General features: G+C 44.0%; 2 protein-coding genes and 1 pseudogene across 2 annotated transcripts in view; 1 reads left to right on the forward strand and 2 right to left on the reverse strand.

The window, feature by feature from the left end:
• The first annotated feature begins 14,204 nt into the window (after positions 1–14,204).
• Sccpdh (saccharopine dehydrogenase (putative)) lies at positions 14,205–51,435 on the forward strand. The gene is made up of 12 exons (XM_045141494.1): positions 14,205–14,428; positions 17,817–17,929; positions 25,928–26,008; positions 28,891–29,020; positions 33,833–33,882; positions 37,566–37,696; positions 40,062–40,179; positions 41,600–41,719; positions 41,815–41,871; positions 46,475–46,586; positions 49,576–49,657; positions 50,813–51,435. Exons 1-12 carry the CDS (start codon positions 14,251–14,253, stop codon positions 50,916–50,918), a joined length of 1,278 nt encoding a protein of 425 aa, XP_044997429.1. The 5' UTR covers positions 14,205–14,250; the 3' UTR covers positions 50,919–51,435.
• On the reverse strand, positions 44,158–44,891 carry LOC123455560 (annotated as a pseudogene).
• A 1,421-nt stretch (positions 51,436–52,856) lies between the features above and the next one.
• Positions 52,857–71,274, reverse strand: part of LOC101607323 (kinesin-like protein KIF28P) — a 59,079-nt gene continuing 40,661 nt past the window's right edge. Inside the window, exons 12-22 of the mRNA XM_045146634.1 lie at positions 68,561–68,684; positions 67,468–67,612; positions 64,758–64,882; positions 63,505–63,612; positions 59,945–60,219; positions 57,471–57,605; positions 56,589–56,755; positions 56,254–56,360; positions 55,555–55,702; positions 54,537–54,727; positions 52,857–53,390 (exon numbers count right to left, since the gene is read on the reverse strand). Of these exons, the coding sequence (XP_045002569.1) occupies positions 53,235–53,390; positions 54,537–54,727; positions 55,555–55,702; positions 56,254–56,360; positions 56,589–56,755; positions 57,471–57,605; positions 59,945–60,219; positions 63,505–63,612; positions 64,758–64,882; positions 67,468–67,612; positions 68,561–68,684 (1,681 nt within the window). The 3' untranslated portion in view covers positions 52,857–53,234. The remainder of the gene's footprint in view (positions 53,391–54,536; positions 54,728–55,554; positions 55,703–56,253; positions 56,361–56,588; positions 56,756–57,470; positions 57,606–59,944; positions 60,220–63,504; positions 63,613–64,757; positions 64,883–67,467; positions 67,613–68,560; positions 68,685–71,274) is intronic.

Genomic DNA, 71,274 nt, shown 5'->3' on the forward strand with positions numbered 1-71,274 from the left:
TATGCAAGTCCCTTAACCACTAAGCCATCCCTCCAGCCCTGAAATTTTTTTTTAATGAAAATTTATTGGTAGTTATGATGAGATAAACTAGAAAGAAAACTTTAAATTTTGGATGTTAAATATTTGGTAAAAGAGATTGTTTCAGAGTGATTACATAGATTATATGGTAAAAGTATGTGGATAAAAGGTATGAATAAGTTTAAACAGAAGATTTAAAGACAAAAATAGATAAACTGAATCTTAAAGTGCTTGATCAGTTTACACATTCCTTGGGGTATGTAAGATGACTATTAGACTTGCCTAAAGCTTATATCAAACTAACAAAAAGTTGATCCTGACTGGTTGCAGGATGTCATGGTATTCAGGTTGTGAATTTATGTCAATACACTTTAAAATATCAAGGTTAAAATAAATCTTCAACTCACGGATATTAATCTTTTCATGATAATGGCTGTAAAAGACTGACTTTATTAGCCAGGCAGGGTGGTGCATGCCTTTAATCCCAGCACTCAGGAGGCAGAGGTAAGAGGATCTCCATGAGTTCGAGGCCGCCCTGAGAATATACAGTGATTTCCAGGTCACCCTGGGCTAGAGTGAATCCCTACCTCAAAAAAAAAAAAAAAAAAAAAAAAGAGGGCTGGAGAGATGGCTTAGCGGTTAAGCACTTGCCTGTGAAGCCTAAGGACCCCGGTTCGAGGCTCGGTTCCCCAGGTCCCACGTTAGCCAGATGCACAAGGGGGTGCACGCATCTGGAGTTCGTTTGCAGAGGCTGGAAGCCCTGGCGCGCCCATTCCCTCTCTCTCCCTCTATCTGTCTTTCTCTCTGTGTCTGTCGCTTTCAAGTAAATAAATTTTAAAAAAAATTAAAAAAAAAAGAGGGCTGGAGAGATGGCTTAGCGGTTAAGCGCTTGCCTGTGAAGCCTAAGGACCCTGGTTCGAGGCTTGGTTCCCCAGGTCCCACATTAGCCAGATGCACAAGGGGGTGCACGCGTCTGGAGTTCATTAGCAGAGGCTGGAAGCCCTGGCGCACCCATTTTCTCTTTCCTTCTATCTGTCTTTCTCTCTGTGTTTGTCGCTCTCAAATAAATAAATAAAAAATTAAAATAAAAAAGATAGACTTTATTTATTTGGCTTTTTGGTTTTTCAAGGTAGGGTCTCACTTTAGTCTAGGCTGACTTGGAATTCACTATGTAGGCTCAGAGTGACCTCAAACTCACACTGATCCTCCCACCTCTGCCTACTGAGAGCTGGGGTTAAAGGCATGCGCCCCCACGCCTGGCTGTGAGCACCTTAGAGCACTCAATCAAGTTATTCATGCTCCTCCATTTGTCAATCTTCTTAACTACTGAAAAGAAATAAATAGTAAGGTTTGCTCATTGGCACTTCATTTCCTTTAATCAGGTTATTTTGTCTAAAGGTGCCGCAACTTTAAGATGACTTCTGCCTTGTTCATGCTGGTTCTGCCAGATGGTCATCACTGAGGTTATCATCTCAGCCTTATAAAAAGTGATTTAGTCATTGTGACTTTGTTCTTACAGGAACAGAGAAAATGCCTCACGTCCTAGGAAGAGCTGCTATATACAAATAATGTTGGTATAGTTTGCCTAAGCTGCATATATTCTAGCAGGCATAAATATTGCTTTATATTAAGTTAAAAATAACTCAATGGTTAAGGGTGCTTAATTACGAAATTACTTTGTCTCTAATGTATGTTAAAATCAGGCTGGTTTAGTTCAACAATGATAGGTTTTGCTCTATTATTAAGCTGTGTATAATTAAACCGTCTTAGTCAAAGTTTTACTTAAGTAATTGTCTCATTTCTGGTATCTTAAGTCCATTGCTTATAGATATATTGCATGTTCCCTGCTCTGGGTCACAGCCTCATGTTCACATGATCATCATTGAAGAGAAAGAGTCTTAAACTCTGATATTTTGATTCCTGCTTTTTCAGGGTAAGTGGTTCCTACATAGATATGCAGAATGTTTTCAAACACAGATGCCAAGATTTTATACTGTCTTGTCTTTCTCTAGCATACAATTTCTATTTTAAACTTTTTTGGGGGGCTGGAGAGATGGCTTAGTGTTTAAGCACTTGCCTGTGAAACCTAAGGATCCCGGTTGAGGCTCGATTTCCCAAGACCCACATAAGCCAGATACACAAGGGGGCACACGCTCCTGGAGTTCGTTTGCAGTGTCTTGAGGCCTTGGTGCGCCCATTCTCTCTCTTTCTCTGCCTCTTTCTCTCTGTCACTCTCAAATAAATAAATAAAAATAAACCAAAAAAATTTGAGGGAATTACCAAGGGATATTGTTTACAATCATGGAAGTTGTTAATTATAAAAATTAAAAAACAAATAAAAAATTAAAAAAATTTTTTTGGTTTATTGAAGTAGATTCTCACTCTAGCCCAGGCTGACCTGGAATTCACTATGCAGTCTCAGGGTAGCCTTGAACTCATGGCGATCCTCCTACCTCTGCCTCCCAAGTGTTGGGATTAAAGGTTTGTACCACCACACCTGGTTTCATACAATTTCTAGATCAAATCAATTGATTTAAAGTTGTTGGTAAAATATTGTTTCCAGGCTGCTAACATGTTCTTCCTGTACTTTATAACTGACAAATACTCAAAAGATAAAATGTGTCTGCTTTCTGTGTTCCAGATATAGCTTACACTGTGGCCTGACAACAAAACTTAAATGTTAATCAGAAAGATTTTAAACTTTTGTTTCATTCTCTAACCAAATGTTTTATTAACCAGATAGGTTCTGTACTTCTTTAACTAAATCTGTTTTGCTTATCAGATGTGTACAGTCTCTCTGAGTGATAATAACAGTACATCAAAGTTAAAAGGACTGGGCTGGAGAGATGGCTTAGCGGTTAAGAGCTTGATTGTGAAGCCTAAGGACCCTGGTTCGAGGCTCGGTTCCCCAGGTCCCACGTTAGCCAGATGCACAAGGGGGTGCACGTGTCTGGAGGTCGTTTGCAGTGGCTGGAGACTCTGGCACGCCCATTCTCTCTCTCTCCCTCTATCTGTCTTTCTCTCTGTGTCTGTCACTCTCAAATAAATAAATAAAATTGAACAACAACAAAAAAAAGTTAAAAGGACAACCAATATGTAGGTTCCTGCTCCCACCCAGGTCACAAGGCCACTGGAGATGATGGGACACACACTTGCTAGCTTCTAGCCTCTGGCAAGTGACCTGTCTCCTTGATCAGGGAGGACACTGAGACCCAGAGATGGGCTCCAGGTCAATGTATCTGCAACAGGAGAGTCACAACAAGTGCTTTCAAAGGAAGCTGCATGGTTGGCACAGCCTTGACTTATCCTAGCAGATGACGATGCTGAGAGTCATAGAATGACTCACAGGTCCCTCAGAGTCTCTCCTACAGAGCCATAACTGACTTCTAAAATACAATATGTGGCTAATTTTGGCTGCCTACATGGTCTTAAACACCCAGGAGGAGAATATGACCACAAAACACTACAATATAGACAAAGATTCAGACTCAGGCTCCTCTGTCTGATGCTGGTTTACAATACTAAACTCATGCCTTCTTCTGCCTCTGTCTGGCTCTGATGAGTCAGTCACTGTTAACCATTTTGGGAGGTTATTTTTAATCTTAAAAAAAAAGGTTTTTTTCAAGGCAGGGTCTCACTCTAGCCCAGGCTGACTTGGAATTCAGTAGTCTCAGGGTGGCCTTGAACTCTCAGCAATCCTTCTACCTCTGCCTCCAGAGTGCTGGGATTAAAGGAGTGCGCCACCATGCCCACTAATTTTTGTTTTTAAATTTTTACTTATTTGAGAGTGACAGAGAGAGAGAGAGAGGAAGAGAGAGAGAGAGAGGAAGAAAGAGAGAGAGAAAGAAAGAAAGAGAGAAAGAGAATCTCCAGCCAATGTAAAGGAACTCCAGATGCATGCTCCATTTTGTGCATCTAGCTTACATAGGTACTGGGAAATACGAGCCTCTAATTGGTGTCCTTAGGCTTCACATGCAAGTGCTTAACCACTAAATCATCTCTCCAGCCTCAATTTTTATTAAAAATTTTTTTTTGTTTATCTTATTTATTTATTTGAGCACAACAGACAGAGAGAGAAAGAGGCAGAGAGAGAGAGAGAGAATGGGCACGCCAGGGCTTCCAGCCACTGCAAATGAACTCCAGACGCATTCACCCCCTTGTGCATATGGCTAATGTGGGTCCTGGGGAATTGAGCCTCAAACTGGGGTCCTCAGGCTTTACAGGCAAGCGCTTAACTGCTAAGCCATCTCTCCAGCCCTCAATTCTTATTTTTTATGAAAGGGCAAGAGAGAGAGAGAGAGAGAGAGAGAATTGGCATGCCAGGACCTCCAGCCACTGCAATTGAACTCCAGATACATGTGCCACCTTGTTCACATGCATCACCTTGTGTGTCTGGTTTACATGGGTTCTGGGGACTTGAACCTGGGTCATTAGGCTTCAAAGGTAAATGCCTTAACTGCTAAGCTATCTCATCAGCTTTTTTTTTTTTTTTTTTTTGAGGTAGGGTTTCACTGTAGCCCACAATGTAGTCTCAGGGTGGCCTTGAACTCATGGTGATCCTCCTACCTCTGCCTCCCAAGTGCTGGGATTAAAGGTGTGTGCCACCAACACCAAGCCACTGTTTACCTTTAAACCCAAAAAATCCAGAAATTGTCCTCACTGGTCATATTTACCTGATGGTTATTGATTTATATTGGTCCAATTTCTCCTTGTTATGTCTTACTGCGTTGAAAATGTTTACTCTGTGCTATTTTATGCTAAAAATATGTAACTTGTTTTAATTTTAGATGACTTACACTTACCAAAAAGCCCTAAATCTCAGATAAAACTTGAGACTTTAAAACAATCATAAAGTCGGCAAAGGTTGTGAGGACTTCTAAAGTTGGACCAAATACAATTTACATTATGACATGGTAATGACTGTATGGGGGACAAAATGTATTGATTTAAAAGTTGCCCCATAAAATCAGGCTTAAATCTTAAGCCTCTAATGGATAAAGCCTTACCAAGGAAGAGGTATGTCAGTAGGGACAAATCTTAGAATCCAATCTTAGGGGCTTTGGGGGCAAATCTGAAGCCCAGCCCTAAGGGATAAAAACAATTCAGAGCTGATCTTGCTGGTGCTGGTTGTTTTTGGTGCTGCTTAGATTTATAGAAGTGAGTCACATTCTTCTGCCATTGGCAGTGTTCTCTTAAAATTTGTAACACAAGGGGACCAACATACCACTAGGGAATTGGGCCCATCTCCATCAGCCAAGAGATATAGTATAGATTCATCATACTGGAGTCATAAGGACAGTGTCCTCAACCAACTGTGACATCTGACAGGTCACCAGGGACCTAGAGGGTCCCATCAAGGTCAAGCGCCTGCCCATGACAAGGAGACTCCTTTCCTGTTCTGGTCGTCTGGAAGCTGACTAGTCTCACAGTAAAACCTTGAGGAATCCATAGCTCTGCTTCGGTCACAATCCTGGAAGCTAGATGGTCCATCTGAGGAGTCAACATGGGAAAATGGACATGATGTCCATCAGTCCTACTGGTGTGTGTTGTGTCTGGTTGGAACAATTATCTGCTTCTCTTTTTTAAATGTTTTATTTATTTTATTTTTAAGAGAGAGAGAGAGAGAGAGAGAGAGAAAGGCAGACAGAGAGAGAATGGGTGCACCAGTGCCTCCAGCCACTGCAAATGAGCTCCAGACACATGCACCACCTTGTGCATCTGGCTTACGTGGGTCCTGGGGAATCAAACTTGGGTCCTTAGGCTTTGCAGGCAGATGCCAATAATGATTATCTATGCTTAATGAAGTTCTCTGTTAGAGATAGAGGGCCTGGGGAAAAAATAATAAATAATAAAAAAAGAGATAGAGGGCCAGGGAGAGTAGAATACCACTGCCACCGCCACCACCAACAAAGTACATAAGACATCCAATGGAGGAAATGAGGAGAGCGGGAGGCTGAACAGTGCTGGGAGGAAGGCTTATCATGCTACATAGGGTTGCAGTCTGGGAAGGTCCAATGAGCAGAGATCTGAAGGTGGTAAGGGAACACAGATAGGAGTGTGGCTCTGAGGCAGGCCCTTGTGAAATAAGTGTTTGAGAAATAGCAACAAGGTTAGGGTAGTGGGCCAAGGTGATCCAGCAAGAGAGAAGAAAGAAGGAAGTGAAGTCAAAAGTAGTGAAGGATTTCAAGTTTTATGCTGAACAGCCCTTAGACATTAAAGTTATGGCCATTATAAACATTTTCAATATAGTTTTGAAGTTTTTATTTATGAAGAGACAGGGGCAGTGTGGGCATGTCAGGACCTCTTGCTGCTGTAAACAAACTCCAGACACATGTGCCACTTTGTGCATCTGGATTTAAGTGGGTACTAAGGTATTAGACCCAGGTCAGCAGGCTTTGCCAAGAAAGCACCTTTAACTGCTCAGCCATCTCTCCAGGGCCCATTTTCAATATATTAACCTACTAGTTTCTTTGTTCATGGAATATTCTGATGTCTTATGAGAAACCCTCTCATCAGTTTGCAGTTCTCCAGCAAACACCAGCTGTGTGTTCTTGTTTAATTCAGTTGTCTCTACCCAAAACAGCCTCAGGTCTTGTTATCAAGGGCTGGCACTGCCCCCACCTCAGATACCATTTCCAAGTCCGAGTTGTGATCTATGCTTTAACTAACCACATATAAACTTAAGGTTCCCATACCATCTCCTCAGTTGTGATTAACTTGTTATTGTGGCTCACAGAATTCCAGGTACTCCTTTGTTACAAAGATCTTTGAGGGGACTGAGGAGATGCCTCAGTGGCTAAAGGTACTTGTTTGCAAAGCCTGACAGCTCTGACTTGATTCCCAGTACCACAAACTGTCCAGAGTTTCATTTGCAGTGGCAAGAGGCTCTGGAGTACCCATTCTCTCTCTCTCTCTCTCTCTCTCTCTCTCTCTCCCCTACCCTCTCTCCTTGAAAATAAATGCGAACATCTTTAATCCCAGCACTCGGGAAGCAGAGGTAGGAGAATTGCTGAGAATTCAAGGCCAGCCTGAGAGTACATGGTGAATTTCAGGTCAGCCTGGGCTAGAGTGAAAACCTACCTTGAAAACAAAAACAACAACAAAAAAAAGAATTAATAAATACGATTTAAAAAACATTGATAAGAGATATGTGGTATGAGTATTAGAAGGGTCTCAAGTGCAAGATCTTATCTCAGTGGAATGGCGAGTGAACTGCTCTGTGGGCAGATGGACATACTACTCATCAACCCATAAGATGCCCAAGCTCTGTCCTTTTTGGTTGCTGTGGAGGTTTCATCACACAGGCATGACTGATTAAACCGCTGCATCAACTCGGCCTCAGCGTCTGTTCCCTCCATGCAGTAGAGCTGTGGCGCTGAGTCCTAAGCCTCTAATTACACCTTGATCGTTCAGGTGAACAGCCCTTGTTTAGGAGTCCCCTACCACCAGCCACCTCATTAACCCTTGCTACTCAAAGGATTCCAAAGGAGCTTGTGCAAGGAATCAAAGAGAGATCAAATTATTACTATTATTATTATTTTAATTTTTGAGAAAGAGAGAGAGAGAATGGGTGTGCCAGGACCTTCAGCCTGCTGCGAACAAACTCCAGGCGTGTGCGCCCCCTTGTGGCGCATGTGCAACATTGTGAGCTTGCATTGCTGTGCATCTGGCTACGTGGGACCTGGAGATTTGAACTTGAGTTCTTAAGCTTTGCAGGCAAGTGCCTTAACTGCTAAGCCATCTCTCCAGCCCCAAGTATGTATTTTTATTATGAACCCCAATATCACGTCTTCCTTTCCTGACTTATTAACACTCTGCATATTGTTTTGGTTATTGCTTTGTCTTCCTCACTTTCTCACTTCATGAGAGCAGGTTTTCACATTTTGTTTGGTTTCCTATCACTGTCTCCCTAATGCCAAGAGCGGCACATCACATATGGTTAATACTCAGTAAATGCTGAAAAACTGAAGGAGGAAAGGACACCTACAGTGAGGATCAAAGTGGTGATGGCTTTGTCATCAGGCCTGTCTTAACCTCTGTATCCATAACAATGCCATGCTGAGCCATAGGGCATGAAACCAAAGGGAAAACCAGTAACACTGCTCCTATTGAAAGCAGAGTATAAAACGTTACCCATGGCTGGAAGTTACCAAGCGACCAGAGAGAACTCTTGCCCTCCCCTTATAAAGGTTATAAAGGTATTTATAACCTTAGGGTGGCCCAGGTGAACCAGAGGGCCAGTTGGTTGGTTAGTGCTAGGGACTGTCTTAGGAAGAGATTATCCCTGGCACCAAGTTCCAGGGCCTAAACTTGACCAACACAATGTTTAAATCCCATGAAAGATCTCCCTCCCAGCAGGGCCAGGACTGTTTGTGGGAAAATAGGTCTGGGGCACTAGGCAAGAGATAAGAAGTCAGGTGATCTTTCTAGCAAGTGCAAACTTTCCTGCACCTTTCACCTTCAGGGGTCTAATCACCCTAACTCTACCCCCTTCTCAGACACACCAGGGTCTCCTGTCACTGCAAACCAGTGCCAGATGCTTATCCCACATCTGGCTTTATGTGGGTGCTACAGAAATGGCTCAGTGGTTAAAGGTGATGGCTTGGGCTTCTGAATAAGATGGCAGTATAGTAGCCATGCCAAAGCAACCTTAAGAGGGAAATAAGCTGAGAAAACAGCAAAATGTACTCTTCTACCAAAAAAGTGAAGGTGAATAAGGAATTATCAACCACAGCAGACAAGCAGGAGAGACCCAAAGCTTCTAGCAAGCAGGAAACTAGCCAGAATCCCACCCAGGCGCCAGCGGCCCCCGGGGCCATGTGCTCACCCGGCCTGTCACAGAGCTGCAGGAGTAGAAGCCAGATGAAGGGATTTCCCACTCACATCAGCCTATTTGCAAAGTTAAGAAACCCAAGCGAGAGACAGCAGGGACCAGCTGAGCAGCTGTTGAAGGAGATCACAAACGGGACCAGCTGAGCAGCTCCAAGCACCCTGCACAGCCTCCCTTCCCCCAGCCGCCAGTGCCTGGAACCACCGGAGAAATCACCCACGGCCACACAGCATCCAGCACAGCCTATGAGAACACCGGATCCACCGCCCAAGCAGCCCAGAGGAGCCCACAGCACAACAGAGAGGGACCGAGGTGAGCACTCAACATAGGTGTCATTGGAAGCCTTCCCAAAAGGTAACAGGGCCTACTTGCACAAGGCCAGGTACATAGGCCTGCATTGGAAGTGCTAATCTCACCTTCCATGTCAGGGCAGGTTATGTGTTAGATATGATGGATGTATTCTTGGTAGGCTTTACCATCCTCAAAGAAGCTGTATTTTGGTGTTGACTATTGTTGCCTTTAATGTTTTCTGATTTATAGGACCTTTGTCTTTTTCTTCTGTCATTAGTGGGATCAGAACCTCACTCAGCCCCAGGCTGACCTGGAACCATTTAAGACCAGAAGTGTCAGTCTCCTAGTTGACAAGATTAAAATGGTGGGGTGACACACACTCTTAGGGACTTTGGCTTTATTAGATTATCTGTTTTTTCTTTTCTTTTTTTTTGTTTCTAGGTAGGGTCTTGCTCTAGCTAAGGCTGACCTGGAATTCACTATGTTGTCTCAAGGTGGCCTCAAACTCATGGCAATCCTCCTACCTCTGCCTCTTAAGTGCTGGGATTAAAGGTGTTTGCCACTACACCCAGCAAGATTATCTGTTTGTTTTAATCTCCACTCTTCCATAAATACTCTGTGCAGAGTTTTGATTGAATGTGTCTATTGCTCAGTTGAACTTTAGAACTTTCCAGTAATTTGCTCCACCAGACTACTAGAATACTTGTATAGCAGGCAAACCCAACACCTAGGGTCACTCTGCTGTTGCTCTGGGAGTAATATAAGAGCCATACTTGGGGCTGGAGAGATGGCTTAGCAGTTAAACGCTTGCCTGTGAAGCCTAAGGACCTTGGTTTGAGGCTCAACTACCCAGGACCCACGTTAGCCAGAGGCACAAGGGGGCGCAACGCATCTGGAGTTCGTTTGCAGTGGCTGGAGGCCCTGGCGTGCCCATTCTCTCTCTGTGTCTGTTTGCCTCTTTCTCTCTCTGTCTGTTGCTCTCAAATAAATAAATAAACAATAAAAAAAATTTTAAAAAAGAGCCATACTTGGCACCTTAAACTTCTATCCTGAAGATATATAAAACAGATTTACATGTCTAAGAATACTGCATACTGCAAATAACTAGAAAACCCAAGCATCAAGTTAATTCAAGATGCAAAAATTTCCACATTATAATACAAGAAACAAAAGTATCAGTACAATTCCACCAAAATTATAAATCCATCAGAAATGACCTCCAGTGAGACTGATTTAGATGAAAAGTCTGACAAAGATTTCAAAAAAGTGATTATATCTATGTTCAAAGAAATCAAAGGGATCAAAGATGAAAATAAATTGAAGGAATCCCAAGAGAACACAGGAAACCAACTTAATGAAATAAAGAGGTCAGTACAAGACACGAGTAAGGAAATAGAGATGAAGAGGTACCAATCAGAAATACTAGAAATGCAAAGCAGAGCAAGTCAAATAGAAAACTCTAGAAAGTCTCACCAGTAGAATAGATCAAGCAGAGGACAAAATATCTACACTAGAAGCCAGGTCCCATGTAAGCCAGATGTGCAAGGTAATGCAAGCACGCAAAGTCCCACAGGCACATAAGGTGACATGTCTGGAGTTTGAATAAAGGGGCTGGAGGCTTTGTTTGGTGCACCAATTCTCTTCCTCCCTTTCTATTGCTCTCTTTCTCTCTCTCATAAAGAATAAGCACAAAGAATAAGAAACAAAACAAACCAATTAAAAAATGGGCTATGAAACTAAATAGAGAGTTCTCAAATTAGAAATACAGTTGGCCTATAAACATCTAAAGAATGTTCTACACCCTTAGCCATCAGGGAGATGCAAATTAAAACCACTTTGAGATTCCATCTCACTCCTGTCAGAATGGCTATCATTAAGAAAACAAATGACAATAAATGCTGGTGAGAATGTGGAAAAAGAGGGACCCTTTTACATTGTTGGCGGGAATATAAACTGGTACAGCCATTGTGAAAATCAGTCTGGAGGTTCCTGAGACAGCTAAAAATAGATTTACTATATGACCTAGCTATAGCACTCCTAGGCATATATCCTAAGGACTCACTGCACCACCTTACAGATATGTGCACATCCATGTTTATTGCCGCTATATTCACAATAGCTAGGAAATGGAACCAGCCTAGATGTCTCTCCACTGATGAGTGGATAGTGAAGATGTGGCACATTTATACAACGGAGTTCTATTCAGTGGTAAAGAAAAATGAAATTATGAAATCTGCAGGGAAATGGATGGATCTGGAAAGGATTATACTAAATGAGGTTGTTACCCAGACCCAGAAAGCCAAACACCACATGTGTTGCAGTCTGGTTCGCATTGCTGGTAGAAATCACCCAACCAAGAGCAGCTTCTGGGAAAAAGAGGTTTATTTGGCTTACAGGCTCGAGGGGAAGCTCCACGATGGCAGGGGAAAACGATGGCATGAGCAGAGGGTGGACATCACTCCCTGGCCAATATAAGATGGACCACAGCAACAGGAGGGTGTGCCAAACACTGGCATGGGGAAACTGGCTATAAAGCCCATAAGCCCACCCCCAACAATACACTCCCTCCAGGAGGCATTAATTCCCAAATATTCATCAGCTGGGAACCTAGCATTCAGAACACCTAAGTTTATGGGGGACACCTGAATCAAACCACCACAACATGTTCTCTCTCATATGTGGATCCTACTTAGAAATATTTAGACTTCTTTGTGAGTTGGGATAAAAATCAGTAGCAGAGGTCAGTAAGCTAGAAAGTAAGCTATAGGGAGGAAGGAGAGGAGAGGACTCAAGGGGATGGTATTGTTTATATGTAAGTAGATGAAAAATGGGGGTGAAATGGCCTAAGTGAGGTCAGAGGAAGAGACTGAGTAAAGGAATGGGGGGGAGGATTAATCAAAATTTAAGAGGGTATGAAAAATCACATGGAAACCTACTTTTTTGGACACTGGCACACCCAGAAACATAGATTGTTATTAGAATAATTTCAATGCAAAGGATGGGATACTTTCCAGTGAGTTGTTGGCCAGGGAGGTCCTTGATGCCCCCAAAGCATTACAGGCTAAGGCTCTTGGTTTCTCACCAGGTATAGATGGTAAGAGCCTACTGCTGAAGACTCCACATGCTTGGGCTGCAAGGTCACTGAGAAATCTTGCTGGAGCTGAGCTGAAAGTCTCCTCCTTGTAGACCAGCTGACAGAAAGCTGGAAAAGTTATGCTGCATGCAGCCCTATGGGAGAGAGAAGTCATCAGTGGAGATAAGCAACAGTAGACACTGCAAGCCTTAAGTTTGACCAGCTAGGTCAAATGAACCAATGGATGCAATAGTGACATGTTTGTTATGGGGGAAGCCAACAGCTCACTAATTGGACTGGAGGCTGGCTCCATGGCAGGGAATATATTCCTGGTACTGAAAACCTACGACAAGGGAGGTCATGAACCCTAGGGGTGTAATGCCTGCTGGTGTCTGGCTAAATGCATTTATTATGCTCACCAAACTGCCCAGTAAGCACCTAACATTCATACTCATATATGAGTGCTACTCTCACTTTTGGGTTAGAGAAGCTTCTCTTTTCAGATGGCGGTGACCTCTGGGATGACTCAAAAGGGAACATAGTGCTTAGAAAAAGTGACAGAGGGCTGGAGAAATGGCTTAGAGGTTAAGCACGCAGGTCTGTCTGATCTACGGCGGAGCCACCAAAACTGTCGGCTAAATTCAGCTTTTCCCTCTTTCCAAGGTATTTCAGACGTTTCACAGCAGTGATAAAGGGCGGGGAGCCAGGCATAGTGTCCCACGCCTCTAATCCCAGCTCTCAGGAGAAGATACTCCATTCAGTTTAAAGCCAGCCTCTTGCCTCAAAAATAATTCAAACAGGAAAAATAACTGTAGGAAAATTTAAATTTATCAGAGCTTATGTGGGAATAATTAATAATTAAAAAAAAATACCCGCCGGTAACTGGAAATTGGGCAGCTCTCAAAACCAGAACCGAGGGCTGGAAAATGGCTTAGCAGTTAGGGCATTTATTTGCCTGCGAAGCCAAAGGACTCAGGTTCGATTCCCCAGGACCCACATAAGCCAGATGCACAAGGGCCATATGCATCTGGAGTTCGTTTGCAGTGGCTAGAGGCCCTGGCGTGCCCATTCTCTCTTTCTGTTTGCAAATAGATAAATAAATAAATACAAAAAATAAAACAAGATAAACTAGAACCGATTCTGAGAAATGTAGAGCTGCACTATGGTCAAGTAGTATGCACCGAGCAAAAAAGGGAAAGGAAGGAGGCCAAACGAAGTGGCCCTAGGATTGAAAGCATGTCCACTCGGGCCAGGACTTTGCGTCCTCGGGGGTGGTTTCAGCAGGAGTGACTCCTGCAGGGTTTGATTTGGGGTCCCTCACTCCCAGCCCCGGGGACCGGCGTCCCCCTAATTGCTAAGGCTCCAGGTCGCCCTACTCCTCCTCTCGAGCTGCGCAAACAGCCCTGGGCGGACGAGCTCGTAAGGGCTCAGGGGCTGTGGCGTGGGCGACCGCGTCGGCCCGTCAGAGTTTCTCCAGGTCCCTCCGGGCAATGCCCTGGTGCAGCGAGAAGAACCAGCCCAGAGCGGTGCGGGACTTCGGAGCGAGCGAGCGGCCATGGGTCGGCGGCCCCTCCTGTCAGCCCCGGAAGACGACGACGAGGCCGCTCGGCCGAAGCCGCCCGAAGCCGAGGCCGCTCGGCCGAAGCCGCCCGAAGCCGAGGCCGCTCGGCCGAAGCCGCCCGAAGCCGAGGCCGCTCGGCCGAAGCCGCCCGAAGCCGAGGCCGCTCGGCCGAAGCCGCCCGAAGCCGAGGCCGCTCGGCCGAAGCCGCCCGAAGCCGAGGCCGCTCGGCCGAAGCCGCCCGAAGCCGAGGCCGCTCGGCCGAAGCCGCCCGAAGCCGAGGCCGAGCGGAGGCCCGGGCGCGCGTGGGCGTGGGCGTGGGCGTGGCCCGCGAGCGGCCCCGAGGGACCTCGGCGCTCAGGCCCCGGCGACCGCCGCCCGGACGAAGGCGGTTGCTGCGCCCGGTACTGGAGTCGCCGCCCGAGGCGCAGGCGCACTGGACTCAGCCCGCCCGGGGCCTGCGCTCGCCGTGAGCTCGTCATGGCGACCGAGCCGAGGCCTTTCCGCCTGGTAGTGTTCGGCGCCTCTGGCTTCACCGGTCAGTTCGTGACCGAGGAGGTGGCCCGGGAGCAGTTGGCCTCCGGGCTGTCATGGGCCGTGGCGGGCCGCTCCCGGGAGAAGCTGCAGCAGGTGCTGGAGAGAGCCGCCCTGAAGCTGGGTAAGGCGGCCGGGGCGGGCCGGGCGGCGGGGCGCTCGAAGGAGCGTCTTCCCGGGATGCGCCCGCAGGTCGCGAGCCGGGCCGAGGATGCTCCCGCGTCCTGTCGCGGCCTCCCTTCGCTCCGTAATGAAAGGCAGGAAGGGAGAAATCGGCGAGGTCCTTTCCCCCAGCACTTCGGAATGTCGCCCTCACGGGAGCCCGCTGTGGGTCCAAATGGTCCAGAACTTCGCCGCTCCGCTGCTCGTGCTGCAGCGGGCCGGTCGCCTGCGGAGGGAAACTGGATATTGGAGATCGATTCGACTCTTCGTTTCCCTTGTGTCTGAGGGCAAGAAAGCAAGCTTAGGCGTTTTACTGTTAAGATTATACTGCATGTGTGTATCATGTATGTATGCATGATGGATGGATGGATGGATGATGTATCTATATATGTATGATGTATGGATATATGATGTATGGCTGGATGTACGATGGATGTAGTTGTTTTGGTGCTGAGGGTTAAACCCAGGGCTTTTGTAAATGCTAACCCTACACTCCTCCTGAGTTGAGCTACACTGTTAGCCCTAGTTTACTTGTTTTGTGTGTGTGTGCTTTTCTTTATATATATATATGTATGTATATATATACATGTGTGTGTGTGTGTGTGTGTGTGTGTGTGTATATATATATATTTCATTTTTTGTTTATCTTTATTTAGTTATTTGAGAGGGACAGACAGGAGAGAGAGAGAGAGAATGGGCACACCAGGGCCTTCAGCCACTGCAAATGAACTCCAGATGCGTGCACCCCTTGTGCATCTGGCTAATGTGGGTCCTGGGGAATCGAGCCTTGAACTGGGGCCCTTAGGCTTCACAGGTAAGTACTTAACAGCTAAGCTATCTCTCCAGCCCTCTAATATATTTTTACTTGTAAGGTTTCTCCACTAGTCGTTTTTTTTTTTTTTTTTTTTTTTGAGACAGTGTAGGCTGACTGGAACTAGTCCAGATCTAGTTATTTATTATTCACTGAAAGTTTTTTTTATTGTTGTTCCTGGTTTGGATATTTTCTTATTCTTTTTTTCCCCCACATATTTTTGTTTACTGGTTGGTCAGTTAGTTTTGAGGTGTAGGGTCTACATATGTGGTCCAGGCTGGCCTTAATTTTTTTAAAAAATCTTTTTCTTATTGACAATTTCCATAATTATAGACAATAAACCATGATAATTTCTCCCTCCCCCACTTTCTCCTTCACAGATCCACCCTCCGTCATATCTCCTCCCCCCTCTCAATTAGTCTTTCTTTTATTTTGATGTCAGCATCTTTTCCTCCTATTATGAGGGTCCTGTATAGGTAGTACCAGGCACACTGCAAGGTCAAGGACATCCAGGCCATTTTGTGTCTGGAAGAATGCATTGTAAGCAGTCCTACCCTTCCTTTGGTTCTTACATTCTTCCCACTGCCTCTTCTGCAATAGACCCTGAGCCTTGGAAGGTGTGATAGAGATGTCTCAATGCTGAACACTCCTCTGTCTCAGTACTTTGATTATTTTCTTATTTTTTCCTTTTGTTTTCTTTTTCTTTTTTCAAGGTAGGTTCTTATTAGCTCAGGCTGACCTGGAATTCACTATGTAGTCTCAGGCTGGCCTCAAACTCATGGCAATCCTCTGTCTCCCAAGTGCTGAGATTAAAGGTGTGTGCCACTACGCCTGGCAATTTTCTTATTCTTTCAATGTTCATTCAACATAAATTTGAGTAGTTTTCCATGCTAGGTCCTGTCCTAAGTGTTATAGATACATTTGAGAAGAGAAAGGTACACTCAAACCCTGCCTTCCTGGTAGGGGGAGGCACCTAATTTAGAACTCTTGTAGCTTTAAAGTTTGGCAATTAGATCCCCTCTCTAGGCTAGACTGTGATATGGACCAATCACGTTTGTTAGTGCTACATGCTTTCAGTTTAATCTTAGAGTTCCACACAGAGTCCTGCTTGGAGTAGAAATACAGAATATTGTTTGTGGTTTTGTATAGAAGATAATATGCAGGTTAGACTCCTACAACTCTTTTAAAAAAATTAGTCATTTATTTGAGACAGAGAGAAAGGAGAAGAAAGAAAGAAAGAGGGAGAGAAATAGAGAAAGGAGAAAGAAGAAGGAAAGAAAGAAAGAGAGAAAAAAGAGAAAGAATGATAGATGCATGTGCTACCTTTTGTATCTGGCTTACATGGGCACTGGGAAATCAAGGCTGGGTCCTTAGGCTTTGTAGGCAAGCACCTTAAACTCTAAGCCATCTCTCCAGCCCACCTATAACTCTTTGTTTTTATTTATCTGAGAGAGAATGAGAGAGAGAAAGATACAGAAATAGGTAGGTAGAGAGAGAGAGAATGAGCCTGCCAGGGCCTCCAGCCACTGCAAATGAACTCCAGATGTGTGCACCCCCTTGTGCATCTTGCTTATGTGGGTCCTGGGGAGTCGAACCTGAGTCCTTTGGCTTTGCAGGCAAGTGCCTTAACCGATAAGCCATCTTTCCAGCCTCCACCTACAACTCTTAATGCTGTCATTGCCAACAATATCAGTGAATATTATTCCAGTTTTTTCTTGCCTGCTCAATGAGGCTTTACAGACGCAGTCTACTTACCTACCATTTATATTGTCAAAATCTGGTTACTGTGGGTGATGCAACTTGACCGGTGGTAACCTGTGTCAATCTGTTTTGTTAATCATTCCAGTTCTTTCCGTAAAAGCTTGGGTGATTTTATATAGATTGGATTACTTAAAAGTGATTGACTTCACATGGTGTTGATGTTGACAATATCCTATAACCCACTATAATTGGATCATATGTAATTGTTTAGTAAATGGTGAGGAATAATTGTAGTATTTCTTGAAAGAGGAATTTAAAAAGTGACTCAGTGTCTAAAGTAGATGGTGAAATTTTCACATTACCCAGATTTATATTATTGCTTGTGTTAAGTGCATTTAAAAAAAGATGGGCAGGGCTGGAGAGATGGATCAGCAGTTAAGTTGCTTGCCTGCAAAGCCTAACGACCTGAGTTCAATTCCCCAGTACCCGTGGAGTGCCAGATGCACTAAATGGTGCATGTGTCTGGCGTCCATTTATGGTAGTGGGAGGCCCTGGCACACCCATACACTCTGTGTCTGTCTTTTTGTGTGTGTCTCTCTCTCAAATAAATTAAAAAAAAAAAGATGGGTGGTAGTATTTGTAACCTTTAGTAGCAATTCAATTTCTTTGTGTTTTTCATTACCTGATTTGAAACAATTGTATTTTTAGTTTTAGAGTGTTAGTTTTCAGTCTTTTAGTGCATTTAATATATTTATTTCTAATGATTACTATAAAAAGAAGGTCTGGACAATCTAATATTGCATCAGGATTTGCTTTAAGGATTTTTTTTTAATTTTAGGAAGACCATCATTATCATCTGAAGTTGGAATAATACTTTGTGATATCACTAATCCAGCCTCACTTGATGAAATGGCTAAACAGACAACACTTGTCCTCAATTGCGTAGGACCTGTAAGTAATCAACCTTCCTTTGTTTTAGAACAAACAGTCCATTCACTTCTAGCAAAAGCTGGTATTTTATATTTCAGAGGAACATAAGGGCAGAAAATAGAAGAATGGGTTGAAGGTCTTAACCCTATATGGGGAGTATTTTCTTGTGAGAAACGTTTTATGCCACCAAAGTCTCTCAGAGAGGAGGTGATGAGCTTTCAGTGATAATGTATTGGGAGGGTGTGTGCTGGTTTGCTCATTGGTCATAGCTATGAAGGTCAGACTCCCCATACCCCCTACCCCATTTATTAGTTATTTTTTGTTTTATTTTATTGGTTTTACAAGATAGGGTCTCACTTTAGCCCAGGCTGACCTGGTCTTTATTATGTAGTCTCAGGCTGGTCTTGAACTCACAGTAATCCTCCTACCTCTGCCTCCCAAGTGCTGGGATTCAAGGTGTGCACTACCATGCCCAGCACCCCGCCCCATTAAAAAATATTTATTTATTTATATATATATATTTGAGAAAGAGGCAGAGAGAGGGAAAGAATGGGTGCACCAGGGGCTCCAGCTACTGCAAACAAACTCCAGATGCATGTTCCACCTTTTGCATTTGGCTTTACATGGGTACTGGGGAATCAAACTCAGGTCCTTAAGTTTTGCAGGCAAGTGCCTTAACCACTGAGCAATTTCTCCAGCCCACCACCCATTTTTAAACTATAAAAATATTTGCATTGCTGGGCATGGTGGTGCACACCTTTAATCCCAGCACTCAGGAGGCAGAGGTAGGAGGACTGTCGTGAGTTTGAGGCCACCCTGAGACTACATACTGAATTCTAGGTCAGCTTGAGCTAGAATGAGACCCTGCCTTAAAGAAACAAAAATAGGGCTGGAGAGATGGCTTAGTGGTTAAGTGCTTACCTGTGAAACCTAAGGACCCTGATTCAAGGTTCGATTCCCCAGGACCCATGTTAGCCAGATGCACAAGGGGGCGCACGTGTCTGGAGTTCATTTGCAGTGGCTGGTGCACCCATTCTGTCTGTCTCTTTCTCTCTCTCTCTCTTTGCCTGCCTCTTTCTCTCTCTGTCACTCTCAAATAATTTTTAAAAACCAAAAACAAATAAATAAATAAAATTTGTATCTGTAACCCAATTTATTTAGTATTCTTGTATTATTACATAAATAAAGGCCATACAAAAGGTAGAAACTAAGACAGGATTTGCTTATTTAATCATTCATTTATTGAATGCTTATTCTTTTTATTTATTTATTTTTATTAACAACTTCTATGATTATAAATAATATCCCATGGTAATGCCCTCCCTCCCCCCACTTTCCCCTTTGAAACTCCATTCTCCATCATATCCCCTCCTCCTCTCAATCAGTCTCTCTTTTGTTCTGATGTCATGATTGTTTCCTCCTATTATGATGGTCTTGTGTAGGTAGTATCAGGCACTGTGAGGTCATGGATATCCAGACCATTTTGTGTCTGAAGGAGCACATTGTAAGGAGTTCTAGCCTTCCTTTGGCTCTTACATTCTTTCTGCCACCTTTTCCGCAATGGACCCTGAGCCTTGGAAGGTGTAATAGAGATATTGCAGTACTGAGCACTTCTGTCACTTCTTCCCAGCACCATGGTGCCTTCTGAGTCATCCCAAGGTCACTGCCATCTGAAAAGAGAAGGTTCTCTACCAAAAGTGAGAGCACAAAGTAGCGCATATATCTGGAGTTTGTGGGGGCTGCAGGCCCCGGCGCACCCATTCTCTCTCTCTCCTCTTTTTCTCAAATAAATAATTTTTTGTTGTTGTAGTTTTGTTTTAGATTTTGAGATAGGGTCTCACTTTAGCCCAGGCTGACCTGGAATTCACTATGTAGTCTCAGGGTGATCTTGAACTGATAGTGATCCTCCTACCTACCTCTGCTTCCAGAGTGCTGGGATTAAAGGCGTGCACCACCACACCCAGCTCAAATAAGTAATTAAAAGAAATTTTTTTTTTTTTTAAGAAATTGACATTTGAGCAGAAACTAGAATGAAGGGAGAGAGTTAAGTCATATAATTATGTAAGGAGAACTTGTTCCAAGGACTGTAAGTACAAAGGTCCTGAGAGATGAGATTATGCTTGTCAGAATGAAGAAGATAAGGGAAGATAGTGAGGCTGTATGTGGGAGCAGGACAGAGAGGTAGACGATATACTGGAGATGTATTCAGGAGTTAGGTCATGTTAGAGTCTTACAGGCCATGGCCAAGATTTGGAGTTTCTTTTAATATGACCAGGAGTCATTTAGTGGTTGAAAGCAAGGTGTGATCTGATTGAATTTCTAAGTTCTTTAACTTCTGATGGGAAAAGTAGACAAGGGACCAAGAGTAGAATGGCCAAAGCCACTCAGGCTCTAGGGTAGTATTATCAGAAGAGGTTAAAAGTAGTTGGGTAAACTGAGTATGGTGGTTTATGCCTGCAGTCACAGCATTCTGAAGGCTGAGACAGGAGAATCTCAAGTTTGAGGCCAGTCAGGTTACATAGAAGGGCTCTGTCTCAAGAAAACAGAAAAAAAGGGCTGGAGAGATGGCTTAGTCGTTAAGGCACTTTTCTGTGAAGCCTAAGGACCCACATAGGTAAGCCAGATATACAAGGTGGCACATACATCTGGAGTTTGTATTGTCTAGAGGCCCTGGTGTGCTCATTCTCCCCTCCAATAAACAATAAATAAAATATTTATTTATTTATTTTTGGTTTTTTGAGTTAGGATCTTCTCTAGCCCTAGCTGACCTAGAATTCACTATAGAGTCTCAGGGTGGCCTTGAACTCGTGGTGATCCTCCTACCTCTGCCTCCTTAGTGCTGGGATTAAAGGTATGCACCACCATGCCCAGCAAAATATTTTTTTAAAAAAAGAAGCTGTTGGGTTCAGGGTGTGTGTGTGTGCATGCAGACACACAAACATACATAAAATGTACATACATACATACTTTTTTGTTTGAGACAAGATCTCTTCAATTAGCCTTGGCCAAGTGGAATTCACTATGGAGATCAGGCTGGTCTTGAACTTGTAGCAATCCTCCTGCCTCTGCCTCCCAAGTGCTGAGATTACAGGTATAGCTCATAGTAGCACTCTTGCTACACATGAATGAGATGGCTTCCAGACTTCTGGCTTCTTACAAGATTATTGTTAATGGTACTTACTGATCAAAAGAAGCCATCACAATTGGCAAGATATTTGGAAACTAAGCTTCTAGAATAAAAATTTCAAAACTGCTGGGCATGGTTAGCACCCACCTTAAATTCAAGCACTCAGTAGGTTAGAACATAGAGCTTGGAGAACAGGATTGAATTTTTTTTTTTAAATGAGAGAGAATTGGCATGCCAGGGTCTCCAGCCACTGGAATTGAACTCCAGATGTGTGCATCCCCTTGTGTGCATGTGCGACTTTGCATGCTTGCATCACTATGCATCTGGCTTACATGGGACCTGGAGAGTTGCACATGAGTCCTTAGGCTTCACAGGCAAGCTCCTTAACCTCTAAGCATCTCTCTTCAGTCCCAGGATTGCAATTTTTTTTTTTTTTTTTTTTTTTAGTTTTTTAGAGGTAGGGTCTCACTCTGGCTCAGGCTGACCTGGAATTCACTATGGAGTCTCAGGGTGGCCTCGAACTCACGGTGATCCTCCTACCTCTGCCCTCCTGAGTGCTGAGATTAAAGGCATATACCACCACGCCCGGCCCAGGATTGCAATTTTGATCTCTAAGTTAAGTGACTTCCCAGGGAAGAAATATCTGGTCTGAAATCAAGGATTGTGATTCTGACTTTCCCAATTTATATAAATGCAGGGGACTAAATTAACAACAACAACAAAAAAAACTTTTTTTGTTGTTGTTTTGTTTTTCAAGGTCAGTTTTCACTCTAGCTCAGGCTGGCCTCAAACTTGGGGCAATCCTACCTCTGCCTCCTGAATGCTGAGATTCAAGGTGTGTGCTCCTACCTCTGCCTCCCGAGTGCTGGGATTAAAGGTGTGTGCCTCTACGCTCAGCTAAAGAAAAATCTTAACAGCATAATAAAGTTGGGATAAGTTAGTGGGAACTTTTAACTTCAGGCTATGCAGTGGAGAAGTAGGCAAGGTATGACAAAAATAGCATAAGGAATAGACAGGTTGTGGCAAATAGAAAAATGTATAGTCTTTCCATATGGAGCCTCGATTTTTAACTATTAATGCTTTGCTGTAGCTTGCCAGTACTTGTGGATTAACCAACCAGTTGGCCTAAGGACCGTGATTCACTAGCTGAGACATGTGAAATGGCCCTAAAGCTGTAACAGCCAGGAGTTAGTCAGACAATGTAGAATAGAGGGAGGGTGTTTCAGGTAGTGGGAGCAAACCACTGCATATGAAAGTGCAGTTTATTAGAAAATTACAGTGTTTAAACTGCTGGAATGAGGGAATTAAGGGGCTGTGGTGTGACATGATGCTTGAGAACGTTGTGAAAATATGAGAAGTTTAACACTGGAGAGCTAGTGAAAGATTTTGAGTAGATATAGCAGTGGTACAAAAGGAAAAGTGGCATCAATTTTTTCATGCTAAAACAACAGTTTAGTATTTTGTTGAAAATGGGGCTACATTGGCTGTTGTGAGACCAGTTGGGTTATTTGTAGAAAACACCTACCTGGGGGTGTACTAGATTAGAGCATAGAGCTTTGAGAACAGGATTGCACTTTTGACCTCTAAGCTTCTCAGGGAAGAAATGTCTGCTCTGAAATCAAGAATTGTGATTCTGATTTCTCAAGTGTGACAGGTGATAAAAGTATGGGCCAAATTTCTGATGTAGAAAGGGAGGCGACTGACTTGACATATTTTGTTTTTGCAAGGTAGGGTCTCACTCTAGCCCAGACTGACCTGGAATTCACTATGTAGTCCCAGGGTAGCCTCAAACTCATGGAAATCCTCCTACCTCTGCCTCCTGAGTGCTGGGATTAAAGGCATGTGCCAACACACCCAGCTGATTTGGCATACTTTTTAGGGGACAGATTTGATAAAACTTGCTGATTTCCATGTAGTCAAGGCCAAGTGGTTAAGGCAATGGACCAGAAAACTTGCTTTCACAGGGAATAGTTTGAGAGATAGCCTCTAGATTTCTAACCTGAGATTGTGTGCAGGATGATAGTGTTAATGACAGAAAAAGTGTAAGGCCAGTGTGTGTGCCTGCTTTGTGCCAGGCTGTCTGTGTTCTCTAACTTCTCATGAGACCAGCTCAGTGAGGGAGACGCTATTATGATTCCCAGTGTTTGGATGAAGAGATTGCAGAGCAGATAGGCAAAGTGACTTGACCAGGGTACCTAGCTAATGAGTACAGAGCTTGGATTAAAATCTAATCTGGTTTTGAAGTTCGTGTTCTATGTTATACAGCCATTTGCACAGTTTTGTCTCTGTCTTCCCTTGTTGAGTATAGAAGAAAAAATGTTGGGAGAGGGCCTCAGGCAGTCTGAAGTAGAGTTTCTCTCTAGTCTTAAAATATGCTAGGAAGGGGAAGAGGAGAAACCAGTTTAGACAGAAAGGTAATGGATCTGGAGGTGACTCATTGAAGCCGAGGTCTCTAGGTCTCTGAGCATATGGGAGAATTATTTTAAAGATATGAACATACCCTGAGGGTTATCCCAGATGATATATTGAGTACAGAAAGAAAATAGAGCTTTGACTTCTTTTTTAATCTCAAACTTCTATTTTTGTATATTTAAAAAAAATATTTTAAGGGCTTTTCTATTTCCAGAAAGCCTTTCTTGTCTTCCTTCTCTTAAATTGTATCTATAGTATATAATAATATAATCCCTCTAAACCTTACCATCTGATCTGTGGATTTATCTTTTTTAAATTATTTTTCATTTTTTGAGGTAGGGTCTTACTCTAGGTCAGGCTGACCTGGAATTCACTGTGTGGTCTCACAGTGGCCTCAAAATCACAGCAGTGCTGGGATTAAAGTGCCCCACCATGCCCAGTTTATGATCTGTGGATTTCAGCTCTTTGAATTTATAAGATGAGAACTTGGTAGCCACTGACTCAGTGGAAGTTTTGTGTGACCATGACAGTCTGGAACCCTGACTTCTTGGTTGAAGCCTAACCAAGAGCCTCAAGAGGCACCGGCATTTTCAGACACCCTAATTTCCCTTATATTGATGCTTTGGCAGAGAACCCTAACCTATAGCATATTGGTGCATTGGCTGGAAAATCAGAGGTCAGTCCACATTCAGATGGTCCTATGCCAGCCTAAGTTCATATACCTGGACCTTTAATCTACATGGCCTAAAAGTTTACAAGCCCTAAAGAATCCCAGTTTGCTCAGTAGTCACTTCTCCGTGACTCCTCTTGTTTATACTCTTTCTCCCCAACATCTTTATCTAAGACTGTTCCCATACTATGTCAGTGCATTTTTGGGGTCCCTTAAATAGATCCACTGGAGAGGTTTCCCAGCTGCTATCATACCTGATGACCCCACTTGACTCAAGGAAGCCAGATCAGTCGTCACCCCACTCTCTTAATACCAGGTTGAGTCACTTCAGAATGAGTTAACAGGGCAGTTTAGCAAGGACAGGGTACTAAAGTAAAAGTGAGGAATGTCCTTGAGGGTGTCCTTGTAGTCTTTCAGTTTGCAAGATATCAGAGAAGGGTCGGGCTTATCTTTGTCTCTTGCTGCTAAAGGAATTCCTTAGGTCTAGTTTGCCTTAAACTCAACCCAAGTCTCTCCCTAAAAAGGAGTTCTCCTTTTCTGGAGGATTAAGATTTCTGGAAGGATTCAGGCTGATCTCCTATGTAGAAACCTGACAGCATCAGGGCTGGTTAGCTCAGTTCACATTAAGAACCTAGAAAAGACCCCAGTCTGGGTCTCTTGATGGGCTTTTCCATTTTCAAAAATGCCCTCTTGCCTCTTTGAGCAAGAGCTTTGCCTGCCTTCCTTCTCTTAAGTTCTATCCATAATTTAATAAAATATCTCTAATCTTAATATATATATACATACATACATATATATATATACACATACATACATATATCTTTTGGATCTAACCCAAGTGAATTACTTATATAAAACTTTCCATTTTGGGCTGGAGAGATGGCTTAGTGGTTAAGCGCTTGCCTGTGAAGCCTAAGGATCCCGGTTCAAGGCTCGACTCCCCAGGACCCACGTTAGCCAGATGCACAAGGTGGCGCATGCATCTGGAGTTAGTTTGCAGTGGCTGGAGGCCCTGGCGCACCCATTCTCTCTCTCTGTCTGTCTCTGCCTCTTTCTCTCTCTATCACTCTCAAATAAATAAAAATAAGCAAAAAAAAATTTTTTAAAAGAAACTTTCCATTTTGTCCTCAGAGGTAAGCATAGATGTGATTCCATTGTGCCTTTATTTATGAACAGTGAGAAGTAGTATAGTATGCTCATCCTATTCTCTCACTTTATCTTAGGCTAACTTATTAAAATATCTGTTGTTTTTTTTCAAGGTAGGGTCTCACTCTAGCTCTGGCTGACCTGGAATTAACTCTGTATTCTCAGCAATCTCTGTATTCACAGCAATCCTTCTACCTCTGCCTCCCGAGTGCTGGCATTAGAGGCATGCGTCACCACACCCAGCGGTTTTCTTTTTAATTGTTTGTAAGCAGAGAGAGAGAGAGAGAGAGGGAGAGAGAGAGACAGACAGACAGGCAGACTGAGAGACTGAGAATGGCTGGCTGGCTGGATGAATGAGAGAGAATGGGTATTTCAGGGCTTCTTGCCACTGCAAATAAACTCTAGATTCATGTGCCACTTTGTGCATCTGACTTTACTTATGTGGTCACTGGGAAATTGAACATCAGGCTTTGCAACCAAGTGCCTTTAACTGCTGAGCCATCTCTCCATCCTATAACATTTAAAAAAAATTTTTATTAGCATTTTCCATGATCTACAACATTTTTTATTTCATAATCAGGACTGTACTTCCAAGATTAAATAGCATGTGGTTCAATTAAACTTGTCAAGTAAGAATAACCTGTTGGTTTCCTTTATTCCTCAGTATCGTTTTTATGGAGAACCTGTAGTAAAAGCATGTATTGAGAATAATACAAGCTGCATTGACATCTGTGGGGAGCCTCAGGTATGTAAAAGAAAAAGAAGAGAATAGAGTTAACCATATGTGATGCTCTTGTGTTTTGAGATGGAAGCATGTTTAGAGATACTTTGAAGTTGAAGACTCCTTTCTAGTACTTACAGATGATCTTCCCATGGTATTCTGTTCACAGCTTGAAGGAGAGAGCCGATGGTATTGAAGTTCCTTCTTCACCACACGCTTAGTCATGTCCTTTGTGTATGAAATGTGCTTGTCTTTCTCATTACTAAATGCTATATGCTGAGTTACTTAAAATGGTTGTGGGTACTTCCAGAATCTCTTAACCCTTTTCAATATGAATTCCTTTTTGAAAACTAGGTTCCTTTGCAACATCACAGAAAAATATATATAACCTTAATCTAAAGTAAGAAGTTGGGAGCCGGGCGTGGTGGCGCACGCCTTTAATCCCAGCACTCGGGAGGCAGAGGTAGGAGGATTGCCATGAGTTCAAGGCCACCCTGAGATGATAGAGTTAATTCCAGGTCAGCCTGGACCAGAGTGAGACCCTACCTTGAAAAACCAAAATAAAAAAAAAATAAAGTAAGAAGTTGGATGGTTAGCTCAGTAAAGACTACATGCTTAACATTCATGAAGAACTGGGCCTAATCCTACTCCTGGCATTGGAATTTTTCTGTAACAATCTATGGCTTCTGGGACAGCATTATATACCCCCACAAGGTGCCTTTGCCCAAACTCACTCACTCTCTCTCTCTCTCTTTTTTCATACAAGCCCAATGGACTGGCCTTTCTTTTTTTTTAATGCAAGGAAGTGAAAGTGAGAGAGGTGGGGAGAGAACTGGCACACCAGGGCCTCCAACCACTGTAATTAACTCCAGACATGCGTGCCACCTTGTGCACATGTATAATGTTGTATACTTCTGTCACTTTGCACATCTGGATTACACAGTCCTTAGGCTTCTCAGGCAAGCATTTTAACCACTAAGCCATCTCTTCAGCCTTTTTTTTTTTTTTTTTTTTTTTTTTTTTTTTTTTTTTGAGGTAGGTGCTTGCTCTAGCCCAGGCTGACCCAGAATTCACTAAGTAGTCTCAGGGTGGTCCCAAACTTATGGTGATCCTTCTGCCTCTGCCTCCCAAGTGCTGGGGTTAAAGATGTGCAACACCATACCAGGCTCTCTTTTTGTTTTTGTTTCTTTGAGGTAGGGTTTCACCCTAGTCCAGGCTGACCTGGAATTCACTATGTAGTCTTAGGGTAGCCTTGAATTCACAGTGATCCCCTACTTCTGCCTCCCAAGTGCTGGGATTAAAAGCATGTGCCCCCACACCTGGCTCAAACTCTCTTTTTAAAAATTATATATTTGGGGGCGGGAGAGGTGGCTTAGAGGTTAAAGTGCTTGACTGCAAAGCTGAAGGACCCAGGTTTGATTCTCCAGGACCCACATAAGGCAGACTCATAAGATGCACCACCTTGCAGTGGCTAGAGGCCCTGGCATGCCCATTCATTCTCATTCTCTCTTTCTCTCAAATAAGTATATATTTTTAAAATTCTTTATTCTAGGGAGTCACAGTAGCCAAGGAATAAAAGTATTAGACAAAAAATTATGTACTTTTTAATTAGCTGACAAAGGAGTAGGCTTCCACATGGCTTATGCATAACATCTTTCCTATTGGTTAACCCTCTTTTTACCTCCCCATTCCTCCCCTGCCCCTGACCTCTTTTAGACCTTCACTGCAACCTCACTCCTTGTTGCAAAACAGGGCAGGAGGCAGAGATAATCCTGACAACCCTACCTGCCCCTCTGTCATTTTCCTTGACTGTGATAAGTGTAGTGAGACTTTGTATATAGGCATAAAGTGTGTGTAGGAGCTGTGTTTTGCCCTAGCATGCATGAGGCCTTGGGTTCTATCCCCAGTGCCTCAAGAAAAGACCAAGATAAACAAAACTACACAAAGACTTCCCTAAACCCCAATAAATGTCTAGAATATATGGAGAACCACTATGACTCACTAATGGAAACACAGATAACTCCGTTTAAAGATGGATAGTAAAAAGAAGAGACAAAAAAATAGAAAGATAGGGTTTGGAATTTGAGGTAGGAGTATTGAAAGTTCAGTGCCTCTCTGGGCTACAGAGTAAAATTAAGGCCAGCTTGGACAACTTACTGAGTCCTTGTGTCAAAATGAAAACAGTAAAACAAGGGCCTGGGATAATACCTGCAGTGTAGAGCATTTGCCTGAAATGTGTGAGGTTTTAGGTTCAATCTCTAGTATTGCAAAACATAAGACTTTGCTTATTGATAATGTATCAGTATCTGTTTATTACATAACAAATGTCAAGATGTTAATAGGAGAAACTGGGTTTTAAGTACATGGGAACTCTACTATTCTTTTTTTCTTATAAAGCTAAAACTGTTGTAGAATTTGGCTAATTAAGGGACTATAGCTCAAAGGTAGAGCCTTGGCCTAACATGTACAGGCCCTGTGTTCCGTCCCTAGTACTAAAAAAAAGTTACAAATAGGGGACAGGTTTGAACAGATATCCCCACTCTCCTTTGTTACTTTTTTCTTATCACCCTATATATGATACATGTCTGTAATGTTCATCATGGTAATATAATCTGCGGTTTTGCTTTTTGTCCTATAATTTTTTTTATAACAAATGTTCGTTTTATAGTTAAAACTCATTCTAAAGGAAATAGTGGCTTCTTTGAGTTTCATGGACATTATTGTCCCAAACCCCTGACACTTAGTACCATACAGTACTTGACCAATAAGTGAAAAATGTTATGGCAGGTTATCCTTTGCTGAAGAACCATATTGGTTAGCACTTTCAGTTTAATTGCTTTGTCTTTAAAGATGAATATTTTAATATAAGTTAGGTCTGATTCAAATTCTTATCCTGGATTTTTTAGTTTCTGGAACTAATGCATTTGAAGTATCATGAGAAAGCTGCAGAAAAAGGGGTTTATATCATTGGAAGCAGTGGCTTTGACTCCATTCCAGCAGATCTGGGGGTAATATATACCAGAAATAAGATGAACGGTAATTATTGATCAATTAGCAGCATTTGGTGTTAACAAGAGAAGAGCTTCATGTTTGTAACTGTGATGACTAACATCTAGTTGAGTAAAGAAACATAGCTAGAGGTGGGCAGTGTAAAACTGTGCTTGGCTTTCAGTAGTTTAACACTTTTAGTAGATGCTGTTGACACTGCTGAGATGTATGTTATATGTAACTTAGAACACTTACAGCTCTGGAGTGAGGACATGTCCATTGATTCACTTTAGCTGTGGTTAGAGTTGTAAATTTCTTAAAAGCCATTTTGGGTAATGATTATAAATTTGTTCAGGAATTAGTACATATATACAGTTTACACATTTACTGAAAGGTTTTGGCCTGATGACGTAGCTCAGAGGTAGAGCATTTGTCTGCTTTGGGTTCAATCTACAGTATTGCAACAACAACAAAAGGTTTGGTTTTAACCACCAAACACAGGACTTAGCTTTTTTTTTTAAATTTTATCAAATAGAAATAACTGGGTCTGGGGATCACTCAACAGTTAAAGGCATTTGCTTGCAATGCCTGTCTGTCCATGTTTCATTCCCTAGCACCCACATAAAGCCAGATGCATAAATTGGCACATATATCCGGAGTTCCTTTACAGCAGCAAGCGGTCCTGGCACACCTGTTTTCTTTCTCTCTCTCCCTATCTCTCATCATAAGTAAATAGAAATAAGCATTTAAGAGCTGGGCATGGTAGCACATGTCTTTAATCCCAGCTCTTGGCAGGCAGAGGTAGGAGGATTGCCAAGAGTTTGAGGCCACCCTGAGACTACATAGTGAATTCCAGATTAGCCTATGCTAGAGTGAGACACTACCTTGAAAAGAAAAAAGAAAGAAAGAAGCATTTAAGAATGGGAAAACTCATCAGTTAATATAGCAAAACAATATAATTTACTAATGTCATGTATATTTTTATTTTTATTTATTTGCAAGGAGAGAGGGAAAGAAAGGGAGAGAGAGAGTGGGTACACCAGGGCCTCTTGCTGCTGCTCATGAACTCCAGAACCACGAGCCACTTTCTTCATCTGGCTTTACAAGGTGTTGCAGTCCGGTTCGCATTGCTGGTAGAAATCACCCAACCAAGAGCAGCTTCTGGGAAAAAGAGATTTATTTTGGCTTAGAGGCTCGAGGGGAAGCTCCACGATGGCAAGGGAAAATGATGGCCTGAGCAGAGGGTGGACATCACCCCCTGGCCAACATAAGGTGGGACACAGCAACAGGAGGGTGTGCCAAACACTGGCATGGGGAAACTGGCTATAAAGCCCTTAAGCCCGCCCCCAACAATACACTCCTTCCAGGAGGCATTAATTCCCAAATATCCATCAGCTGGGGAGCTAGCATTCACAACACCTAAGTTTATGGGGGATACCTGAATCAAACCACCACATTCCGCCCCTGGCCCCCATAAACTGATAATCATACATGATGTAAAATGCAATGCATTCATCTCATTTTAAAAGTCCCCATAGTTTTTAATCAATCTCAATGATGTTCATACATCCCCATAGTTCAAGATCTTTTAACTGAGCCATAATACCAAAATATAACCTCAAAAAACCCATAATGACACAGAATAAATATTCACACTGCAATAGATGGCATTGGGCATAGCAAAGAAACATTCAACCAATACAAGATTCAAAACAACCGGGGCAAACATCAAACTCTGTAGCTTCAAGTCCAGCAACTCAAACCAGTGACAAATCTTCAAGTCCGATAATTCTAACCAGCAACGAGTCTCTGGCATTCCAATTCCACCCTTCCAGCTAGGCTACTCACAGTCCTGGAAAACTTCATGGGGACCGGCAGCTCCTCGGCAGCTATCTCATGGTCCCAGCATCTCCACTGGGTCTCCACTGCAAGCCACGGTTCATCCTCATGGCCCCATGGGGTCTCTATGCAGGCAACCAGCAAACCTGCTTCACACTGCCCATGGCCATTTCCAAAACACAAGACCGTGTTGCAAACTCAATGACCCTCTTTCCAGCATTTTATACTCCATGATACCAGGTAGGTGCCAATTTGTTAATCTAGGGGGAAATAAAGCAGACTTTGAAGAACAGGGCACTCCTTGAGCACTCAGGCCCCTTCAAAAGAGCTGACATTCTTCCTGTTGCCCCAGCGCAGGTCAGCTAGCCCAGTCTCAAAGGTTGTTATCTCTCAGTTGCAGCTGAACGGGCAGCAGTTCACCCAAAGATTTTCCTTTCTGTGCCATATCCCTCTGCACACACCAGTTCATTTCTACACAAAGCAACCCTGCACAACTTCTCAGGACATGGGCACAAGAGCAAGCTTCTACACAAACTGCTAGCCCAGTCCAAGCAAAGCTCTTTCTCACCCTCATGAGCCAAACAAACCTCACAGTCCATAGTTCTTACTGCCTTCAGGTCTTTCAGCTCTGACCAGGATAGACCATCAAGCTGTACTTACAGCACTGCAAGGCATCTCTTAGGCCAAGGTTTCAACTCCTTCCACATTCCTCTTGAAAATCAGCTTCAAAAGGCCGAAGCCACACAGTCAGGTGTCTAGCAGCAATCCCACTCCTCGGTACCACTTTACTGTTGCAGTCCGGTTCGCATTGCTGTTAGAAATCACCCAACCAAGAGCAGCTTCTGGGAAAAAGAGATTTATTTTGGCTTACAGGCTCGAGGGGAAGCTCCACGATGGCAGGGAAAAACGATGGCCTGAGCAGAGGGTGGACATCACCCCCTGGCCAACGTAAGGTGGAACACAGCAACAGGAGGGTGTGCCAAACGCTGGCATGGGGAAACTGGCTATAAAGCCCTTAAGCCCGCCCCCAACAATACACTCCCTCCAGGAGGCATTAATTCCCAAATATCCATCAGCTGGGGAGCTAGCATTCACAACACCTAAGTTTATGGGGGACACCTGAATCAAACCACCACACAAGGGTACTGGGGAATCAGACCCAGGCTGTCAGGCTTTGCAAACAAGTGCCTTAACCACTGAGCCATCTCTTTGGCCCTATTTTTATTTGTTTTTGAGCCTGGATCTCATTCTGTGTCACTCATATTGGTCTGTCAGAGACCCTCCTGTTTCAGCCTACAAAGTGCTGAGATTATAAACCTGAGACACCACACTGCTTTGTCATTAATTTTTTTGTTTGTTTATGTTTTCTCTTTCTTTTTTTTTCTACTTATTTATTTATTTATTGTATTTTCTAGGCAGGGACTCATTCCAGGCTCATTCTGAAGCTCCACGCTGGCCTCAAATTCATAGTGATCCTCTTACTTCAACCTCCTGAGTGCTGGGACTAAAGGCATGTTTCACTGTGCCCAGCATGAATATTTTTTGTGTCCATTTATAAAATGATGTGAAACAGATAACTCCAGTCCAGTCTATATAAATTGTTCTATAATTTATGGAAACTGTATCAGTTTTTTGTTTATTTTATTTATTTTTAAGGTAGGATCTCACTCTAGCCCAGGCTGACCTGGCATTCACTATGTAGTCTCAGGCTGGCCTCAAACTCACAGTGATCCTCCTACCTCTGCCTCCTGAGTGCTGGGATTAAAGGCATGCAGCACCATGCCTGGCAAGTGTGTCAGTTTTGTATTAAAAAGTTAACCATGAAGGCTGGAGAGATGGCTTAGCAGTTAAGCGCTTGCCTGTGAAGCCTAAGGACCCTGGTTCGAGGCTCGGTTCCCCAGGTCCCACTTTAGCCAGATACACAAGGGGGCACATGCGTCTGGAGTTTGTTTGCAGTGGATGGAGGCCCTGGCTTGCCCATTCTCTCTGTCTCTCTGTCTCCCTTTCTCTGTCAAATGAATAAATAAATAAAATATTAAAAAGAATAGCACATATACAAAATAGCTATAATTTAATCTTGCTTGTGAAATTAGAAGCCAAAAGAAAATAATGTAGGAAATTTTAATACCCAGTGGCTTTTGATTGTTGTTTGAGGCAGGGTCTTACTCTAGTCCAGACTGACCTGGAACTCACCGTGTGGCTCTAAAATGACCTTGAGCTCAGAGGAGTTTTTCTACCTCAGCCTACTGAGTGATGGGATTATTGGAGTGAGCCACAATGCCTGACCCATTTTGTCAGATTTTTGTTGTTGTTGTTGTTGTTTGAGGTGGGGTTTTACTCTAGCTCAGGCTGACCTGAAATTCACTATGTAGTCTCAGGGTGGCCTTGAACTCATGGCGATTCTCCTTCCTCTGCCTCCCAAGTGCTGGGATTAAAGGTGTGTATCATCATGCCCAGTTTGTGGGTTTTTTTTGTTTTTTTTTTTTTGAGGTAGAGACCTGAAATTTACTATGTAGTCTCAGGGTAGCCTTGAACTCACAGCGATCCTCCTACCTCTGCCCCCTGAGTGCTGGGATTACAAATGTGTGACACCATGCCCAGCTTTCATTTTGTCAGGTTTTGAGAAATATCGAATACTTCATTTTGTTTTTCTTTTACCTTAGTAGTCTTAAAAAAACCTCTAAAATATGCATGTTAGTCTTCATGATTGTCAAAGTTGATTTCTTCCTTTGGCTTTCAGAGTTCTTTTTGTTTTTTTTCTTGTGGTGCTAGGGATTGAACCCAGGGCCTTGTACATAAATGCTAAACAAATGCTCTGCCATTCAGCTACAACTTGTTTTTCTTTTGTACGTGTGTGTGTGTGTGTGTGTGTGTAATATGTTTATGTTCTATACATATATATGTATAGATTTTCTGATTATATCAGTTGCAGGCTTAATAAATGTGGTGAATAGGAATAGTTTGTGACTTGTCCTAGCTGAAAAATTTAGATTTAATTTAATTTTAACATTCTTTTTTTAGGTACTTTGACTGCTGTGGAAAGTTTTCTGACTATACATTCAGGACCTGAGGTTAGTTTTTCTTTCTTTCTTTTTTGTTTTTTTTTGACGTAGGCTCTCACTCTAGCCCAGGCTGACCTGGAGCTCTCTCTCTAGTCTCAGGCTGGTCTCAAACTCATGGCATTCCTCCTACCTCTGCCTCCCCAGTGCTGGGATTAAAGGTGTACACCACCACACCCAGCTAATTTTTATTTTTTTTTTTTTTTGAGGTAGGGTCTCACTCGGGTCCAGGCTGACCTGGAATTAACTCTGTAGTCTCAGGATGGCCTTGAACTCACTGCGATCCTCCTACCTCTGCCTCCCGAGTGCTGGGATTAAAGGCATGCGCCACCACGCCCGGCTAATTTTTCTATTTAAGTGTTTTTTCAAGTTAATACTAAAAGTATTTTGGAAATGTTGCATAGCCCTCAGAAAAGATTTAGATTAAATTTTACATATATTTGGAATTTTTAGTGTGTGAAATCACTGTTTGATTTTAGAAAGTAAAGGTGGTAAGTCATTTTGAGTTATAGTAGAATTAATTACTATAATCCCAACACTAAGACATAGTGTTGGTCAAGAAAACTATGACCTTAGTATAAGTCAGTGTATTTTTATTACATGCTTAACCTGGAATTAGTGCTATTATGGCCATAAAAGAAATATTTGAGGCAGATCTAGTCTTTCTGAATTTACAATCTGTTTGGGAACATAAGACAGTTGCATTTCTGGGAAAGACTTTTGTTTTTCTTTTGATGTTTTGAGACAGTGTCTTGCTATGTGGCCCAGGTTGGCCTAGAATTGCAGTGATCTTTTGCCTTAGCCTCTTGGTTGCTGGGATTACAGGTGCCAGTCACTTGTACTTTTATTGCCATTAAAACCTAACGCTAGTCTAGTTAAGTTTCAAAAGTATCTGTTCTCTGGGGATTTGAGAAATGGCTTAGTGGTTAAAGGTGCTTGATTCCAAGCTTGCCAGTCTGGGTTCAATTCCCCAGCACCCATGAAAAGTCAGAGGCAAAGTGGTATGTGTGTCTGTGATCCCACATGTCTGTGACAATGGGAGGAAGAGCCAGGAGAATCCAGAATCTCATGGGGTAGCTAGGTTGGCACACATTCAGCAGAAAAACAGGAAAAAAAAAAAAAGGAGCTCCTGTTTCAAACAAGGTGGAAGGAGAGCATAAACGCCCCAGGGTTGTCTTCAGACCTCCATAGCTGCCCATGCACACACATCATACATATCTGCACACACGTATCTATTTACTTTAAAACATATTCATTCAATAAATAGTGTAAATATATGTAAAAGGATAAGATGAGGCAACACATAAATGAGTAAAGTTCAAGCCATGCCTTAAAGGGATAGTAATTTGATTTGGCAGGAGAAAATGTTAGTAGATAGATCTGATGCAATACTGTAGATTTTTTTTAAATTTTATTTATTTATTTATTTATTTGAGAGTGACAGACACAGAGAGAAAGACAGAGGGAGAGAGAGAATGGGCGTGCCAGGGCTTCCAGCCTCTGCAAACGAACTCCAGACGCGTGCGCCCCTTGTGCATCTGGCTAATGTGGGACCTGGGGAACCGAGCCTCGAACTGGGGTCCTTAGGTTTCACAGGCAAGCGCTTAACCGCTAAGCCATCTGTCCAGCCCGAATACTGTAGATTTTTGAGAATGTAAAGTGCATTTGTTCCAAAAGTCACAGATCAAGGATATTCTTAAAAAGCATTTAATTTAATTTATTTATTAGAGATATATAGAGAGTATGGGCATTCCAGGACCTCTAGGCAGTACAAAAGAACTTCAGACACATGTGCCACCATGTGCATATGGCTTACACGGGTTCTGGGGAATCAAACCTGGGTCTTAGGCTTCACAGGCAAGTGCCTTAACCCCTATAGATCAAGGACTTTTGGGGAAGCTGTCATAAGCTCTGAAATTCAGTGGCTGGTGCTGTGGAGCTCTGAAGGAACAGGAAATAAAGTTAGAATATCCCTAATATGAAAAATTGGAATTGGAAAAAAAAGAAAAATTGGAATTGGAAATGCTCCAGCTAAAACTCTTGAGTATCAGCATGATGCTAAACATGTTTTAGAATTTTAGTTGAGTGTCATGGATCATGCCTGTAATTCCAGCCCGTGACAGGCTGAGGCAGGGAGCTCATTGAACTGTTCATCCTGTATCCCTATGGGAATGTCTACTACTTTTTTGTTTTTCAAGGTAGGGTCTCACTCTAGCCCAGCCTGACCTGGAATTCACCGTGGAGTCTCAGGGTGGCCTTGAACTCATGTGATTCTCCTACCTCTGCCTCCCAAGAGCTGGGATTAAAGGCTTGTGCCACCATCCCCAGTTACTTTCAGTTGTAAGAAGTGCTGTAAACGTCATTTGGTTCTAGAAACCCCACTTGCTTAACCAGCAAAAATAGTCTTGGATCATGACACACCAGGCCCATTTGCCTTTTAGAAGTTCCTTTCTCCCAGGCCTCCCTAAACCCCAAGATGGCAGGAAGAACAAAGGGCTTTTCAGTAGATGATGCTGACACTTGAGTATCCTGAGAAAAAATAATGTGTTGATTGTTGTGTGATTTTTCAATAGCTGAGGTGTGCAGTCAGTCTGAATGTCCAACCTGCTGATAAATGGATAATGAAGATCTTGTATATATTCACAATGAAGTTTTATTTAGCCATGAAGAAGAATGAACATAGAAAGTATGAGGCTACACTGGGCTACATGAGACCCTGTCTTCAAAAAAAAAAAAAGCAGCAGCAGCTGGCATGGTGGTGCATGCCTTTAATCATAGCACTTGGGAGGCAGAAGTAGGAGGATTGCTGTGAGTTCGAAGCCACCCTGAAACTACACAGTGAATTCCAGGTCAGCCTGGACTAAAGTGAAACCCTGCCTAACAAAAAGAAAGAAAAAAGAAATTATATATCATTTTCAGAAAAATGAATGAAACTGGAGATAGTCATGATGTTAGCAAAATAAGCCAGACTCAGAAAGACAAAAATAACATGTTTTCTTTCACATGTAGAATCTTTTTTGTTTGTTTGTTTTTGTATTTGTTTTTTGAGGTAGGGTCTCACTGTAGCCAAGGCTGACCTGGAATTCACTATGGAGTCTCAGGGTGGCCTCAAACTCATAATGATCCTCCTACCTCTGCCTCCTGAGTGCTGGGATTAAAGGCATGTGCCACCATGCCTGGCTTTAAATAAAAAAAAATTTGGGGGGGGGAAGGCTAAAGTGGGAAAACTTTGAAGCTAGAATAAAAGGTATTAGAAGTGGATGGGGGAGCCGGTGTAACAGGATGGGTAGCTGGACAGTGTGGTGTGTATTTTGTACAGATGTGCACATAATTATATCGTGAGTTTTGGAGGAATTAGCAGGGGATAGGGATAGAATTAGAATGATTACTTTGGAGGAGTAGGATCAATTAGTTGAATAAAAATGATAAAATGAAACTAAATTACTTATACAAAGAGGGTATGCAGGAGGAAATTAGAAAGGGCTGTGTTGGGTAAATGTAAGATGTAATCAGGTTACTGCGTGTTACTGCTACCAGTTCAGAAGACACACCTCAAGCTTATCAAATAAGGAAATTATGTCTTGTATAAACAATTGAAATATTTATAAACAATTTAAGCTATTTGTTTTTATCTCTCAGTAATTATTCCTTTAAGATATCTTTACTTTTTGATTTTTTTGTTTGTTTGTTTTTAGGGACTGTGTATCCATGATGGTACCTGGAAGTCAGCAGTTTATGGTTTTGGAGATAAAGGCAGCTTGAGAAAACTAAGAAGTGCGGCAAGTCTGAAATCTATCCCACTTGTTGGGACAAAATTGAAAAAAAGGTATATCAATTCAAAATCTATTCCTTATTAGTTCTAGTCTCAGCATATTGCTCTCAGTTGGCTGTTAATGGAAGTATGCAACTAATAAGAGCTTGGAGACTGGTGGTAAGATCAAGATTATTTTCAAAGATAAAGTATAATTAGCATATTATCCTACAGTTATGTACTTTATATATATATATATTTTTTTTTTTTTTTCATTTTTTGAGGTAGGGTCTCGCTCTAGCCCAGGCTGACCTGGAATTCACTATGGAGTCTCAGGGTGGCCTCAAACTCATGGCATTCCTCCTACCTCTGCCTCCCAAGTGCTGGGATTAAAGGCGTGCGTCACCACACCCAGCTGTATATGATATTTTTGAATGTGTGTATGTGTGCATGTTCATAAGTGTGTGCATCTGCTTGTGGAGGCCAGTGGACACTCTCTGGTGTCATTTCTTAGCACACTGTCCACCTTTCTTTCTTTCTTTCTTTCTTTCTTTTTTTTTTTTTTTTAGGTTTTTCGAGGTAGGGTCTCACTCTGGCCCAGGCTGACCTGGAGTTCACTATGTTGTCTCAGGGTGGCCTTGAATTCATGCAATTCTCCCTCTGCCTCTGGAGTGCTGGGATTAAAGGTGTGCACCACCACACCCAGCTCACCTTTTTTTTTTTTTTAAATAGTTTTATTTATTTATTTATTTGAGAGAGCTAAGCAGAGAGAGAAAGAGAGAGAGAGAATGGGTACTGAAAATGAAACTCCAGATGTGTGTGTCACCTTGTACATCTGGCTTACATGGGTCCTGGGGGAATTGAACCTTGGTCCTTTGGCTTTGTAGGCATATGCCTTAACCACTAAGCCACCTCCCCAGCTCCACCTTTTTTTTTTTTTTTTGAGACAAAAATCTCTGTTTGGCTTGGAACTTGCCAGTTAGTTTAGATTGGCTGGCCAGGAAGCCTCAGAAATCCGTCTGTCTTCTGCTTCCCAGTGTTAAGATTATAAGTCTATGCCACTGTACCTTGCTTAGTTGTGTGTGTGTGTTTTGTTTTCATGGTTGTTAGTACTAGGGACCAAATTCTGGCAAGCACTTTACCTACTGAGCCATCTCCCCAGCTCCTATATATAAGAGTTTTTAAAGAGAATGTTCTGATGGCATCTTACTATCAATATCAAAATTATACTTCAGTAAATGTTTATGCAATAAAACCACCATCTTAAACTGTGGTTATCTTTAAAAAAAATTTTTTTCTTTATTTGAGAGCAACAGACACACACAAAGATAGAGAGAGAGAATGGGTGATAGGCACGCCAGGGCCTTCAGCCACTGCAAACGAACTCCCGATGCGTGCACCCCCTTGTGCATCTGGCTAACGTGGGTCCTGGGGAATCAGGACCAGGGTCCTTAGGCTTCACAGGCAAGCGCTTAACTGCTAAGCCATCTCTCCAGCCTTCCCCTTTTTTTCTTGAGAAAGGGTCTCATGTATCTCAGATTGTCCTTGAACTCTTTCACCTCCTGAAGCATGAACCAGCATGCCTATCTTATGTGGTTCTAGGTATCGAACCCAGGGATCCTAGGGCTTTATGCATGCTAAGCAAGTACTCTACCAACTGAGCTACAACCCAATCCCCAGTGTGAGGTTCTCGACATAATTTAATCAATCTCATTAGTAGCACTTACATGGGAAAGCTTTAACAGGTAGGAGATTAGGGTTGGACTATTGATTGTGCTTTGTTTGTTTTGTCTTCTGAAGTAGGGTCTCACTCTAGCCCAAGCTGACCTGGAATTCACTATGTAGTCTCATATGCCCTTGAATTCACAGTGATTCTCCGTACCTCTGCCTTCCAACTGCTGGGATAAAAGGCGTGCACCACCACACCTGTCATCTTGAGTGTTTTATCTAGGGAGGTTTGGTGAGGTAAAATGTTCCAGTATATTTAAGTCAGTGGTATGAAGAGTACAACATGGTTTTACTTGTGACTTATTTGAGAGTAGGTATGGATAACAAAGGAAGAACTATCATTCAAAAACCTTTCAATTAAAAACTTCTTCCACCTGTATTATTAATTGCTCCAAGAAAAATTACCAATTATTTTTTATTCAGAAATTTACCAGCAGAAATAGTCACTATGGTAGTTGAAAATTTAAAATTTCTATGGGGTCTGGAGAGGTGGCTTAGCAGTTAAGGCACTTGCCTGCAAAGCTTCAAGGACCCAGGTTGATTCTCCAGTACCCATGTAAGCCAGATACACATGGTGGTGCATGTGTCTGGAGTTTGTTTACAGTGGCTAGAAGCCCTGCGGTGCCCATTCTCTCTCTCTCTTTCTATCTGCCTCCTCTTCTCAATTTTTCTCTCAAATAAATAAATAAATTTCCATGGGTCTGTCTTACAGGTGGCCAATTTCCTATTGTAGAGAACTCAGCTCCTATTCCATTCCTTTCTTGGGCTCTGATATGTCTGTTGTGAAGCGGACTCAGCGTTACTTGTATGAAAATTTAGAGGAATCACCAGTAAGTAAACATGGCTTATTACTAAAGTGTATTCTCTGCATGTTTTAATTTCCTATATTTAATATCTATTTATATCTAGATTTAATATACATCTTTTATATTTTAAATCAAAAAAGAGTTAATAAATAATGCACATTTCAGCTTCTGGGAACCCACAGTATCAGAAGTTTAGAGCATGGGCAGAGTCTTGGCCTTGACTCAGTATTCAAACCTGGCTCACTACATATACCTCTGAATGTGCACAACAATAAAACAAACTCAGTCTTAGTGTAAACAGGCAACCAGCTGTGCTTAGCATTTCAGTTGCTAGTGTTCTCTTTCTATGATGATTTGTATAGATAAATATCTAGGACCCCACCTTAACTCTTGGATACCCTCACCACCTCTGGAATACCAGCATGCTTTTTTAGATGAGGGAAGTAGTTACTCCCACTGCTGAGGCTTCAAAAGGCATTGAACTCAGGTTAAAAGGTGGAGGGTGGGCTGGAGAGATGGCTTTGCAGTTAAGGCGCTTGCCTGCAAAGCCTAAGAACACACAGAAGTATGCAGTGTCAGCACATGTGAACCAGGGGTCGCACATATCTGGAGTTCATTCACAGCAGCTGACAGGCCCTGGCATGCCCATTCTCTTCCTCTCTGCCTTTTTCACTCTCTCTCAAAAAAAAAAAAAAAAAGGTGGAAGCAAAGGTGGACGCTATGGCTCATGCCTATTTCCAGTAGTTAGAAGGCTGAGGCAGGAGGATTTCCATGAGTTTAAACTAGACTGGGATACATAGTGGGTTCAAGTCCAGCTTGGACCACAGAGTGAGATCCTGCCTCAAAAAAAGAAAAAAAAAATCAAACAGTAGGAGTATTTTCTCAGAGAAGTTTAAGCATTGCATTCTACAATGCATTATTGGCAACACCATCTATATGGTACATAATGTAGCATTTCATGTTTAAATAGAGAAAGCTAATTGCCATTTGTAAAATTCCTTTAAAACATGGACTCCAAAATGTCTGGTTTCTGAGCAAACTTCTAGAACATAATGTGTTCCTAAAGTAGAAACTTTGTTCTCTGTCTGTGACTGGAAGAGTAAGTGGAAATATCCCCATCGTTTGTGACACTTAACGTGTAAAGTGTAGTCTAACTGTGTATTATCATCCTAGGTTCATATCACTTAACATGTGGAGTGCAGTCTAACTACATGTTATCAACCTAGGTTCATATATCACTTAACGTGTGGAGTATATAGCCTAACTGCATATTATCAGCCTAGGTTCGAATCACTTAACGTGTGGAGTATAGTCTAACTGCGTGTTCTCAACCTAGGTTCATATCACTTAACGTGTGGAGTATAGTCTAACTGCATATTATCAACCTAGGTTCAAATTACTTAATGTGTGTGGAGTATAGTCTAACTGTGTATTATCAATCTAGGTTCAATATGCTGCTTATGTAACTGTGGGAGGCATCAGCTCTGTTTTTAAGCTGATGTTTGCAGGACTCTTCTTTTTATTTTTTGTGAAGTTTGGCATTGGGAGGCAACTTCTCATAAAAGTAAGTAAATTTTATGAAATGAGACCTTTAGAAGTATTTCTCAATTCTCATGTATTTAAAAAAATACCACTGATTGTTTTTTCTTTTTTCTTTAGTTCCCATGGATCTTTTCCTTTGGTTATTTTTCAAAACAAGGTCCAACACAGAAACAGGTAATCCTTTCTTTTATGTCTGGGTCTCCAAAGTAACATATTTCCTTTATTGTGGTGTTCCTCAGTGCAGAGACAGTAACATCTAAGTCTTGGTAAGGCATTTCCTATGTTGCAGGAACTCTTTAAGTCTTTTACATAAATTAGATTACTTAATCTTTCCGTACTCCCCTTAGAAGTAGTTTTATTATTTCTATTTTACAAACGAGTAAACTAAGGCGTGGAGAGGCTAAGAAACTTACCCATGATCCCATAGCTAGTAAATGACCAGGCACTGGGAGCAATCAATAAAGTTCTTGTAACACAAACATGACCTGGGCTCAGATCCCCAACACCCATAGAAGTCAGGCACAGTAGTGTACACCTGCAATTCAAGTACTAGAAGCAGAGGCAAGAAAATCCCTGAGAAGGTAGATGGCTGGAGAAATGGCTCAGTGGTTAAAGCACTTGCCTGTAAAGTCTAAGGACCTATGTTCTTCTCTCCACATCCCATGTAAGCCAGATGCACAAGGTGATGGCAGACACACAAGGTCACACATGTGCACAAGATGGTACATGTATCTGGAGTTTGATTGCAGTGGCTGGAGGTCTTGGCATGCTGATTCTCTTTCATAAAAAAATACAAAAAGAAGAAGAAGAAGAAGAAGAAGATGGGGGCTGGAGAGATGGCTTAGCAGTTAAGGCACTTGCCTGTGAAACATAAGGACCCGGGTTCGACTCCCTAGAACTCACATAAGACAGACACACAAGGTAGCAAACACATCGGAAGCTCGATTGCAGTGGCTAGAGGCCCTGGCATGCCCATTCTCTCCCCCTTTCTTTCTCTCTCTCTCCCACTGTCTCTCTGTCTCTCTCTCTCACACACACACATGCCCATACATACCTGTATCCATACATGTATGAATACACATGTACATACGAAGATGTATGACCTTTTTATTCATTAGATAGTGCAGGCCTTTATCTGTGGATAGAACTTTTTTTTTTTTTTTTTGAGAGCGACAGAGAAAGAGGTAGAGAGAGAGACAGAGAGAGAATGGATGTGCCAAGGCCTCCAGCCACTGCAAACGAACTCCAGATGCATGCGCCACCTTGTGCATCTGGCTTATGTGGGTCCTGGGGAATTGAGCCTTAAACTGGGGTCCTTAGGCTTCACAGACAAGCACTTAACTGCTAAGCCATCTCTCCAGCCCTGTGTATAGAACTATTTATTTATTTATTTATTTATTTTTGATTTTTAAAATCAAGTTTATTTAAAACAAAGAAAAAACAACTACAACATGTAAAAAAATATCTTAATGGTAGAATATCAGCAATCCAAGAAAACCCCTAAGCAATGCTTGGACATAATGTAAGCCCCTCGACTCCACCCATATTTAAAATCAAAAGACACATCCAGCATGGGTAATAAGCAGAGAACAGAAAACCAATAATCCCAACAAAAAGTCATTTCATGCAAATGGAGGCCAGGACTCTAAGCCAGTAGGCTGCTCCCTTGCTGTGGCTCACCAAAAGTTTTGTTAATGCCTGAAAGTCAGACTCCATCTTTGACTTTTATTTCAACAAGAAGTGCTGAAAATGTCTTAACCCCACGTGAAGGAAGGAAGCTGTCCTCACCTCCTGCACACACCCAGGGGAACCGGACCTGGAGGCTAGCACCCCAGGAACAGAGGGCTGCCAGGATCGCCCTCTTAGACTCCGCTGTGTGGAGGATGGGGGAGCCAGGAGCCTTGATGGCCTGCGGGCCAACCTCATGCCCACAGCCACACTGTAATCCCGCTGGCCCTGACTGAGATTCAGGTTTTGCCTCACACAACAGGGGTGCAGCAGTAACGGAGGAAAATATCGCCACACACTGTAACATGAGATTGTGTTTTCGAGAGAGAAATGAACACACATAAATTAAGAAGGAAAAAAAAGGAAAAAGCTCACAGCATCTGCTTTTCATCAGCAAAGAGAGCAAGAGGCATTGGGGGGATGAGTTAACAGAAGTGTCTTAGCATTTACAAACTTCTGCATCTCGAGCTGGGGGTAGTGGCGCATGCCTTTAATCCCAGCACTGGGGGGCGGGGGGAGGCAGAGGTAAGAGGATCTCTGAATTTGAAGCCAGCCTGGGCTACAAAGTGAGTTCCAAGTGAGCCTGGGCTAGAGTGAGACTCTGCCTCAAAAATAAATAAGTAAACAAACAATCCACCTGCATCCAGCAGCTTAGCTCAACCAAAGCAATTATGAGAAAGTGTGAGAACTGTACATCACAGGATGATGGGAATCCTCTCAGGGGCAGGGCTACTGAGCGAGGGTTCCAGCATGTCTAGGGAAGATTCCGGTGCAAATCTTCCACTTCCAGTTCCCACATGATTTCATGGACAGGATTCTCAGAGAGATCGGTCATCTTCACAGCCTGAAGGCACGGCTCGGGGCTGCACTTCTGAACCACTCCCATGACCATCACATACTTTCCTGGGGGGGCAGGGCCAGCTGCGTGGCACCCGCTCCAGGCCGCGCACGGAGAAGACCCCGCTCAGGTCGCGCAGCTGCGCCTCGCCGCCGCCCGCCGCCAGCACGGTGCCCTGCATCCACACGGCTGCCAGCTCCAGTGGCCCGTGCCCTGCCGCCACCCGCGACAGCCGCACCGTAGCCTGGCCGCCGCCATTTGGCACCCCGGCCGCTTTCCAGAACTTTTTATTTTTGGTTTTTTGAGGTAGGGTTTCACTCTAGCCCAGGCTGACCTAGAATTCACTATGGAGTCTCAGGGTGGCCTTGAACTCAGAGCAATCCTCCTACCTCTGCCCCCCCCCCCCACCCCACCACCCAGTGCTGGGATTAAAAGTGTGTGCCACCATGCCTGGCTTAGAACTTTTGATAACATTCCTGCAGTTGCTTTCATTCTTGTAGATAATGTATTTTGATCTTAATCTCTTCCCATTATTTTCTTTCCCCTTTCTCCACCTCCTTTCCACTAAACTCTTCTTTCCCACTAGTCCCTCTTCATTTTGATCTATTTCCTCTCCTCCATCGTCCATGATGACATGTTGACAGACCCACTGTTGGGCAGTAATGACAGCCACCCCTTCACATCAGAAAGCAACAGACATTCCAAAGCACTCCTTCCTATCCTTTGGCTCGTAATGTATTCTGCCACCTTTCTCTCCCAGTGTTCCTTGAGCCTGGGTGATTGTGACACAGATGTCTCATTTAGTGCTGAGCATTCAACTGTCACTTCTCATCATCACTGTGACAAGTTTTGAGTCACCCTAGTAGTTACCAGCCATCTGCACAAAAAAGCTTCTCTGACCAAAGTGAGAGCAGGGCTAATCTATTAGCATAAGCATAAATATTTAGAAGGAAATTTGATGAGCACAATATCTCCATCTAGCCAAACAACAGTAGTGACTTCCCTGCTAGAGCCTAGACCTTCCAAGCCCTAAATTTTTGACTAGCTTTTCAGTACCAGACATAAATCCGCTCCTATGGAGCAGGCCTCAGATCCAATCAGCAGTTGGTTGGCTCCATAGCAATCATGCCACCATTGCAGCATTGGGCACACCTTGCCTGGCTGACTGGTTGTAGAGCTCACAAGATCTACTTCTGTTGCTTGCTATGTTTTTCTGTTGCTTGCTATTTTTATTTTGTCTCCTCAGATATCTAAAAATCAGATATCTACATTACATCTCTCTCCAATAAAAACTACCAGGTCGGGGCTAGAGAAATGGCTTAGCAATGCCTAAGACATTTGCATGTGAAGCCTAAGATGTCCCAATACCCACATAAGCTGGATGCATTAGGTGGCTTATGTGTCTAGAGTTCGTTTGCAGTGAGTAGAGGCCCTAGCATACCTATTCTCTCTCTCTCCCTCTCTCTCTCTCTCTCCCCCCCCTCTTTCTCTCTCTCTCTGTGTATGTATATATGTGTATCTTTCTCTCTTTTTCTCCCAAATAAACAAAAATAAAATTTAAAGAAATACTACCAGCTTTCTTAAATGTATTTATGGTGTTATCACTCTTTAAGGCACAATTTAAGAATCATCCTTCACTTACCTCTCTTCCTTATCACCATCTATAGCAGTTACTTTCTCATTGCTGGGACAGAATACCGACTAGAAGCAGTTTATGGAAGGAAAGGACTTACTTTAGTTTACAGTTTTGAGGGGACATTTCATCGTGGTGGAGAGAGCATGGCAAGTACAGGAAACTGGCATCATATAGTCACACCAGCAGGAAGAAAGTAGACCAGGCGCAAGGCTGGGCTGTAACTTCAAGGCCTGCCCCAACTGACCTTTCATCCAGCAAGGTTCTACCTCAACAACCTTCCCAGACAACATCACCAACTAGGGATTAAGCATTCAAACATGAGTCTATGGAGGGCATTTTACATTCAGACCACCTTACTGCCCCTTCCCTCACATCACACAGTCATTGGAAGGTAACAGCTTCAAACAATTAACTTTTGCCCCATGCTTGAAGGATGATAGCCATCATGGCAGATTATATATTGATGGTTTTAATCTGCTGAAATTGTCGTGTGTAAAGTAGAATAGTAGGTTTTATTGTATCCTAGGAGGACAGGACTTGTTTAGTAAATGCTCCCTTTGCTTTCTCTTTAACAGATGGATGGTTCATCATTTACAATGACATTCTTTGGTCAGGGATACAGCCAAGGCCTTAGTACTGAGAAGAACAAACCAAATATCAAAATTTGCACTCAGGTTAAAGGACCAGGTATTTTGCATATGACTTAAGAATGTTGGAGGGTTTTACATCATCTTAAGCTATAAAGTGGCATATATTGCAGTCTATTCTTTTTAAGTTTAATTGTTTTAGAAACTCATTTGCATGAATTGTATAAATATTTGAATCCTATTCTGCTAATGGAAAGGTCCAAATTTTATTATTATTATTAGTCAATTTTAGTAATGTATCCTACCCTCTTTTTCCTTTTCCTTTTTTAAAAAAATATATTCTTTTTGAGGTAAGCCCAACATACTGGCCTTTTTTTCATGCAAGAGAGTGAGAGAGAGAGAGAATTGGCATGCCAGAGCCTTCAGCCAGTATAATAGAACGCCATACCTGTGTGGCACCTTGTGTGCATGGACAACCTTGCGTGCTTGGGTCACCTTGTACGTTTGACTTATGTGGGACATGGAGAGTTGAACATGGGTCCTTAGGCTTCACAGGCAAATGCCTCTCTCTAGCCCCTACCCTCTTTTTCATTGCCATTTGATGATTCAAGTTCAAGAATGGGAAATTTTATTAGTAGTAGTAAGAAAAGGTGCTGTTTAATTTTTATATGTTTTAGTCTCCTATTAGTCTAATTGTACCAAGAATCAAATTTGTGGTTCAGAATTTATGAAGGCTCTTTGCACACTGTGGCATTGTTGGGTTTTTTGTTGTTGTTGCTGTTATTTGGTTGATTGGTTTGGTTTGGTTTTTCATGGTAGGGTCTCACTCTAGCCCAGGCTGTCCTGGAATTCACTATGTAGTCTCAGGCTGGCCTCAAACTCATGGTGATCCTACTATCTCTGCCTACTGAGTTCTGAGATTAAAAGCGTGTGCCACCACAGCCGGTTGTCATTGTTTTTGATATGTGTGGGCACAAGCACATTTTATAAAGGAATGGCTGTGATTTCAATTAGGTTGCTAAAAGAACCAATTGCCCCAGAAAACTGAAGAACTTTTAGAGAACTATACAAAGACAGGCCTTCATGTGAACTGTAGTGTAAACTTCACTACCTTTTTACCTGATCTGTGGGGAGTAGGGGCCATCAAGACGAATGACAGTTTCATTTCAACTCATTTCCAAATTCCTACCTGACTTTTTAAAACAATTTGACTGTGTTTTTACTCTTTGATAGTAATGTAAATTCTAATGCTTCACTTTGTGAGATTAGACAAGGTTAAGTGACTATGGCTCAGTGCCCTCATGTTTAAAATGGAAATAAACATAGTGTCAATCATATGTAAACACATATAACTATTGTGAATATTAAATGAGTTTAGTATATGTTGAGCAATTTCTTAGTACATATACTTCCTTATACCTAATATAGTTAATAAATATTCTGTATCCATAATTTGAAAATAGAAAAATTTTAATTTATTTATTTATTAGATACAGAGGGTGAGAGGGAGAGAGAATGGACATGCCAGGGCCTTTAGCCACTGCAAATGAACTCCAGACGCATGTGCCACAATGTGCATCTGTCTAACGCAGGACCTGGAGAATTGAACCTGGGTCCTTAGGCTTTGCAAGCAAGTGCCTTAACTGCTAAGCCATCTCTCCATCCCTGAAATTAGAAAATTTGTTATGCTCTGAAATTACATTTTTGGGCACCATCATGACAATACAAGTGGCAAATTCTGTGCTTGGCCTCATGTGATGGGTTGATGTCAAATTGCCAGCATGCTAAAACTGTTTTTTAAGATTACCTTTAAGGAGGCTGGAGAGATGGGTCAATGGCTAAAACACTGTGGTGCAAGCATGAGTTACCAGATTTGAAACCCTAGCACCCACGTAAAAATCCAGACTCTGCCAGGCATGGTGGTGCATGTCTTTAATCCCAGAACTTAGGAGGCAGAGGCAGGAGAATCGAGACCACCCTGAGACTACAGAGTGAATTCTAGGTCAGCCTGGGCTAGAGTGAAACCCTGCCTCAATAAAACAAAACAAAACAAAACAAAACAAAACAAAACAAAACAAAAAAACCAGACACTGTGCTAAGTGCTTGTAATCCCAGCCATGCCCAAGGACAAGAGGGGAGGCAGAGACATGAGCACTCAGCAGGAGCATGGGCCAGCTGGCCCAGCAAACACAAAAGCAGAATGTGAAACCCTGTCTCAAGGGAGGTGGAAGACTGACCTCCTAAAGTTGCCACTGATCTCCACATGTGCATCCCCCACCGACATGTCATTCACACAACACACACCAGAAAAGAAAAAGAAGAAAACAGATGACCTCCAGGCTGTCTATGTATTTGAAACAAGGGAATTTAGTGGATGGACGTAATCCAAACATTAAGCAGAGACTTTCCAAGCATTTTGGATAAAAGATAGAAAAAAACACAATATAAATTAAATGCTCATTATTATATTTGTTAGTAAGTGATCAGAGTATCTATTTTAAAATTCTGTAGGGCTGGAGAGATGGCTCAGCAGTTAAGGTGCTTGCCTGCAAAACCAAACAACCCAGGTTAAATTCCTCAGTACCCATGAAGCCAGTTGCACACTGGTGCATGTACATGGAGTTCATTTGCAGTGTCTGGAGGCCTTGGTGTGTCCATTCTCTCTCTCTATTCTCTCTTCTATCTCTCTCTGCTTACAAATAAATATATTTTTTTAAAATTTTGTATACTTGGGCTGGAGAGATGGCTTAGTGATTAAGGCACTTGCCTGCAAAGTCTTAGGACCCATGTTCAACTCTCCAGATCCCACATGAACCAGACACACAAAGGTGAGGCAAGTGCAAGGTTGCACATGCCCACTGGGTGGTGCAAGTATCTGTAGTTTGATTTCCATGTCTGAGGCCCTGACGCACCAATTCTTTCTCTCCTTCTCGTTTGCTCAGTCTCTCTATGAAGTTATATTTTCCTTGAAATAAATATGTATGTGTTTCCAAAAAAATCTGTATACTCCATGATAAATATAAAAGTCAACATTGGTATTGGGGTGCTTATCACTTCATGAACACATTTTCCCCCATCGTTTTCTACAGAGGCTGGCTACGTGGCTACCCCCATAGCCATGGTTCAGGCCGCCATGACTCTTCTAAATGATGCTTCTGACCTTCCTAAGGGGTAAGTTTGGCTTTCTTCTAGTTAGAAGAATCTTTTTAAATATAGCTTGTGTTATGTTTTAGGTATATTTTGAGTTGATTTTCAGTGTGGCATCTACACATAGGCTTTGAAGTGTCTTTGTTTTAAAGGTGTAAGTTAGAGTAGTAAGGAGGACAATTCCTGCCCAGTCTTTAGGAATAACTGCAGAGGTAAATAAAAGCCCATGTAAGTTAGCTTCAGTTCCTTATAAAAACTCCCTAAGCCTAGAGTCAGCCACTCACAGAATGGCTCTGGTATTTGTTTATCATTGCTAACAGGGGTCTCTAATCAGTGCGGAATGACAGGCAGCTGGCTGAGAAGTCCTGAGTACCAGGTGGGAAATGACTCAAGCGCTGCTGGGAAAGTGGTTGAGTGTGCTCTCTTACCAGAACATGAGCAACTGCCCTCAAACTGGAGCAGCCTCTCAAGTGAGCACAGGCCAGGGGCTGAGAAGCAAATCAGGCATAACTTAAAACAATATTAAGTAATAAAAAAATGTGTATGTAGTGAAACCTAATTAAATTTTGTCAAGTACTCTTCCTCTGACCTGTTTACAAAAATTAGCCATTATAGTTAAAGAAACTTCTTTTCACTGGTTTCAAGTGTTGCTCAATTTACCTGAATGTATTTTGCTCAGGTCATTATTCAGTCCTCCCAAGTCTGAAGACTGTCTCTAAGCAGCAGCGTCTTGGGTGGATGATGCTCTGGGCCCCTTGGGCACACTTGCAGCATGAAAACAGCCTCACTAGGAACTGGAGCAGTTGGGTCTGACACTGGTTTCTTTCTTTCTTTCTTTCTTTCTTTCTTTCTTTCTTTCTTTCTTTCTTTCTTTCTTTCTTTCTCTCTTTTTTTAGTTTTTCGGCGTAGGGTCTCACTCTAGCCCAGGCTGACCTGGAATTCACTACGGAGTCTCAGGGTGGCCTTGAACTCACGGCAATCCTCCTACCTCTGCCTCCCGAGTGCTGGGATTAAAGGCGTGCGCCACCATGCCCAGCACTGGTTTCTTTTGAATAAAAAGCTACTTGGTCATCTGACTGGTTTGAGGAATGGAAGCAGAAGTGCCCACAACAGAGTGAAGATGGGGGTTTCAGGCATTCTGTGGTGATTTGCAACCTGGTCTCCATTAATGTCTTACAGGGGCGGTGTCTTCACACCCGGAGCGGCCTTCTCCAGAACAAAACTGATTGACAGACTCAACCAGCATGGTATTGAATTTAGTGTCATTAGCAGCTCGGAAGTCTAAACACTTGAAGAATTAAAGAACCCCAAACGTGAATTAACAGCTTCTGTACCTGATATGCAAAATTCTTATATAAACCTGACTTTACATGGAAAAGATTGAGAAGTCTAAAATATCTGTACATATTAAAAACAAGAAAGTGTACTAGCTTATCCTAAACTTCATTTCTCCACTGATTTTTCTATGATTTTATTGCTTGTGAGAGAAAAGTAATATTTTTTTCATTGAAGTATTCCTGGTAAATTTTGATGAATGAGGCAGGTCAGATGGTAGAGGAGGGCGGGTCCCTGTCTGGGTTGCTAACAGCATTCCTTAGTGAGGGGGCTTGGTGACATTAGGCTGAGGCAGTACCTGCTGCCATCCTTGCCGTGGTATCGTGGAATCTTACCTCCATGCAGGGTGTGAGCTTTTGCTAAGTGAAACTGCACTTTTTTCTACTTTAGCCTTATTTCTCACTCATCTCACTGACTGATTTTGGACTGTTTACCTAAGTTAATAATAAAGGGTTGTCAATCAAAAAGGTGTTTTTGTTTGGACCTAAATATTATTTTTGTGCATAAGTGTACATAGAGTCCCTAAGTAACATAGAGGCCTGGCCTGTTATGCCACTCATTGGGCTTGCTGCTGTTTCTTTCCGTGGTTCCATACCTGTAACTAGCTTTAAGAAAATAGTTTATAGCTTTCTATTTTTCTCAAACTTGCTCTGTGTATTTTAACCAGGTTTGCACTAGAGCCCTAAAATAGAGCAGAGAGTTTTTCCTCTTACAGTAATATATGACAGACACACGTAGGGGGCTGAAGACACAGCACAGTTGGTTGAGTGCTTGCCTAGCATGCATGAGGTCAGGCCTTCCGTCCCTGCTACTACATCAAGCAGATGTAGTGGCACAAGCCTATAATCACAGCACTTTGGAGGTGGAGGCGGGAGAATCAGAATTTTGGTTACGTAGGGGGTTCAAGACCAGCCTGGGCTAGAGAGACCCTATCTCAAGTTCATGTGCATGCACACATGTGCGCGTGTGCACATACACAGAATTTTCATGTTTCTCATATAAAGGAGACAGCTAATGTGAAATAACCATTATCTCTGTTTCTGACATCAAGAAATTTATCAGAAGAGCTTTATGTAGTGGTTTGTACTGAGTTCAATACCCTGCACTCTCATAAAAAGCCAGGCGTGTGGGCTGGAGAGATGGCTTAGTGGTTAAGGCACTTGTCTGTGAAGCCTAAGGATCCAGGTTTGATTCCTCAGAACTCATGTAAGCCAGATGCACAAGGTGGTACATGCGTCTGGAATTTATTTGCAGTTACTGGAACGTGCCCATCTCTCTGTCTACTCCTCTCTCTTTCTCTCCGTCTCCTAAAAGTAAATAAATAAAATATATTTTTTAAAAAAGCTGGGTGTGGCTGCACATCTGTATCTTCAATTCTGAGGTTAGGGCACAGACAAGAGAATCTCTGGGTGTTGCAGTCAGGTTCGCATTGCTGGTAGAAATCACCCAGCCAAGAACAGTTTGTGGGGAAAACAAGAGGTTTATTTTGGCTTACAGGCTCAAGGGGGACGTTCCATGATGGCAGGGGGAAATGATGGCATGAGCAGAGGGTGGACATCAGCAATAGGAGAGTGTGCCAAACACTGGCAAGGAGACACTGGCTATAACATCCATATGCCCGCCCCCAACAATACACTCCTTCCAAGAGACGTTAATTCTCAAATTTCTATCAGCTGAGAACCTAGCATTTATGGAGGACACCTGAATCAAACTGCCACACTGGGCTAATCAGTAAGCATCAATCTGGCCAAAAAGGGAAAAAACAAAACAACAATAACAACAGGAAAAAAAAAAAAAAAAAGGCTCAGGTTCAGTGAGAGACCCTGTCTCAGGACAAAAGTTGGAAGAGCATTTGAGAACACAGCATCCTCCTCTGGCCTCCACATGTGAACACACAGGGTGTGCGTTGCTGTGTGCATGTGAGTGTACACCACATACACACCCACCCACAAGCCGGGGAGCACCACACATTATAATAAATAAACAAAGTCCATTTGCGAACCAGTATGACGGTGGCACAAACCTGTGATCGATCCCATTGCACCGCAGTGAAGGCAGTGGTGGGGGAGGATTGCAAGTTCAAAGCCAGCCTAGGCGATCTTTCTGTCTGCCTCTCTGTCTGTCTGTCTCTAAGACAAAACAAAAAGATAAATAAGAGTTCTACTTAAAAAATGGAAGAGGTTAAGTAAGCAAATTGAGCACTTTAGCTATGCAAATGATCTTGACAACCCAAAGCAAATATTTGCAGCAGTCAATGAATGTATCTTCACTGTTTGATATGCCATAAATATTCTCTCTTCTTTTTCACTATAAGAGCAACGTCATTTTTCAGTTTCCATAAGCTGGATTCAAGCAGATCCCCAAGGTCTTTTAGCATCTGTGACTGCTCTTGTACAAATGGTCGAAGCATTTGATCATCTTCCTAAAAAACAAGTGAAGGAAAAAAAATGATAGCAGTAGACCTCATATCATGAGAATAAAAACTACTTTGTATATATAAATGGGAGGCCCAGTAATTTTTCTCTTCTGGCTAGAAAGCTGCATTTGAACCTTATCGGCCTAAGAGCAACCTGGTTTTCAGGAGGCCTGGCTGAGTCTACCAAAAGCTGATGATGTCAGCAGAGAGGGGACTGAGCAAGACACCACTCTACATTGTCACCCTCAGCCACCTAAGGAGTTTTCCCCACACTTTTAGGGACCTTAATGTAGGCTAAACAACCAGGATTCATGGCTTTGACCCAAGAAAGAATTCCAGGAGGAATCACTATGAAGCAGAGTTGAAGATTCTATTAAGGATATTTTGGGGGCTGGAGAAATGGCTTAGTGGTTAAGGCACTTTCCTGCAAAGCCTAAGAACCCAGGTTCGATTTCCCATATAAGCCAGATGTACAAGGTAGAGGCCCTGGTGCACCCATTCTCTCTCAAATATTTTTTAAAAATGAGAAGGATAGATAGAGATTAGGAGCTAGGTGGGCTTTCTTTTGTAGATAGGCAAGTAGGGACACAAAAGCACATAAATGTCAACCTGCTCTGGAAGGACTAGAAGGGTATTCCAGTCTGAACCTAAACCTGATTCATTAAAGAATTTTTTGTGGCTTTCCCCTTCCCCACCTGCAGGCTCATTCTGAGTCTGCACTTTCCTCCCTGATCCAAGATCTACCAACCCACAAGGTCCTCCAGATACAGCTCATCCCAGCCCAGTTTCTAGTTTACATCCGTAAGGTTATTAGAGAAGCCAATCCAAGTCACCAGACAGGTCACCCACTCGGGGCTCCTCCCAACTTGGGACCTTTCTGCTTTTATTCTTTTTTTTTTAAGTTTTTTTAAAAATTTATTCATGATAAGAGAGAAAGAGAGAGAGAGAATGGGCATTCCAGGGCCTCTAGCCACTGCAAACAAACTCCAGACACATACACCACCTTGTGCATCTGGTTTCACACAGTTACTGGGGACTTGAACCCAGACCATCAGGCTTCGCACAGGAGTAGTCACACCCTATCATCTATATGGCATAGATCTAGTTTAAAGAAAAGCAGTTCCTGGTGCTCCAGGGACACTCATCACTCACGGGAGGTCTGAACTGCCTCAGTCTGAGAAGCTGCCCTCTGGCCGTGCTCATGCCCTGGTAGAAGACCTTCAGCGCCCTGGCCAGCTCTCTATCACAGTGGGATTGCTGAGTATGCACTTGAGTCGTCTCTCTGGTTGACAGCAGCCGGGTTGTCACTCCGTTTTCCTTTGGGGTATCAGAAAGCTTTGGGGCTAGGGTAGGAAGCAAAGGCATTTATTATTCAGCTATATACCCAAGCAGCTCTGTGTTGCTTGTGTAGGTGGCATCCTTCTTTTTTTTTTTTTTTTTTTTTGGTTTTTCAAGTTAGGGTCTCTAGCCCAGGCTGGCCTGGAATTCACTATGTATTCTCAAGGTGGCCTGGAACTCACGGCGATCCTCCTACCTCTACCTCCCGAGTGCTGGGATTAAAGGCAAGCACCACCACGCCCGGCTGGTGGCATTCTTAATCTGCCTTTATCAACATACTTCTTTGGATGCATCCAAAACGATTTCATAGGACAGAAGAAAACAAATGTTCTCCATGTTTCATGTTACAAGATAGGATTTGGGGGCTGGGGAAATGGCTCAGTGGTTAAGTGTGCTTCTCGCACAAGCACGTCCCACGTAAAACAGTTGGGCATGGCCACATGCACCTGTAACCCTAGTCCTTCAGAGAAGCAGAGATCAGAGAATCTTTGGAGCCCCACAAGCTCTGGAACCTGCAGAAGGAGCCTCCAGCTCAAAACAAGACCTGCAGGAAGAGTGATGGGCAGTTCACCCAATGTTCCGCTCTGGCCTCCACAGGCAAGTGACCCCTGCTGCAAGCAGGCGTATGGGGTGCCTCTCACAAGGGCACATCCACGTCACACACATCATATTACACACATGCACGTGCACATACACGTACTCACATGCAATTCTTTCAAAAAACATCAGAGTAAAATCATTAAAATGTTCATATCCTTGAAAGACAAATATACATCCCCAAATGTGGGAGTTTGGGGATGAACTAAACAGTGCAGTGAACACAGTGTCTCACCTTGTTGAGAGGAACCACTTCTATGCAGTGATTCCTTGAGAAACACATTTTCCTCTCTTAAGACTCTGTTAACATCTCTGAGCAGCTCTGTCTCCTCCTCCAATTTGAGTAGCTTCAGATAAAGTTCCGATAGCTGGTTTGATGATGTCTACAAAAGCCATGTAAGGAGGATTATAAGTATGGTATATTGTCTATATTTATGGAAGTTGTCCATAAAACATTAAGAAAGATATGTCAGGGCTGGAGAGATGGCTTAGCAGTTAAGCGCTTGCCTGTGAAGCCTAAGGACCCTGGTTAGAGGCTTGATTCCCCAGGACCCACGTTAGCCAGATGCACAAGGGGGCGCATGCACCTGGAGTTCCTATGCAGTGGCTGGAGGCCCTAGTGTGCCCATTCTCTCTCTCTCTGCCTCTTTATCTTTCTCTGTTGCTTTCAAATAAATAAATAAAAATAAACCAAAAAAAAAATTTTTAAAAGACATGTCAGCTCAGCCTTTTATTGGGTTACTGGCATAGTCTTGGCATGGGCAGTTCATACTACTTCATGTAGACTGAATGGGATGGGGAGGCAGGGAGAGGGTTCCCTCAGGGTACACAGAAAACACTTTCATTGAAGGAAAAGAGCGCTGATGATCGCATGTGGCTGTCATGAGATTTTCTAGTCACCTGTGATGCCTATTTTCATACCATATGTACACACCTGACTCATCTCCTTCACAGTGGAAAATTTCTTGATATCTACCATGACGTGGCCTTCCCCTGTGAGCAGAAGATCCAACTGAGGGTGGTCCAACTCTGCACAGCCTTCTGTAGTGTGGGGAAGAACCAACAGGGGAAGGAGTCTCCGTTGTCCAGGCCCGGTGAGGCGTGAGGAAACCACGCGCTCGCCTCCAGGCCTGGGGGGCAGATAGCTCTTGCCCACTGCTACACAGTCCCTGCCCCCCCCCCCCACTGCCCTTTTCCGCAGAGCCAGGCAGCCTGACATGAAACCTGACTGAACAGTGTAACATGCAAAAGAATAAGGAAACAAGGTACCTTGAAGGCCCCACAGATCGACAATGAGAGCATTTGTCTGTAAATAGCTCAGAAACTCCTGAGATGTATTTAAGGCTGCAAACTGGACAGTCTCTTCGATTTGGGGATTCACACTTTTCCATACGGGCTTGGTATATAAAGTGTTTGGGAGGTCATAGATTTTGTACCTAAGGCAAGAATTTACAGCACACTTTAAAGCCCGAAGGAGGAATCACCTCAGCCACAGAATGATAACTGACACGTCATTTACATGAAAACATGCCATCCTGCTCTTGCTTGCTGCCTCCAGCGTTACTTAGTAGAGTATCAGCCATCAGCACGTAGTTAACAAGTTGACAAGGAGTTAGCAGTGTTCTCTCTCTAGATGCTCTAAACTGCTAATTTTCCTTGTGAGGTGCTGGTTTGGTTTCTGTTCTCCAAAGTATCGCTTTTTTGCTTTAGCCTTTAATGTTTTAACCTAACAAATTTAGCTCTGGCCAGCTTATCTGCCCTACCATAATACAGTTTTTTTTTTTGGGGGGGGGGGGTGGGCTTCAAGGTAGGGTCTCACTCTAGCCCAGGCTGACCTGGAATTCACTATGTAGTCTCAGGGTGGCCTTGAACTTACGGTGATCCTCCTACCTCTGCCTCCCGAGTCCTGGGATTAAAGACGTGTGTCACCACCCCCGGCAAGTATTTTTTGTTTGTTTGTTTCTAGCAAAAGTATTTTAATAGATAATACAATTTTACTCGATATTGATTTTGGTGATTAAAAATCTACTCTACTATTCCCAGGTGACCTGGAATATGACTTCTCTATTTGATGGGCGTGGGAAAGTAGTAGTTTCCCACCAGAAACCACATAGATGGTATGTGCAAGCAGGCTGTGGTGAAGACTCATACCCGATCTGAACTCCCCGCTTGGCATCTTCCTTAAGCCACTTGACGCCGAGGCACTGAACAATATGAATCTGAAAATCGACCCTCTTGCCCAGCAGCTCCAAAGGGTCAGTAACCACTTCCTCCTCCCCATGGGCTCTGTTGACAGAAGGCGAGCGTTTGTCTCATTAGTCTGGGTCCAGAAGGGATGTCACAGGAATGGAGTCCTTAAAGCTAGGTGAATCTACTGACAGAGGGACGGGTGGTGGTATCATTGTAGAATCCATTCATTCATGCAAGGGATACAATGCTGGTGCTTCTGGGGAAGCGGTACAGTCTCAAGGATCTCTGAGCAGGGAGGTGAGAGTTCCAACATCTTCACGGAGCAAATGGGCATGGATGTGTTACTAAATCCACACTGAAGATTGGGGTCCCCATGGGGAGGAAGAGCCAGCGGGCTGCCCCAGGGCTGCCTCCCTGGTTGTTGTCTGCATTGGTGAGTTGTTTCTAGTTCACCTCAGGCCCATGCACTCAGAACTTATTTGTATGGCTTTCTAAGTGGGGACTTCTTTATGTCTCATGGGTGCATTTGCATTGTGACCATCAGGCGGACTAGATGGCCACATAGCCATGTGACTAGCCAGTACCCTAAAGTTCCTATAAATGCTTATTTTTTTCTTTTCTTTTTAATTATTTATTTGAGAGACAGACAGACAGAATGGGCGTGTCAGGGCCTCCAGCTGCTGCGAACGAACTCCAGATGCACGCACCACCATATGCATCTGGCTTATGTGGGTCCTGGGGAATCGAACCGAGGTCCTTTGGCTTTGCAGGCAAGTGCCTTAACCGCTAAGCCATTTCTCCAGCCCTAAACACTTAATTGTTAATGTTTTATTAACTTATTTCAGAGAGGGGCAGAGAGAGAGAATGGGCATACCAGGGCCTCTAGCCACTGCAAATGAACTCCAGATGCATGCAACCACTATGTACATCTGGCTTACGTGGGTCCTGGGGAATCAAACCTGTGTCCTTTGGCTTTGCAGGCAAGTTCCTTAACCTCTAAGCCATCTCTCCAGCCCCCTTTTAAAATATTTTATTTTTACTTATTTATAAACACTTAATTTTTTGGTTGGGTTGGTCTGTTTGACCCCAGAATCTTTATCCTTGAATAGCAAGACAAAAGGCCATATCAGGTCCTCTCTGAGAGCTGGCACCCAGAACCAGGAACTGGCCATTCCCCTGCCACTGCTGCCCAGTCTCTTCACTTAGGATTGCAAAGACTTTTTCTGTATAAACATTCTATGGCCTGAAAAGAGAAAACACAGAGGCAGGTAAAAGATGGCAAGCACAGTTTAGGTCAGAATAGGTAGCCTGAACCAAAGCCTGTCCCCACAGAAAATTCAGAGACATCTCAGAAGAAGGCCGGGTGTCTGCTAAGGCTGGAACCAGAGTAAGCACGAATAAGCATTCTGCTTCAGGCTCTGCAGCCTCCCACATGGGAAAAACATCCCGGGTGGTAGACGCCAGGCCTCTCATGTGTGAGGAGTGGGCCGTGGGTGGGCAGGTCCCACCATACTGACTTCTTTCCTGAGGCTCCACTGATGGAAACAACCCAGGGTTTGGGGTGCTTGTCCAAAGCTAACTACACTTGCTTCTTTTTAAAAAATATTTATTTATTGCTGGGCGTGGTGGTGCACACCTTTAATTCCAGCACCCAGCAGAGGTAGGAGGATTGCTGTGAGTTTGAGGCCACCCTGAGACTCCCTAGTGAATTCCAGGTCAGCCTGGGCTAAAGAGAGACCCAACTTCGAAAAACCGAAAAAAAAAAAAAACAGCAACATATATATGTGTGTGTGTGTATATATATATATATATATATATACATATATATATATATATATATATATATATCTTTTTTTTTTTGAGAGAGAGAAAGAGGTAGAGCGAGAGAGAGAATGGGTGTGTCAGGGCCTCCAGCCACTGCAAATGAACTCCAGATGCATGTGCCCCCTTGTACATCTGGCTAATATGGGTCATGGAGAATCGAACCAGGGTCCTTAGGCTTCGCAGGCAAATGCCTTAACTGCTAAGACATCTCTGTAGCCATACACATGCTAGTTTTTGGCTTTTCGAAGTAGGGTCTCCCTCTAGTCCAGGCTGACCTGTAATTCACTATGTAGTCATAGTCTCAGAATGGCCTTGAACTCGCAGTGATCCTCCTACCTCTGCCTCCCGAGTGCTGGGATTAAAGGCGTGCGCCACCACGCCCAGCTACACCTGCTTCTTTACAGGATGTCACCCTCATTCTTTGCCTCCAGTGCTCAGTGACTCAAGTGCTGCTAGGCGTTTGGCAGAAGTCATATTCACTGAGGCCAAGTGAGGCTCATAAATGACCGCGGTGGGGACCAGGCGGACCACCCTTTCAGGAGAACTTGGGCTTGTTCTGAAGTTTCTATGTGTGACTGACCCAAAACCAAAGAGGGCCAGGAGATACCCACCGTCCTTCTGGGGAGCAGGGGACGATGTGGATGTGCAGCATGGCCTCCTCCAGCCCGTCGCAGTTCAGAAACTCCACCTGCTCCTCCAGCTTCATGCAGTAGGCCAGTGACTGGAGCCAGATGTGCGCTGAGCCCAGGTGGACAGCCTCCACAGGATCCCAGAAAGGGTCATCCTCTCGAGTCACGTGGCTGTCTTCTCCCTCCAGAAAGCGCTGGTAAAGTTCCTCCATCAAGAATTTCCTGTTGATGAACTTGGCTTTTGACCACATCCACACCTGAAAATGCAAAAGAGGATCACCCATAAGTGGGTTCATCTGCTCAAATGATCTATCATCTCTGGATTTTTCCCAGCAAAGCTCTCCACAATGGGTGGAGTTTCAGGAAGACTACATGCCACTCATCAAAGTTAGCTTGATGAGCCCCCTTCCAGAATGCCACATTCACTGTGTTGCTTTAGCATTGCTCAAGTTGTTTGAGTTTGGGATATGCCTAGAGGAGGAAACAGGACTCTCTGAGGAGAAATGAAGGTCTGGGGCTTGAGGCACACAAAAGAACAGTCCTCAAAGATATCTATGTGATAGTCCATGGGACCTGTGAATGGTACATTATATGGCAAAGGGGAATTAAGATTGCAGGAGGAATTAGGTCTGCCCATGAGTTGACCTTAAAATGAGATTATCTTGGATTAGCCAGGTGAGCCCAGTGAAACCAGAAGGGCCTTAGACAGGGAAGAAGCAAAGAGAAGAAAGAGCCAGAGAGGTGCTGTGTGGATGAAGATGCTCTGAGCCCGGGCTTGTTGGTGATGTCTAAAATGGGGCAATAGGGGCTGGAGAGATGGCTTAGTGGTTAAGCACTGCCTGTGAAGCCTAAGGACCCTGGTTTGAGGCTCGATTCCCCAGGACCCACGTTAGCCAGATGCACAAGGGGGCACATGGTCTGGAATTGGTTTGCAGAGGCTGCAAGCCCTGGCACGCCAATTCCCTCTCTATCTGCCTCTTTCTTTCTCTGTCTGATGCTCTGAAATAAATAAACAACAAAAATAAATTTTAAAAAAAGGCATTCTCAGTCTAGCACACATTCCTCTCTGCTGGCCTGGCCTTCAGGGCTGTGAGGAACACACAGTCTGCAAAATTCAGTGTTAGCATGGCGGACACCCATGTTTCATGTCCTAGGGATCAGATGGTGACAGAAGTTCTAACCTTGGGGGTTCCCTTAAGTTCCTTATTCCAGAGAACTAGGATAATGGGGATCAGGATAATGAAGTGAGTTCACTGCAATGGGCGTTATGACAAGTGAAACTGGAGGCTGTCCTTGTCATAGGAGACAGGGACAGAGTGGATTCCAGGGCTCTCTGATTTCAGGTTGGCTTGACAGTCCAGGCTTACGCTCGTGGTTGGACGAGTCACTCACCTGAGCCAACAGCTATGTGGCAAGGCCCACTGAGAAGCCCCTGGTACACACTCATTCTCATTCTCTCTCTCTCTCATAAAAATATTTAAGAAAGGACAAAGAAGAGGGTTATGACCCAGAACATTTTGGCCGCTGTAGAGACGTGAAACCAGTGCAGTCTTAGTGGCTGGGGTCAGGGTCTTCCAGAGCCACCTGCTCAGGGATTCCCCTGCTAAGAAAAGATTTGTGTTGAGGGCTTGGGAGGGAGCAGCTCACCCTCCCAAGGATTAGTGACAAAGCCTGTCAAAACAGACTAAAGGGCTGGAGAGGTGGCTTAGAGGTTAAGGCACTTGCCTGCAAAGCCTAAGGACCCAGATTTGATTCTCCAACATCCATGTAAGCCAGATGCACATTGTGGCACATGCATCTGGAGTTCGTTTGTAGTGGCTAGAGACCTCTGCATGCCCATATTCTCGTTCTCCCTGCCTCTTCCTCTCTCTGAAGTAAATAAAATATATTAAAAAAATCATGGGCTGGAGAGATGGCGTAGCGGTTAAGCGCTTACCTGTGAAGCCTAAGGACCCCGGTTCGAGGCTCGATTCCCCAGGACCCACATTAGCCAGATGCACAAGGGGGCACACGTGTCTGGAGTTCGTTTGCAGTGGCTGGAAGCCCTGGCGCGCCCATTCTCTCTCTCACTCTCTATCTGCCTCTTTCTTTCTCTGTCACTCTCAAATAAATAAATAAAAATCTTTAAAAAAAAAATCAGGGCCGGGCATGGTGGCGCATGCCTTTAATCCCAGCACTCGGGAGGTAGGAGGATAGCCGTGAGTTCGAGACCACCCTCAGAGTACATAGTGAATTCCAGGTCAGCCTGAGCTAGAATGAAACCCTACCTCGAAGAAAAAAAATCAAAGCTCTCTGATGTTTAAAAAAACAAAAAACAGGGCTAGAGATGGCTTAATGGTTAAGCGCTTGCCTGTGAAGCCTAAGGACCCCAGTTTGAGGCTCAGTTCCCCAGGTCCCATGTTAGCCAGATGCACAAGGGGGCGCATGTGTCTGGAGTTCGTTTGCAGAGGCTGGAGGCCCTGGCGCGCCCATTCTCTCTCTCTCCCTCCATCTGTCTTTCTCTCTGTGTCTATCGCTCTCAAATAAATAAATAAATAATTAAAAAAAAAAGAACTTAAAAAAAAAACAAGCCGGGCACACACCTTTAATCCCAGCACTTGGGAGGCATAGGTAGGAGGATCGCCATGAGTTCAAGGCCACCCTGAGACCACATAGTGAATTCCAGGTTAGCCTGAGCTAGGGTGAGACCCTACCTCGACAAAACAAGAAACAAAACAAAACAAAAACAAACAAACAAAAATAAAAAACAGACTAAAGATGAGTGTCCAGTGTTCAGGGTTAGAGTACTCAGGGGCATCACATAGACAAGAGTTACTATGACACTTGCCTGAGACTCTCTTCCTCTGAGGGCAAAGGGAGAGAAAACAGGGTCTTAATTCCTTAAAAAGAAAGAAAAAAAAAAAAAAAAGACCATTCTAACAGGTTTGGGGGGGGGTAGTGATCAAATGGACCTTTTCAGGGTCTTGTGAAAGTGTGGATTGTCTCATTGCTTTAGGACATCACGTCTCTTTCTCACACGTGCACATGCGCACAGAGACAGGGCTCAGGCTCCCTCACAGGACAGCACTAATGCTTTCGAGCCACGAATGGTGAATGTGCAGAGCGTGTCTTTAAGAAAGACCCCAGGAGAGCTGGGGAGATGGCTTAGCGGTTAAGCGCTTGCCTGTGAAGCCTAAGGACCCCGGTTCGAGGAGGCTCGGTTCCCCAGGTCCCACGTTAGCCAGATGCACAAGGGGGCGCACGCGTCTGGAGTTCCTTTGCAGCTGCTGGAAGACCTGGCGCGCCCATTCTCTCTCTCTCCCTCTACCTGTCTTTCTCTCTGTGTCTGTCGCTCTCAAATAAATAAATAAAAAATTAAAAAAAAAAAAAAGAAAGACCCCAGGAGCTGCTGCCGCCTGTGAGAGGACAAGCCATCGCAGCCCCTCTTGCGCACATCTGCCCTCTTTGCTGAGTCTCCCCGTCTGCCGCTGCCCAAGAGTCACCCACGCCCCTTGGAAGCTCCTGCCGCGGCGGCTCACACCTGCCCGCCCATGGGGTCCTACCTCGCCAGTCCTTTGTTTTGTCACCTTCACCATGACCTCCTTTTGCAGGTCATAGCCTCTGGAATCTGACGCTGCTAAATTCTTCACCTTCAGCTCCATTTTCAGTCCCTGGTAAAAGAAGCACTTCTCACTAAATCAGCGTCCACTTACCAGTCCATTCTCCTTTACGATTTCTTTTTCATTCTTCCTACACTCAAGCTTGCTTTTCTTTTTCTTCCTTCCTTCCTTCCTTTCTCTCATTTCTTTTCTTTCTCTCTTTCTTTCTTTCTTTTTTTTTTTTTTCCCAAGGTAGGGTCTCACTCTAGCTCAGGCTGACCTGGAATTCACTATGGAGTTACAGGGTGGCCTCAAACTCATAGCAATCCTTCTACCTCTGCCTCCCGAGTGCTGGGATTAAAGGCATGTGCCACCATGTCCGGCTTTCTTTTTTTTTTCTTTGTGTGTGTGTGTGTGTGTGTGTGTGTGTGTGTGTGTGTGTGTGGAGTATATGTGTGATGTGTGGTATATTCATGTGTGTGAAGATACGTACAACCAATGCTTGCAGAGGCCAGAGGACAACAGAGGGTGTCTTTCTCTTAACTCTCATACCCATAAAACCTTTAGACAAGGTCTCTCTCTCTCTCAACCCTGAGTTGATGTCCATCAGTGAGCCCCCAGGTGATTTTATGATCTCCGTACCCCACCGCACAGTGGACTAGGGTTACAGACATGCATGGCTATGTCCAGCTTCTTACATGGGTTCTGGGGAGTCAAACTTGGTAGTCTCTGGCCCAAGAGGGCCCTCATGTTTAAGCAGCAAGCACTCTTAATGGCTGAGCCCTAACCCTAGCCCCACCCTCAGGCTTTCTAAAAGAACAGGGTCTGACCCTTGTTCCTTGGAGTTCCTGCCAGGAGAAATGGCAGAATACCACAATGTCTGAACAGTGTCCTGTCATAGTTACTAAGGTGACTAAAATTCTCCCAAGGTTTCTGTTGACTGGGATCCCATATCACGGCACTGACCTCAGTCTAAGAGCTGTCAGTGGCATAGCAGTCGTTGAGGTGCCCGAGAGGTTCTGGGACAATCAGAAGTGAGTGCTTATAACCAGCAAGTGTTGATCTGGGGCGCTGGTGGCTCAGTCCGGCCGGGAAGGTGTTAGTCTAACTTCTATCACTAGTTCAAGGTGACATCTTGGGAAAGCTCTCCATGTCCCCAGACCTCTCGGTCCTTTTAGGACCTGACACTATGTCATCTTCAGGCTCTATAAAGTTACCTTCTCCAGCTCGTCACTCATTTGATTTGCTTCTGCCACCAGTGGCATGAGTTTGACATAGTCCTGGAACACAGCCAAGACACTGGGGTCCACCTGGCCATCTCCATCTCCAGTGCTCACAGCACCTGCCGGACAGTTGTCAGAATGGAGATGAGTCGGTGGCTCAGTCTGAGATGCCGTCCAGCTGTAATCAACTCACACGTCATTTGCTCACTCCTGGCATCGCTTGTCTCGACTCATGAATCTCAAGCCAGAAGGTTCTGCTTTGCTTGAGTAGAGTGGAGGAAGGGTCACGGAGACTATGGGAGGGCCAATCCCCCTCCCAGACCTGGGTGACCACTGCCTCTTCTTAGGACCTCTCAGCTTTTTAGGAACTCCTTGCCTTGTCAGTGGGTCGCACCGTGTACTAAGGCCTGATCCACAGGACTGCCCAACAGGCTGCCTTGTTGAGGACTCGTCACCATCACTGTGACGTGAGCACCTCCAACCCCGGGTCTGAAGCTTGACATCAGTGCACCCCAGCCCTGGGCTGGCAAGGCAGCTGTACAGCTAGACACTGTGCACCGCTGCATAGAAAGGTGGATTACTCAGTCCTGATGCCACTAAGTCTTACCAGATTTGATCAAGAACTTCAGCAGAAGCTGGGTGTGATAGCACACAGAATCCCAGCACTCAGCCAGCTGAGGTAGAGAATTGTTAAGTCGAGGCCAGCTTGGGCTATATAGAGAGCTTGAGGTTAACTTCAGACACCTAGTGGAATCTTACCTCAAGAAAGGAAGAAAGAAAGAAAGAAAGAAACAAACAAACAAACAAACAAACAAACCAAGGGTTGGAGAGATTGCTACGTGGTTAAGGCCTTTGCCTATGAAACCAAAGGACTCAGGTTCAATTCCCCAGGACCCACATAAGCCAGCTGCATAAAGTGGCACGTGTGTGGAGTTCATTTACAGTGGCTGAAGGCCTTGAGGCACCCATTCTCTTTCTACCTGCCTCTCTCTCTTTCTCAAATAAATAAACATTAATAACCAAGGAAAGAGTTATTACAAAAAAATTAAAGAGGGCTGTAGAGATGTCTTAGCAGTTAAGTGCTTGCCTATGAAGCCTAAGGATACGGGTTCAAGACTCAATTCCCCAGGAATCACATAAGCCAGATGCACAAGGGGGCGCATGTGTCTGGAGTTCGTTTGCAGTGGCTGGAGGCCCTGGAGCTCCCATTCTCTCTCTCTGCCTCTTTCTCTGCCTGTCTCTCTCAAATAAATAAATAAAAATAAACAAAAAAATTAAAAAAAAATAAAAGAAAGAAGGAAACCAAATGCAGAACATTGTGGCTCATGCTTGCAATCCCAGCACTTGAAGGTTTAAGCAGGATAATCATTGAATTTGAGGCTAGTCTGGACTACACAATGGAAAAAAAAAAAAAAAAAGAACATCCACAGAAGAAAAGCAAGGAAGTGAGTTTCAGACCAATTTATTTTGCTAAAATTCTGAGCAGACTTCTCATCTCTGCCCTACTGTTCTCCACCCAAGGTCTTAGTAAGGCAAACCAAGCACAGGTGCTCCCTTTGGGATGCTGGCACATCATGAAGACCTCAGGGTGGCCCAGCGTACCCTCCGCACAGTGCCCTGGTGTGAGGGCCGGAGGTGCGGCCAGGTGCTTGGGAGCCTCCCCCTGAAGCATGGAGAAAGCTGGGCAGAGCAAGGGCCAAACCTTGGAAGACACTCACCTGGTGGGGCGTCTCGGATGTGGAGGCAGGTGAGGGGAAAGGAACATCTTTGACTCAGAAACCTAGGGCTGCAACTTCCTGTAGTCCCAGGGCCCGGACTTTGTTTTTCACTATCCCCAGCAGAGGAGGCTTCCACTCCATGCCAGGCTGGTGTGCCATGGGTTGTGTTGGGTTCCCCGAGTGGGACCAAAAGCCATCAGCTGCCTTTATCCAATCCAGCCATCCCATCTGGGCACCCTTCCCTCATCGGCTGTATCTAACGCTCTCCACAACTCTTGCATACCAAGAGTCATGCTTTGAACTGTCTCTGCTCTCATTACTATGGGAAACTTTGACAAATCTTTGACATGTATTCACTGTATCTTTAGGAAAATCATATTAAGGGACTAGGGGTGTAGCCCAGTGGTAGACAATACTACCATGCACAAAGCCCAAGTTTGATTCACAGAGAGAGAGAGGGAGAGATTGAAACATCACTTTGTTTAAAGATTATATTTTATTATTTTATTTTTATTTATTTATTTATTTATTTTTGGTTTTTCAAGGTAGGGTCTCACTCTAGCCCAGGCTGACCTGGAATTCACTATGGAGTCTCAGGGTGGCCTCGAACTCACGGCAAGCCTCCCGAGTGCTGGGATTAAAGGCGTGCGCCACCATGCCGGGTTTAAGATTTTATTTTTATTTATTTGAGACAGAGAGGGAGGGAGAGAGAGATTGAGAGACAGCAAGCACCTCAGGGCCTCTAACCACTGCAAACAAATTCCAGATGCATGCGCCACCTTGTGCAGCTTGCTTAAGTGGGACCTGGGGAACTGAACCTGTGTCCTTTGGTGTTGCTGGCACAGCCTTAACCGCTAAGCCATCTCTCCAGCCCAGACCATCACATTTCAATGCACATTGTGGACACAGTAAGACTGTTTCCGCGAGGAAAGGGCACCCAGGGAAAGCAGATGCTTTCGGGTCAGCGCAGGGAAAATGCCCCTTACCGAGCGTGTCCACGCTCACGCCCGCCGCTGCTGCGCGCTCCAGCTGGAAAAAGTCGTAGTCGAATCTGCTCCAGTCTGCGCAGCCTCGCTCGGAAGGAAGCCCGACGTACAGGTAAGCGCTGTTGGAGCCCAGGATGACGCGGTCCTGGGAGGAGATGGGCTCAGGCGGGGGCGGGCCACCCCGCTCCGAGAGCCCAGTCCCGGCCCATCGGCCCATCCCATTGTGGGGACGCGATGAATGGGTCCGGCCCTCCTCCAGGTCTCAGCACCGTGGCTGTCAGAGTCTCAGTCTAAATCAGATTGGGGTTCAGTGCAGACTTTACACAGGGGACTTTTGGGGTGAGGTAAACATGCTGCTTTGGACCAGCCAAAAAAAAGCTCTGCAGAGGTGGCTTTGGGGAGTCAGGACTAAGAGGGACTGAAGTTGCAGGTAGCTAAGCAGTCCCTTTCCAAGGATAGGCTCTTTTAAAAAATATTTCATTGCCGGGCGTGGTGGCGCACGCCTTTAATCCCAGGACACGGGAGGCAGAGGTAGGAGGATCGCCATGAGTTCGAGGCCACCTTGAGACTCCATAGTGAATTCCAGGTCAGCCTGAGCCAGAGTGAGACCCTATCTCGAAAAACCAAAAAAAAAAAAAATTTATCTTATTTTATTTTATTTGAGAAAGAATGGTGCACCAGGGCCTCTAGCCACTGCAGCCGAACTCCAGATGCATGCACCTCTTTATGCATCTGGGCTACAGGGTTCCTGGGGAGTTGAACCTAGGTCCTTAGGCTTCACCATTAAGCCATCTCTCCAGCCCAAGGATGGGCTCTTAAACCTCAGAGATCATGAAATGTGAAAGCTGGACAGGATCTTAGAGATCCAATTCGACCCTCCTCGTTTTATAGGTGAGGTCTAGAAAAGCAAAGTGGCGTTGCTAAGACAGCGAGTTGGGAGCAGATCCGTCACTCAGCAGCTGTGACTAGATGGGCACCAAGAGGCCCAGCAGAGGCGGGAAGCCCAGCCCGGCCCCCCACTAGCTGTGACAGGAGCTCCACCCCTCGCCCGGGGTAGGACTTAGGAACTCCTGTGGCCCTGCGCGAAATGTACCAAATGCTGCAGTTTTGTCCTGGTGGTGATGGGCACCCCGTTAACGACAACCTTGCACCTGCTGTGTGGAGTGACTGTCACTTTGCCATCCAGATTCGTGATGGTAGCGTGTTTATCTGAAATTCTAAGAAGACAAGAGTTCGTCCCAATCACTGAGGGAATGATGACGTCGGCGACAGTTTAGGTTGCTCTGTCTCATTCTACAGCTGCGCCGAACAAGGAAGTGTTTGTAGGGCCTCCTAAGGGCTATGGTTTGTAGGGTGCTGCAGACTGTAAGGCAAAGCAGCTGTTTTGTCTCCAGAATGAACCCCAGCCCAGAGCCCACAGCTGCAGGATTGTCATGAGGGCGCAAAAGCTCACAGGCTGTGGGCTGGAGAGATGGCTCAGTGGTTACGGTGCTTGCCTATGAAGCCTAAGGACCCAGGTTCAATTCTCCAGGTCTCACGTAAGCCAGATGCACAAGGTGGCACATGTGTCTAGAGTTCGTTTGCAGTGGCTAGAGGCCCTGGTGTGCCCATTGTCACTCTTTCTCTCACTCCCTGTGTCTCTGTCTCAAATAAAAATAAATTTTAAAAAAACTTTTAAAGCTCACAGAGGCTCTGGAAAAATGGCTTAGCGGTTAAGGCGCATGCCTGCGAGGCCTAAGGACCTCTGTTGGATTCTCCAGGTCCCACGTTAGCCAGGTGCACGGGGGGGGGGGGCGCATGTGTCTGGAGTTCATTTACAATGGCTGGAGGTCCTGGTGCACCCATTCTCCCTCACTCTCTCCCCTTCTCTCTGTCTCTAATAAATAAATAGAAATAAAATCTTTTTTTTTTTTTTTAAAGTTCACAGAGCCAGGTGTGGTGGCGCACACCTTTAATCCCAGCACTCGGGAGGCAGAGGTAGGAGGATCGCCATGAGTTCGAGGCCACCCTGACACTACATAGTTAATTCCAGGTCAGCCTGGGCTAGAGTGAGACCCTACCTCAACAAACAAACAAACAAACAAAAACAGTTTACAGGCCTTGGAGCACTAATTCCCATTCTCTCTCACACAAGAAAGAAAAGAAAAGAAAAGAAATGCTGGCATGTTCAAATCGCTGTGAACTTACAAATCAGGCTCTAGCATAGCTCATGCAAGTGATGGGAAATGAAAGCAGGTGTCTCAGTGGAATGCTATGGAATCAAGTTTGGTGTCCATCAATGGTAGATAAAGACCATGGGGCATAAACCCAGCAGGGCAAACCATTCAGTCACAGGAAAGAATGGGTTCCTGGGATCTGCAGCAACACGGATGGAACTGGAGGACATTATGATGAGTGAAACAAGCTGGTCACTCATATGAAGAAACTAATAAGTTGATTTCAAAGCAATGAAGACTAGAAGGATGTGAAGGTTGGAGGGCCAGGGAGTGGCTGATGGGTACAGGGATGTAGTTGGATATGAAGATAGTTTCCAATGCTGGAGAGCATATGACTGTGATGGTTGAAACCACTGAATATTTCTTTCTCTTTTTTAATTTTTTTTTAAATTTGTTTATTTGAGAGCGACAGACGGAGAGAGAAAGAGGCCAATAGATAGACAGAGAATGGGCACACCAAGGCCTCCAGCCACTGAAAAGGACCTCCAGACGCGTGCGCCCCCGTGGGCATCTGGCTAACGTGGGTCCTGGGGAATCGAGCCTCGAACCAGGGTCCTTAGGCTTGACAGGCAAGCGCTTAACCGCTAAGCTATCTCTCCAGCCCCCACTGAATATTTCATTTAATCCTAGTAGAAAGAATTTTGAATACTTCTAACACAGATACCAGTTATCCTGCTTTGACTATTATCCATCACATACGTGTGCTAAAATTTCACACTATATAATTATGGAGCCAATTAAAATAAAGATATCTATGTATACATATTTATGTGTGTGTGGGTGTGTTTATAGAAGTTTTAAAAGGTGCTTGAGGATGGTGAGAGCTCCAAATACCAAAAACTGGGAATAGGGTTATCTTTGGAAGTAAGAAAGGCACCAGACACCAGCATGGGCCTGTCCCTTTAATCTATAGTTTCCTGCCAGGTATTCTTACTTCTAGTTTTTTGTTTTGTTTTATTTTTGGTTTTTCAAGGTAGGCTGTCACTCTAGCCCAGGCTGACTTGGAATTCCCTATGTACTCAGGGTGGCCTTGAACTCATGGCGATCCTCCTACCTCTGCCTCCTGAGGGCTGGGATTAAAGGCGTGTGCCACCACGCCTGGCTGTTGTATTTTAAAGGACTATCATGCATGATCTAGCCATGGACATCACTTCTATTCCAAGATTAGAACCAAGTAAACACGAAGTGGGCTCCACACAGTGGACTTCAGTTGGCACTTAGAACTGTGCCAACAGCCTCTGGTATAAGCGTGGCAGGGGTGTGCTGGGGGAGGTCTCGGAAGGTCTGTGCTCTTGCCCATTGAGCAGGATTTGTGGCCTGGCACGCCCATGACCAGAAACTGTCAAGAAACTCCTCCAGTCTGTAGCTTGGTGGTAGAGGGTAAGAACCCCCCAGTTCAAGTCCCAGTACTTCAAAGCAATTTTTTCCTCCAGCCCAACATGGTAGCACAAGCCTGTAATCCTGGCACTGAGAAGCTGAGGCAGGGGATTGTGAGTTTGAGGCCAACCTAGGCTCAGGCAAGATGACACGTACCTATAACCTCAGGCTCCAGGTAGAGGCTGGAGGATCAGGAGGGGGAGGCCGTCCTTGG

Source organism: Jaculus jaculus, chromosome 1 (genome assembly GCF_020740685.1).
Source record: "Jaculus jaculus isolate mJacJac1 chromosome 1, mJacJac1.mat.Y.cur, whole genome shotgun sequence".
Taxonomy (NCBI): domain Eukaryota; kingdom Metazoa; phylum Chordata; class Mammalia; order Rodentia; family Dipodidae; genus Jaculus; species Jaculus jaculus.

Bases quoted from the DNA above. Each gene is read 5' to 3' on its own strand.
- Sccpdh (XM_045141494.1), top strand. From the start codon at position 14,251: ATGGCGACCGAGCCGAGGCCTTTCCGCCTGGTAGTGTTCGGCGCCTCT. The intron at 14,429-17,816 runs GTAAGGCGGCCG...TTTTAATTTTAG, and splicing joins GAGAGCCGCCCTGAAGCTGG to GAAGACCATCATTATCATCT. The intron at 46,587-49,575 runs GTATTTTGCATA...CGTTTTCTACAG, and splicing joins CACTCAGGTTAAAGGACCAG to AGGCTGGCTACGTGGCTACC.